This window comes from Sinohyriopsis cumingii, chromosome 5, assembly GCF_028554795.1.
Source record: "Sinohyriopsis cumingii isolate HCF-2022 chromosome 5, ASM2855479v2, whole genome shotgun sequence".
Classification (NCBI taxonomy): Eukaryota; Metazoa; Mollusca; class Bivalvia; order Unionida; family Unionidae; genus Sinohyriopsis; species Sinohyriopsis cumingii.
In genome coordinates, this window is record NC_142965.1 from 33,802,162 (window position 1) to 33,874,250 (window position 72,089).

Below are 72,089 nucleotides of genomic sequence, written 5' to 3' on the forward strand. Positions count from 1 at the left end.
AGAACCACCGACCCACGAGAAGCTACTGGCAAGCTTTCTCATATACCCACATTAGCCGAATCCGAGACTCGAACCCACGCAGACATAGGTGAGATGGCAGTGATCCGAACGGAGAGCGCATTAGACCACTAGCCCACTCGAGGCCCCCAAAGTTTCTGAAGCAAAACCATTATTTTTCTGACACAAATTCTTCAATCAGACATTTACTTTACTCAAGAAAATAATTAAAACGAAGAATTAATTCCAGCTGCCAAAATTATTTGGAAGTTCGAATAAAATAAGCATGACCAATTCTAATTCTTGCAATGACTACGTCCTCCGTACGTATGGTTCTCTAGGAAGGAGCCTGTTCTCCTAGGGTTGGCTTCACTGCATGCAGTTTGTTATTCACTGCATCATTCCACAATACCCGCCACTTCTTAAGTACTCTTTGATACTAGGTTTAATATCTGTATACGGTATATTAAAATCAGATGGTTCGAGGGATCGCGGCATTTAGCAATGCAATCTGCTTTTTCAATACCTTTAATACCAATATGGCTGGGTAACCAACAGTATGCTATTTTGTGGGAGGTACTCACCTCAGTATTTTTTATGAGTATTTTGGTTAATAATGGGTTTACCAGTTTTATTTTGTGTAGTGATTAAATTACTGATAGATATTAGGAGAAAATGATGCTGTTTATAACACGTTTGCTTTTGATATATTGCAGAACAATGTCTATTGCTTTGATTTCGTCTGAAAAAAATCGATGTACTATTTCGTAAGCGAACTTTTGCTGTGTTTTCCACTAACGAAGGCTTCAGCAGCCTTTTCCTCATTCTTTAAGCATACATGTCTTTCATCTACTTGGAATGACATTTATTTGGTATCACTATCTGGAACACTATGTATTGTCTCAAGCAGATATTTGAATAAAATGACCGTATATGGGTGTGAGTTCATATGCATTTAAAATAGCATAAAGGACACCATGACATTTTAAAATAGAAAAAAAATAGAAATAGACTTGTACTTAAACAAAAATGTTAAATCAGTGTTATCAGCAGATGATACATTTATTGAATTAATATTGGCTTCTAAAGGTTCTCACTGATACAAAAATCTAAATAGAATGAGAGATGGTAACCTGTGATAACCACTCGTTCACACGGAAAACATGTCAACCTATATATCATCCAGATCCGAGTTACCACTATGTTAATATGATTGTGCTTGTGTGTTTGTGTGTGAAATAGTCAAGACTGATTTATAAACACGGCACAATCATGCATTTTTATAAACCTAAATTTGTATAGTACCAATGATCCACTATTGACAACATTTCAGACTTGGCACGGTTAAGTAATTTATAATCTCTTATTTGGAATATAACTGCTCGTAAGTGATGAATTGATCTGCACAATATCGATTAATAATGATATATACATTCTCCTCTGCTGAGTCACATAATTGATTTGACGAAGGGGCGGTACAAGGGGATCCAGGAGAATGGGGTGCATCTGCTGGAACTATTTTGTGCAGAAGCTGCATCTTTCATAACGTTTCATCTCTTGTTAGTGTAGAGGAGCCAGTTCTTTACAAAACCTATATTAGATTGGGATCGGCTTAGGGTGGAGGTTATCAAGTGATAGAAAAGCTATTCTTTGTGACAAAGTAGACACATACTAAATACGTTTTACTTCCGGGAGACTCGGTAGGGCAACCACGTAAGAACGCTGACCCCGGGAACATTGAACCTTCGCCATGTACTGCTTCTGTTTTATTAGTCAAAAACGTTGTATAGTCCATGCCGCTATGTATTCCTTACTTTGTATTTAGTATTTTATTGACATTTGCGCGTCCAGTGTGCACTTTTCCCGTCACAGATTTGAGACCTGATTCAGACACATGATAAATGGTCATCTTCCATGGTTCGTATGTTTCTCTCGTGTTTTTCGGTTTTGAGACCAAAAAATAAAAAAGAATTAAAAACTCATAAAAACCCAGATGCAAGCGAAGCAGACATATAAACTTGTAAAAAGTTGTTAGCAATAAAGTTAGTACATGTGAAAGCCAAGTTTCTGAATAAAGCATATGTTACATACTGTCTCTAAGCGTTGTATATTTATATTTCTTTCAGGCGGACAAATGTACTTAAACTACAGTTTTTTTTTTCTTTTTATGTCGCATATAACATTACTATCACAGCTCGTTCTTAGAGGGGCCCCAGGTGGCCCAGTCACTATAAGCGCTCGCGCTCTCCATGGCACCTCTGTCAGCATTCGTTCGAGTATCGGTCTCGTTCTATTTGGGTGTGTTAAGAAAGCTTGCCAGAAGCTTCACGTGGGTCAGCGTTTCTTCTAGAACCTTTCCCATGTTCTTCCTCGAACAGTTACACTGGTCTCCACGTATAGCCTATCGACACCTTCCTTGGAAAAGTGTGTGTGCATGTGGAAAATAGCATCAATTAAATAATTTTGGCTAAATACTATCCGACTATTCAATTAGTATAATTTACTATTCAGTTTTATATTCATTTTTAGTTTCTGACGTGTTACTTTGTTTACAGACATTACGGTCAAAATATACTGCGATCGGTAAGTAATCGAAATTAAAAGGTTTAGAATGGTAAATTCCTAATACGGTGCTGCATGACGGGATTAACTGTACTCTGATGCTAATGTTTGGAAATGCCATTTTCGGCGGAATAACGTAAAACAGGATACGGCTGTAATAACATGAAACGAACTCTATCTGTAATACCATACAACGGGCTCTGACTGTAATAACATAAAACGGGATCTGACTGTCAGGCCCGGCCCTAGGATGTGTGGGGTCCTAGGCAGCATGCAAAACAAATGCATTGCCTGAAAGCACAGGGCCCAATGCGTTTGCCTCGTTCGCCTTGCCCTAGGGCCGGGCCTGCTGACTATAATAACATAGAAAGGGCTTTGGTTATAATAACATAAAACGGGCTTTGGCTGTAATAACATAAAACGGGCTTTGGCTGTAATAACATAAAACGGGCTTTGGCTGTAATAACATAAAACGGGCTTTGGCTGTAATAACATAAAACGGGCGCATTCCAAAGTAACCAAATTAGTATTATACGTACTTCATGCATACCATCAAAAGCGGCGGGTTTCTTGTCTTGTGGGATGTAATCTCGTTATAAGCCAGAATTTTTTTTTTTTAATTTCGTTGAACTTATAACGACATGACATTCAAGTAATCCACAGTACTTTATTGATAAATCTTGAATCTTCGATTAAATGTATCTATGAATTTCGACCTCGGCATTTTATAGAGCCCATAGAACTTACCACTATAGATTGACAGATACTTTTAAAAACATGACTTCCTTGATTCATTATCAGTGGGTGTAATAGTTATATATCTATGCACAGGTGAGTACAGTGCAAAACGGTATCACACACGAAGAACAATGATCTGCATGCAATAAAGCCCTCCAAAAGACAGCAAATAAAACATTGCTTGACTCGTTGAAGTGGCGCACCTATCTGATCAAAAGCGTTTACATCAAGAATAGAGGAAGTGAAATACCTGCATATAGTTGCGTTGCTGATGCATATGTAATACGTTATTGCACCACAGACCACTTTCAGTACCTCTGCTAAGGATCCTTAGAATGTTGTGACCATATGTATGGAATGGGATTTATAGGAGTTCGATGGTGGTTTCTGCTACTTCAATTGAATATTTTAGGTAGATATGTCTGTTTATCAGTCCGTTTCCCTGATTGTTTATTTTATCTTTTGGTTCGTCCTCGATAATCTCTGTACATTTCTCACTGTGTACCGTCATGTTTATCTCTTATTTTCATCATTTTTCTTCATGGATTACATGACTTTCTTATAATCCATATCTGTATTAATTTAGGAAGTTACAAGGCGCTTTAAATTGAAATTAAAATGACGTAATTATGTAAGTGGAGTTGTTCTAGTCTGACAAACAATACAGTTTCAGACAATTAAAATCCACCAATAAACATATGGTCGCTAATCTAATATCCATTTTCATTCTATTAACTACTAAAATGTCTGGCATTTTCACAATCGTCATGACATGTCACTCTAATTCCCTTGGTATACTTTTCAGTGAAAATTTAATTAATTGATCAATATTACAAACCTGGAAGATTGTTAGGCAACTTCAATGAAAAAAGGCTTTCCTGCATCTAAGGGAAATGCTATTTCAAATTACACCTATATGGATTAAAATTGCAAATTTTCTTAGAGGCTAAATTTGAAAACAAAAGAAACTAAACAACTAATTTAGCTTAAAAAAGTATTTTACACCACCAAAGTAAGGCATAACCGATATTAAAACAACCCGAAGTATGGGTTTAATGTATATTATATTTTAGTTTAGTCGTATGAAATACTTCTTCTTAATCTAAATTAGTTATTTATTTAGTTCATTTTTGGGCGTTCAAAATTTTCAGACTTTGCTTTTAAGAATATCTGTATTATTGATCCATATAACTTATGTAAAGCGTTTTCGAGATATGTGATCTGGTTGTTTTGTTTCCAGATATTTGCTTCCAATAAGTTCATTAACCAAGCATTTTACAGCTCCCTTTGACTAAAGACTTATTTTTAGCTTAGAATGGTTATACTATTCCATATATAAAACATTTAAAAGTAAATAATGGGAATATAAGTGAATACTGGTCTGCCAGTTCTATTGATTGTACTACTCAATAATGTTTCATTTCAATGCATACAAAAATATATATAAAAGATTAAAAACAATACAACAGTATCTTTAGTGATATTAATATATAGCCTTTACTTTCAGAATTGATTTTTAATACATTATTATTGCAAATTTTAAAAAATGTTTCTTAAAATGTTGCTTGATTTAATCTAATTGATTGATTGATTGATTGTATTTTATTTACTGTTTGGCTATTTAGCGCCATACAAAAGTTATATGTAGGGTTATTAAAAAGTGATAAAGGCTTCTTATCGACCAGCGATAAAATAATGAAACAGTTAAAAGCAAAACGACAAGAAGGTAAAGATAATATATAAAGCTTCCCGATCAGCGGGTAATGTAAATGTTGCGTGTGACTGAAGATTTAGATGAAAAGGTATTGAGTAGGAAAGACGGTATATAAATTACATAAAAATTATATCTTAGAATAGATGTTTACTTCTTTCAGTAATTTTAAAATACAAGAGACGTTTATTGTATCAAAAGTTCCTTCATATCATTCACATTGTAGTACTGATCTCAAGTAGGCTGGAGATCGAAACACTCCGTCATAAAGTGCTTAACAGTGAATGGTTCATTGCAAGAAACGCACTCTAGTAGGTCTTCGCCTTTTAGATTGTGGTAGTGGGTTATATAAGTATGACCAATTCTAATTCTTTGCAATGACTACCTACTCCCTACGGATGGTTCTGTAGGAAGGAGTCTATTCTCCTAGGGTTGGGTTGATGGCATGAAATTTGTTATTCACTGCATTATTCCATGATGCCTGCCACTTCTGACGTAAAGGCTCTTTTTGATACTAGGTTTCAAATCAGAATACGGTATTATAAAATCAGACGGTTTTAGGGATAAGGCCAATTTAGCAGCGCGATCTGTTTTTCATTACCTTTAATACCAATAAGTCTGGGGGACCAAATGTATACTATATCAATGGAGGTACTCAGCTCAGTATTTTTGAGGAGAATATGGGTTAATAACGGGTTTTCCGGTTTTATATTGCTTAGCGACTGAAGCACATATAGTAAGTTAGAGAACACGATACTGTTTAAAATACGTTTGCTTTCGATATATTGCAGAACAAGGTCTGTTGCTCTGATTTCGGCGGGAACAAAATCGATTTGGCAAGCGAACTTCTGTTGTGTTTTCTGCCTTACGAAGGCAGCAGCATCCTTTTCCACATCATTTGATCCATCAGTATAAATTCTTGTTTCGTTTTTTAAATTTGCTGAAGAGTTCATGATAAGAGTTGTGGATGATGGAAGGGATTGTATCAGAATGTTTTTCCATCTTCTGGAGTAAAAAGTACTTTTGATTGCACAAGTAGCCAAGGAGGTGTTTTGGAACTGCTCGTTGTCTGAATTTTAGAAAGATCAATTTTTGTACTGTCAAGGCTGGATGAGATTCTAATGCCATAGGAAGGGATGGCATTTAGATTGTTTTGGTATAAGGGTTTGTATCTGGGTCGAAAGCAGCTGAAAAAACAGGGTTCAGATTGATTGATTATATTTTTACGGCGCATCAGCACGATTAGGCTATTTGGCGCCAAACAAAAGGTTATATGTAGGGTTATTTAAAAGTGGAGAAAGGTTTCGTATCGACCAGCGTTATAAAACCAAAGAGTTGAATGTAAAACGACAAGATGGAAAAGGTAATAAATAAAGCTTCTCGATCAAGGGGGAATGTAAACGGTGTATCTTAATGATGACAGATGAAAAGGTGTTGAACGAAAAAATACATTACTTAAAACTTCTCAACGTGATGGCATAACAATTATAGTTTAGGACAAATATTTACTTCTTTTAAGAATTCTAGAATACAAGTGATGTTTATAGTATCAAAAAGTTCCTTCATGTCATACACATTGTAATGCTGATCGCGCGTAGGTTGCAGGTGGGAACACTTTATCATGAAGTGCTTAACAGTGAATGGTTCGTTGCAAGAAACGCACTCTGGTGGGTCTTTGCGAGTGAATAATATACGTATGACAAATTCTAATTGCTGCAAAGACTACCTCCTCCCTACGGATGGTTCTGTAGGAAGGAATACATTCTCCTTGGGTTGGATTGATGGCGTGAAGTTTATTATTCATTTCCTTTTTATTATTCCATGATGCCTGCCACTTCTAATGCAGATCCTCTATGATACTTGGTTTCAAGTCAGTATACTGTATTTTAAAATCAGATGTTTCGAGTGACAGGGCCATTTTAGCAGTTGCAGGTCGAAACACTCCGTCATAATGTGAATAACAGTGAATGGTTTATTGCAAATAAGGCACTCTGGTGGGTCTTCGCCTTTAAGGATGTGGGAGTGGGTTATATAAGTATGACCAATTCGAATTATCGCAATGACTACCTCCTCTCTACGGATGGTTCTTTAGGAAGGATTCCATTCTCCTAGGCTTTGCTTGATTACATGAAGTTTGGTATTCCATGCATCATTCCATGATGCCTGCCACTTCTGACATAAGGACTTTTTGATACTAGGTTGATATTCAGTATACGGTATCAGATGGTTCTGGAGTAAAGGCCATTTTAGCAGCGTAATCTGCTTTTTCGTTACCTTTAATACAGTATATTATATTGTGGGAGACACTCAGCTTGGTATTTTTAACGAGTATGTTTTTTAATAATGGGTTCTCCAGTTTTCTTTTGTGTAGTGACTGAAATACTGATAGTGAGTCGGAGAAGATGATGCTGTTTAAAATACGTTTGTTTTCGATATATTGCAGAGCAAGGTCTATTGCTCTGATTTCGGCTGAAAAAAATGATGTGCCATTTGGTAAGTGAACGTGTGTTGTGTGATTTCACTAACGAAGGCTGCAGCAGCCTTTTCCTCATTCTTTGATCCGTCAGTATAAATTCTTGTGTAGTGTTTAAATTCGGTGAGGAGTTCATGATCAGGGTTGTGGAAGATGGATGGGTTTGTCTCGGGTTTTTATTCCACTGTGTAGCGTAAAAAGTACTTTTAGTTGTTTAAGTAGCTAGTGTGGAGTTTCGGGAATGGACGTTTTCTGAGTTTTAGAAAGATCAATTTTTGTACTGTCAAGGCTTGATGATATTCTAATGCTAAAGGAAGGTATGGCGTTTGGTTTATTTTCGTATAAGGTTTTGTATTTGGGTTGGAAAACAGCCGAAAAAGCAGGGTTCAGAGTGTTTGATTTTAATGTGAAAGCATACTGTGCGGAAAACATTTCTCTACGATGTGATAAGGGTGGTTCGTTCGCTTCTGCGAGTAGACATTCACACGGAGATGTTTAAAATGCCCCCAGAGCGAGTCTTATTCCTTGAAGATGAATTGGATCAAGTATTCTCAAATATGAATTTCTGGCTGAATCATAAGCAGAGCAACCATAGTCCAGTTTGGAGGGAATAAACGTTCTATATAAATTGAGGATGACTTTTCTATCAGCACCCCAGTCAGTGTGCGCTACTACGTTAAGTAGATCAAGAGATTTCAAGCATTTAGCTTTCAAGTTCTTTAGGTGTGGAATAAAAGTCAGTTTTCTGTCGAAGATAATACCGAAAACCTTTGTTTCCTCAACAACTGGAATAGGTGATCCGTCCGAATAAATCATTCCAGTGTAACCAGATGATCATTGGTGCGCCAGCCATATCGAAAGCCACTTTGGAAAGGAGATATTAAACTGTTAGTTTCCAGGCACAATACAAGCCGAGAATTGATCATTCGTTCCATTCTTTTGCACACACAGCTTGTGAGTGCAATAGGTTGATAGCTGTTAGAATCTATGCGATCTTTACCTGGTTTTAGAACTGGTATTACTGTTGCTTCCTTCAAAATGTTTGGTACATTACCAGTAATCCACCAATCATTGAAGATTTCCAGAAGAACTGGTAATGAGGGTTTTGGAAGGTGTTTCAAAAACTGGTAATATATTTCGTCAGGCCCAGTGGATGTATCGTGGGCATTATTCAGAGATTCTATCAGCTCAAACAGTGTAAACGGTTGATTATAACTTTCTGAGTTATTAGATGTGAATTTCAACCTTGTATTTTCTTTTTGAGTTTTGAATATTCTGAAGGTTTCTGAATAATCAGACGATGAGGAATGTTTAGAAACAATATCAGCAAGTCTATTAACTATGTCAAGTTTGGAATTGAAATTCTTGTTGTTTAGTTTGAGATCTCGAAAGGAATTGTGTTTTCCCTTTCCATTTATTTTCTGGATCGTGTCCCAAACTTTCTTTATAGAGGAACGAGAATTTAAGTTGAAACATATTTTTCCATGATGATCTTTTCCTTTCTTTAATCGTGCGCCCGGCTTTGGCCCGAACAATACGGAACTTAGTTAAATTTTCAGACGTTGGACGATTATTAAATTCTTTCAGAGCTTCTCGGCGTTGTCTAATGGTTTCTTTACAGTGTTTTGTGAACCACGGTGGTTGGGTTCTTTTACAGTTTGGTGAGGACTTGGGAATGGGTTCTTCTGCAATGTCGGTTAAAACAGAACTTAAATATTGAAAAGGGTTATTGTCATTTAATACGGTATCCATGTTAAGCCTAGCTGTGCAGGGTGTTTCAAATTTGGCCCAGCCGCCCTTCTTTAAATTCCATTGTGGAATTGCTTCGTCATTTGTAGCGTCGGTGTTCGTAAGAGAGATTAGAAAGTGATCACTGATGTCAAGGTCATCAGCGACCTTCCATTTATAATCTAAAAGCAGCGATGGGGAACAAATTGTCAAATCGATACTCGTGTATCTACCCGTTCCTGGGTGTAAATATGTCGGTGATTTGTTGTTATATAGACACAAATCGTGTCTAGAAATGAAGTCTTCTACTTTGTGGCCTCGGTCACTTATGTGGTTTGATCCCCATAAAATGTTATGGGTATTAAAATCCCCGAGTAAAACAAATGGTGCGAGTAGTTGTTGAACAAGTTTGTCTAAATGGCTTGGTACTACGTTGGTGTTTGGTGGTAAGTAACTATAATAAAAGGTAATCACTCGATGTAGAGTGACGCTTACAGCACTGGCTTGCAGATTTGTTTATAAAGGGATGACGCTATGAGGGGCTCTATTGTTCACAATAACAGAAACTCCTCCTGACACTTTGTCAACATTTTGAGAGTAGGTTTTAAACAGGGAGTAGATTTTAATTGTAATGTTATCCGTGTCCTCAAGAATGTTTCCTGAAGGCATAGTACCGCAGGATCATGTTCGTTTAAAAGGAGGAGAATATCATTTTAATTTGCTTTTAAGTCCATGACAGTTCCATTGCATGATGGTGTTGTTCATTATAAGTTTAAATTGAAGATTGTGGAGCTAAGTTAGACATTTCGCGGTGTCAATTTATGTAGTTATTTCTCTGAAGGAAGTACGGGGGTGAATTTTTTGTTTGTAGGTCTGGAGCTACCTTGAGCGCATGGAGCAGTTTCGTTTGCATCCATGTTTTCAATGTCTCCTAACCTGTTATAGAGTTTGATAGGGTCATCTGACCCCTTTTGTTACCTGTTTCCATGAGACTTTTTATCCTTTGGTGGTTTCGGTTGTGGTATATTATTAAAGGTTGTCTGAGTAGATGCCGTGTTTTTCTGTGCTTGATAATGGGGGGTGTTAGAACTTGGTGTTGAATCCGGTGTGTCTGTATTTGTTTGAGTGTCCTTTGTTGTTTTCGGGGCCAGAATGGGCTGTTTTGGCCTGTACGAGTTTTCGGGCTTCTGGATAGGGAATGTTAGAAGTGTACTTTACCCTCTGTATTTCCTTCTCCTGTTTCCAGGTATCACAATCCTTGGAATTGGCGTGGTGCTCCATTCCACAGCTGATACACTGCGGAGTTGCTCTACAATCAGATTTCTGATGAGAATGGTCTTTTTGTGCACCGGTCTTCGTGTTGGCCGTATTTCTTACACTTATAGCACCAAAGGGGGTTTGGAATGTAGATCTCGACCTTCATATGCAAAAAGCAAACTTTGACCACTCTATGTACAGTTGGTTTGTTGAAGGTGAGTACAATGGTGTTGGTGTCCTGCAGACTGTTATTACGTTTAATACGTATTCTGCGGACTGCAGTGACACCTTCGTTTTTCATCCCTTCAATGATATCTGTGTCGCTGACTCCAGCCATGTCATGACATCGAATCACGCCTTTGGACGTTTTGAGTTTGGTGGGAGTGAATGAGGTCACTTGGATATCGAAAAAGTTTTAATTTTCTTCATTTTCTGTTTGACCTCGTCGGTCACACTGAACAAGAAGGCAACCCGATTTTAATTTTTTCACACTTTTTGGTGTTCCGATCGTTCCCGTAATAGTCTTTTCAATAACAAAGGGAGAGAGTGCGGAAAGTGGTTTGTGGCATCTTTCGATTGTATAACCAAGAAGGGTGGAAATGACTCCACACTACATAGGTTGTCATCCGAGTCAGACAGAGTTTTGGTGCGTTTGATTTTTTTTTTTTTTTTTAAATATCTATGTTGGTTTATTTAAAATTCAACACCCGTTCTCTCCGCCCACCATGGAGCCCAACAAGGGGAAACTTTTCAAGTGCCATGGATACACAGATGCTATACTCAGTTGATAAAATTATCTATGATTGACCCGTAAAACCACCGCTTTCTAGGGTCGGTACAATTACATCCTGATTGACCCGTTAAACCTCTGCCTTCAAAGCAGTCTTCTAAGACTTGGGAAAGGGAACAATAAAGGAATAGACTGTAGGGACAACGGTGGTATCAAGAGAGATAGGAAAAGAAAGATAAAGAAGGTGAGCGAGTAAATAAAAGACTTCCTAGGGCTCGGCGTGACCAGCCGATTTTTTGAGATCGGTCCCACCCCGACCACCCTGCTAAGAAAAGTAGAAGCCAAAGTAGTGTATTGCATCGGAAAGCCTCTGCTTAACTTCCAGGATCCTTTCCTCCACCGACATGGGACGCAACTCACGGCAAACAGGATGCCTCTACTTAGTCGCTCTTACGACACGTGGTGAGGCATGTAGGGCCAATTCTACAACCCCTGACCCCCACGGGAAGGATGGGATTTGGTATGTATATATCAACCTTAACTTGTAGGAACCCAACTTTGACCACTTTAGGTTCTTATGGTTTTGTTGAAGGTGAGTATAATGGTGTTGGTGTCCTGCAGATTGTTATTTCGTTTCATACGAATTTTACGGACTGCAGTGACACCTTCATTTTTCATCCCGTCGATGATTTCTTTGTCGCTGATTCCGGCCAAGTCGCTGCAACGAATGACGTCTTTTGATGTGTTAAGTGTTGTATATGCGAAACAAGTTACTGGAATGTAACGAAAGGTCTTAAATTTTTGGATGTTCTCAGCATGTGCTTTACAAGCAGACTACCTGCTAACACTTTTGGGTTTGCCGACTAATCCACGTATAGCCAACAAGAAATGGCGATAGTGTAGCAAGTGGTTTAGCTTTATCTTTGGACTGAATGACCATGAAGTTAGGAAACAATTTCAAGCCATATGGCTTATCGTCAGAGTCTGAAATAGTTTTGTTCTCATGTGTTGACTTGTTTTGTTTGGAATTTCCATTTTTTTGTTTTTAGTTAGTTGTTAATTTGGACGATGATTTGTTTGGTGCTACAAATATAGTCCACCAATAGTACTTTTCGAGTGAAACCTGGGTTCTGGAAAGTGTCGCTTTGCCATCGATAATGTGAACCTCGTCGTTGGAATGCTGAGTGTGTTTAATTGTGTCGATGGGTGTCAGTTCTGCCGGGGCGTTGAACTAGATCAAGACGGATGACTTCAAACTGTCTTGATGAATGGATCGTCCCAAACAATCGTCTTCTTTGGCATGACATTTTCTTTTCAGTGTCTCTAACATCGAATCCCACATATCGGTGATGAAACATGATACTTTTCTGTGGTAGCACTTCAGACATTTTAAGTCCTTAAAGTTTTTCACAAGAAATTTCCTAAGCTGTGGTTTAAAATTTTCTTGAGATGCGCGTTTGCTTCTTTTGAAAGTGGTGATACTTTTGGAGAGTTATTGAATGATTTTCTCTTGGTCTTGGCGCAGACGCGGAAGGTGTTTATTCTGACTCATGTCGTCTTCAGATCGCTGGTATGGATCTCAAGTATGAGGCGACATACAATTTCGTTGTCCCTTACTTTCTTCCCCTTCTTTTGCAATGCAACAGTGCGATGGTTTCATCCTGATTGCAAACTAAAATTGCATTTGACTAGGTTGTATACGCAGCCCAACTCAACATATAGGGCTAGTGTCTTAGCTTCAGAGTATTCAATCAGATTTCAAACAACCAAGAAAATGGAAGAGTCACCATTGGTCAACCTTCTAGTCAGAACTTTGTGGAGCGGCTTTCGAAAGTCTACTTCAGAGAAGATGACGGACTACTCTTCACGAGATAAAATTCAAGATATTTGTAACATCTTTCTTGAGATATAGACCTACATTGTCAAAGTATAGGAAAGACAGGAGAATAGATCGACAAAGGTTAATATACCACTCATGAATGTCAGGAGACAGACAATTGGTCCTCAGAGTGCCCAAAGAAAATAGAAAATAAATAAGAAAGAAAATAAATAAAAACAAAAAGAGGGATGGGAGGTGTCTTCAGAAATGAAAACCCATTCCCTTCAAATAAAGGCAAGAAATCCATACCACGAAAATTAAGTGAATGTGAGGAAGACGCTGTGATGAAATTAAAAAGAAGGGGCAAACAGTAACAGAAAATAATTGGTCTTTTGCGATATGCTAACTTTTTATCGTCATTGAAAACAAGAAAATATAACGAGCAGAAAACATATGTGTCTCTTTGTCTAGGTTTGTTTTACTACGGATAAACTCACATGCACTCACACACGTACACCATTCAATCATAGGGAAAGGGGGTTTAAGTTTTATTTGTTTCGGCAATGTTCGAGTAGCATCTCTTTTTTAAAGATGTTGGTGGCCTTGAAAAAGACAGTTGAGTACTTTCTGACAACCTCATGGACCTGACATGCTGAGCTTTACATGCCTTACACCCTTACCATGACCAAGTCCTACACGTATTCCTGCTAGTATTGATTCTTCAGTAGTGGACACTGCTGCTGCTGGCATCTCATTGGTAGTGGACATAGATGTAGTGATGACTGGATTGAAGTGTTTGACAAAGGAAAACCTCTTCCTTTTGGATGGAGGCAAAGAAAAGGTCTGATACATTTGTCTCAGACACATTAACACTGCTAAGATGTCTTGTAGCATACTCACAGTGGCTTTCATCGTCATTCTTGTCCTTCACACGTTTTCTTCTCTTCATCTTCTTGCTTGATTCTTCCTCTTCTTGGATCAGTAATGCTTGTTCTTCTTTCTTTCTGCTGTTGGAACAATTTCTATGATTCTTCTTTCTGTCTAAATTCCTCTATCAAAGGTTACGAGGTAGAAAGCGGTGAAGGTACTAGTACCGGTAAAAATTCTTGCATAGACGAAAGATAATCAGACAAATCCACAATAAAATCATTTTCTTCTGGAAACATGACCGTTTTTGATTTTGTAGCTGTCATACCATCACTCTTCGTATCCACTGCAAGCGCACAGCAATACATCGTTTTCCTAATTTTAGCCGTACTTAACCTATGTTGCATCGATTCACTGTGGAAGAACACTGGCAAGGCTATATACTGCATGTGACGTCACGCATCGCTATCTTGTGATTAGGATAGAGCCTTTGCTATCTGACTGGATTTTGTAAAGCCACTTTGGATTGGTGAAACATTTCAACCCGTTTCGATCTGGACTGAAGCTATACATACAGGAGCCCTTGTATTATGGCTTCATCTGTTCTCAGTCACGATCAAGATGCATACCATATTAAATGTTAAAACTCGAAGACGTATGCCATGTTAGCATGTGTAGAGACGTCTACATTCGTATGTTGTTCAAGTCGAACTATCTGAGGTATGTGATTTCATCTTGGGCCATCGCTAAGCTTATAGACACATCTATGTGGAAGTGAAGAATTTATGTGGAAAGGCAATGCTGGCTAAAGATAGTCTTGCTGTACGGTCCCTCGGTGAGACGATGTTTGAGGAAAAGAAGGATACCAGTGAGATGCAACTCATGTTAACTCAGTTTGGTTAATAGAACTCAACGGCCCCTTTCAGGATAACTCTGCTTTCTCGGAAAGAAATACTAATACAAAATTCCTATATGTGTTTTATTTCTGTCTCTGTGTATGTGTGTCTTTATTTGGTTTTCCCACAAACACTTTTGTCCCAATAAATTATTCTGTCTCCCAAGTGCTATTAAATTCTCATTGTTCCCCAAATGCCATTCCCATGTTAAACCTACGGCTGTCTAGAAAATGCCAGTCTCATGTCAAAAAGATGGGCTCATTTAACATAGGATTTTCCGATAGGTATGCTTACTGAGGTCAGCTTGAGCAATGTTACTGTCACCCTAAATTGAAGTCAGCTACTTGTAGCACTGTTACCATTTGCCCCGTAAACGCTTTTGTTCCCCAACTACCATTCCCGTGCTAAATTATCATTGTCCCCAAAGAGCCACTTTTGTCCCATGTCAATTTCTCGTTTGTCCCCAAGAGCCATTTTTGTCCATATAGATCCACATATTATTACAGACATTTCAGCTCTCCATCTCAAACCTGCAGTTCCAGTTTAACTCTTGAAGGTTAACACACTGACAAGGAAGTAGTACTTTTGTCCCGTGTCCATCTGTATATAATAAACCCTCTTCCATCGCCACTCCCATCCATTTATGAAGCGGCTAAATGTGTGAGCATTGAAACCGCGCATTGAAGATAATGCTTTCGTTCAACAAAGAGTAAGTAAAATACTATTCATTTGTTTGGTGAATTCTAATACTGCATTCCATTTATGGATCTTCAAATGTTGTGACCGTCTGCATAGAATTTAAAGGAGTTTCACTCTTGCAAGATTCAAATTTCATGAACGCACACTGTTGCTGCTAAGAAAGTAGATACATCGGAAATGAACGTGTTTTTATTGTTCTGAGAGTTTTATTTCTCTTGGATGCTTCAGGGAAATCTACGTGTCCGTCAGTATGTCTATTTGATTGTTCATTTTGCCCATATATGTATCTCTTGTCTGTCCTTCTATACGCCCGCCTGTATATCTTTCTATTGCATCATCTTTCTCAAAGAGGTGAGTGACTTTCCTAACATTCTGTGTTTCGGTACCTCCCTGTAAGCAACAAAACGTTTCAAACGAAATTACAAGGACTTTACATTTAAATTGGAGTTGTTATAAAACGAAAAATTCCAAAGTTTAAAATCAGTCAGAAGTAAGTGCTCACTAATCTAATATCCTTTTCCATTTAATTAACTAGCACTAGACTGGAACTTTCAGATTGATACACTACTTAGAATACATCGATTTACCACCTAGTGTAAACTAATTAACATTATCTAATATGGCAGTAATATAAGAAATCAACAAGATTTCTGAGTAATTTCAATCGAGACTGACGGACGGATTACTTAAAAGCACATTTAAAGAGGTTAAATCATGGTCAATATGAAAATTTGGAAATTTATACAAAGAAACAATCAAAGCTATATGAATAATTTCGTGTACACCGCCAAACGAAAATATACCATACACTCGAACTACCCCTAACGTGACCCTACTAAAAAGAGAAATGACAAAAATGCGCAGGAGCACATATGTGTCAACGAACACCCCCATCATCCGTGTCTCTTTTTGAAACAGACTTGGACGTCATTGCGAACCGTTACGTGAAAGTTTAGATTTATGTTTTATCATGAGTTGGTATGCTGATATTTGTTAGTAACGTTTATCCGTCTATTAGTGAGAATCAATTGTAATAGCATGCGTTGCTATCAGGCTATTAGATTATCAAAAACGTAAGTTTGTAACACCAAAGGTAGTGTACGTTTTGCAAATCTTTATAAAAAGCTCACCCCTCCACCTTAAAATGTCCACCGTTAGATTTAATTTAGGAAAAATCCTTTAATTATTTAGTGAGAACCAACAAACCAGTGGAACCTACTGGCATGCTTTGTTACATATTTTTGGTCCAGAGGATGATCAGACTCACGTGGACAGAAGTGAGATGTTTGCGTAACACATAATGGCGAGCCCGTCATACTCCTCCACTTGGGGTCCCTAAAGAGGAAGAAAGTAAACAGGAAAGGAAAAAAGGGCTAGAGTACACAAGATGGGTTGTTTACGGTGACGTGAGTGTTTGTGCAATATACTGACAACGAAGAGTGCAAAACTAACATTTCACTCGGCTCGTCTTTTTACTCAAATACACTCCAGTACACTCAAATATACACGTTAAATCTATCCTTTGGTGTATATTTATATACACAGACCAGTTTTTAATCATTAAGTGATGAATGCAATCATTTCACGTCTCCACTTTCTCCGTTACTGACTGTTGTGATTTGAATCCACTCTATTAATAGCTACAAGCACGTGCTAGGGACTGGAATATACCTAATACTAAAAACAAAAAAATGGAAGGATACAATTTTGTTCGTTAACCTTGAGTTCTTTTTCCTATTTTGGTTTGAAAGGATAAAGCGCATCAATTTCATAGATATCTTTAATTTATTTGAATAGTATTTACATCTCACGTGCGTTTTAATTGACTTTTTTATTTTGAGGACATGATATTCTAACATCATTAAAATAACATAATAAAAACAATACAGATTGGAATGAAGCATATGGGCTTAGTTCCGGATACATGTCGAATAAAATAAATTGACTTCACTATATTTTGGACATATGTTAATTATACACTTAACAGCATGTTCATGTAGTCCAATGAAGTAAGAGGTAGTTGTCTGGATGAATTCCTGAACTGTCATAGATTGCTTTTTTTAATGATTAGTAAAATAATTTGACACCTTTATTTCTACTTGTGACTCTTTATACTGAATTGTGGATGTTGCTAAGATTTTTTAATAATAATTAGTATTTTAGTGAGACCATCATTTTTAGTTTGTAACTCACTGGACTGAATGCTAGAAATTTTGCGTTTCCCACAATTATGATTGACAAATTCTGATTGATCTAATGAATGAGGTTTACAGATTTCATTTGTTCTCTATTCGCTATGTTTGGACAGCAATAAATTAGTTATGAATTTAATATGCAGCGAATTTGGCTCATACCAAACTCTTCAACATTCTTCTGAATATTGTTCTGTCCTCAAAATTTGTTCACAAACTTCACTTACAATGACTCGTCAAAACAGAGCCAGCGTATCTCACTGGTCGAGTGGAGAAATGCAAGGAGGATGGCATTTATAATAATGTTATGCGTGAGGCCTGTCAGAAATTGTTTCATTACACCTGTGAATAATTGTACATTGAGACTTTCAAGTTTCTTAGTGAGATGAATACCTATTACCAGTATCTGACCTGTACAATGCAAGAGATGAGACCATCATGGATAATAACTAAGTCAGACAAAAGCATATCATTCTGCTTTTATTAATTGATGTTCACATCAATACTACATATTTGTTGTATGCCACTTTATGACATTCTGTGCCTGTTTGAAAAATAGCGATTATGACGATAATTTCTAGGATATGCATATTGTAAAATATTAATAAACATATTAGTTCCGATTTTGTCAGGCTTTGTATGCCTTTCTAATATTCAACGAGTTCGGACTTAATCTATATCCCAATTACCAGTCATGCTTTAGCGTATATGTTGCAAATCTAAATTTTTTCTTTTGTTAATTTAAGCAGGAAACACCCTACAATAATAGTACACATTTATATTACTACTTTGTATGACTTTGTCAAGCTTTGTGTGCCCTTGTTATGCTTTGTCAAACAATGACATATTTACTGGAAAATATTTACTTTTATTATGAATAAATATATATGAATTAGACAATGTCTATATGCTGATCGTTTTCTTTGTAATATCTATTTATCTCAACTAAAACAGCGGTAGTACAATGGCAGAGACGTTCCAAAACTTGTAGTGCTGGCATGTAGTCACTGTTGATATAAAATGTATGGTATATGGAAGTAACGTACTGCTCTATTTCGATTACCACTCGTCCACGGGTATTACAATCACAAATAGCTGAGTGGAAACGGACATCTTTTATTCAATAAATATAGCAGTAGTATGAGAGCAATTTCAAAATGTTGATTATGCAATTTACAAGTTTATTAATCTGTGATTATGATATGTCCCCTTTACTTCTATTGTATTCCCGGTTGTGTTTTTTTACATTCAAATTTACTCGCTCGTTACAAAGACCAAACATTACAACATTGCATTCTTATCATTCTATGGGATTACAGTCTTGGCTACCGGTGATGAAATTGCCTGTTTAATCCAGTTTCAACAGCGCTTAGTGGAAATGAAGATACGGCATGTGAGTTCCGTATTTGAACTGTATTATAGATGAGTCTAAAGGCCGATAGCTACAGATACAGAACTGAATACAATGAATTCTGCCTAGTTTCGGCAAATTTTGCAAATTAAGTCAAAGATTGTTACAGCAGTAGGGAACACTGGTCAATATGGACTTTAATGGCAATGACAAATATTATCGGGTCACCGATACAGTCGCTTTAACCAATTACGAATGGAACAAATGACAAAGCACACCAATAGATGACCATTATATCGGAACCTGAATTTTACGATCAGGCTGTACAACACCTTCTAGTCATTATGTGGACCAGAAAAGGCCCTCAAACACAAGTGACGTTGACGGAAAACCACTTTGTACCAACACTGGAACTGGGAACCTTTCAACATACTGTCCATAGTTCACCAGTACATTAATTTGGTCCGTCTCCAAACAGGGGCGACTTCATTCATTTCACTGCATCTAAAAATACTGACAATGCCAACTTTTGCTATTCCTCTACAAATCACAATGACAGATGTCCTCCATTTATCTCCTAGATAGATACCTACAGCTTGTTTCAGTCTACAATTCACAACTGTTCCTCGCACTGTACCAGATGCGACAATGTCCATACATAGGACAAAGAAGCAGTGTCCGTCAACGAACAATGGGAACTTGATAAACATGTTCTGTATAGGAAACGGTTGTCAACAAAGGACGTTTATGAGGAAGTCGCCAACTCTGAAAGACATCAGGGTGAGGTTCCTTTCTGGCCCAAAGTGCAATATTTTTTAATAGACAATACATCAAATTTTGAAAGGCGTACTACCGGAAGTAAATAAATTGTTTATGACTGCATAATATGGGAATCATGCAAGGCAGGGTCAGGAAAAACCATTCATATAGTTTTGGACAATCTAGTGGCTAGAACATCCAAACCGGATGCGGGAGGTCGTGGGTTCTAACCCCAGACGAGTCAAACCAAAGGCTTCTAAAATGATACTAACAGCTGCCTCACTAGGCGCTTAGCATTAAGACGTTAGTGTTAGGTCTGGTCGGCCTGGTGTCAGGATAATGTGACTGGGTGGGACATCATGGTACATGCTTGCGGCACAATGCCCCAGTGCTAGATATCAATTTAAACTGCCACAATGCAGACATCGTAACGATGTGACTGAAAAAATTGTTAAAGCTATATTAAAAATCTAAATCACACACACACACACACACACACACACACACACACACAAGCACATTCGGACAATTTAGACAAGTTACAAAAAAGAGGGAAAAGTACTGTACTAGACAAAAGCGCGTAAGGGTGGGTTTTTTATTGGATGCCACTTAATCCTCAACTAGTATTAAGTGATGTAGTCACTTGTCATCGGTACTATTGCATTTTCAAAGCAAAGATAATAGCAGAGAAGCCTATCCAGCAAAAAAGGCTTAAAAAAGAGGCAAAAACAAAAAGATAAATCGACTATTAAATGATTTATTGCCTACATGAACAGTTATAAAACAAAAGCAATTTGTTCAGAATTTGATTTTTATCATTTTGTAAAGCTTCACAACACTTGATATTGGTGAGAAAAATTGCATACAATGTGTTGTTATTGATCAACGAAATAAAAAGTAAAACTATTGCATATTTTGTTTTTTCTTGTCAACAGCTTACTCATAGAGTTGATAAAAGTTTATGTCAACTTTGTCATGTTGCCTTAATGACTCAGATTACTTTAAATATTACTTGTGGATCCCCAGTTTAATACCAATATGTCCATTCGTTTTTTTGGGGGGTGGGGGTGGGGGTGTGCACCAGACAGATGGCCCACCACCCCACCCCATTTTCAAAAACAAATAAAAATGTTTTTATATTTATGTGTGTCCCACTCAGATATGTTGTTTGTTCTATTAAAAGAAGAATTTTTATCAAATATATTAAAGTTGATATTTTGATGGTGTATTTATTTTCTCCCTAGTGTTATCTATAGGGTTGTTCGTCCGAGCCAGGTTTGATTCACCTTGCTCAAAGTCCCTTCCCAAGAAAGTTTTTGTGACCTTTGCCAGAGGTCTTCTAGGTCCCAGTGTTTGCTGTGTGTGATAGTGCTATATTGTGTGTATTGCTATATTGTGTGTATTGCTATATTGTGTGTATTGCTATAAATTCTGTATGTTTGGGACAGCAAAATTGTATCAAAAATCTCCAGATGTCTTATTTTTTATATTTGGCCATTTGAAGAAAAAAATTGTTTTATTTAAAATATTTTAATATGATTTGGTTCTTCAAATTGGAATTTTGGCGAGCGGAACGGTGTATTACAATGAAATTTTAAAGATTAAAGACCTATTATTTTAAATGTTTTAAATTTTTATATGTGTCGTTCCCCGTATTAAATCTAAATATAGAATGAGGTAGGCTGTGCTCGAGTCAGGGTCCACGCTTCCTATTTTTAAACTGCGTTTCTCCTGCCTCGAGTTTGGCCTCCTCTTAATTATTTATCTATGATCTAAAGAAAATTCCAAAAGGGTTTATAATATTGTTACTATTAATAGAAGAGAGACTATAAGGTACGGGAGTTGTATAGCTGAATATAGAGGGTCAGAGAGGGTATTCAAATCCTATATATTTCATACTGTTCCTCTATGTTTATGTATTGTCTGTGTATGTTCTATGTGCGGTGTATTTTCCAAGACTCTTTGATAGGCCCGTTATCTTCGCGTGGCGCCATGTGACATAGCCCCATGACGTTATTGCCTCGCACTTTCCTCAGATAGGGTCCCTGTCCCTTCCCCTATTCTTTTTTAGTGCTAGTTCAAAGATTTTGTTTTGCTCGTGGTATTGAAAGAGGGTTCCGAGCCGGGGCATGAGTTGAGGACTCTGACCCGCACTCTGGCGGTAGCACACCCCTAGTGGGTGGAAACCAAAACTCCCCCTCCCATCCCCATTCTCATCACCTCTCTTTCCCCCTAAGGGCGACAAAGATCATGTAAGAGGAATTTTATGACATTATTTTATTTATAATGTAGATAAAGAAATTCTACACTAATTTATATCTCCCAATAGTAATTAACTGACAACAGGCTAACATGATGCTTGTTATGAAATTTGTTATTTTGTGTAAGGTATTTTTATTAAAATTTCCGTCCAGGTTTAGAATATTCACCCCCCCCCCACCTTTCTTTTTTGGTAATCTCCATTATAATATGTTTCCACTCTTCTTCTCTTTTAGTACGCTTTATCATTACATGCTATTTTGTAAAAGGGGTTCTTTTACACAGTGGGCATTTCGGCGATACTCTGATCATATGCCGCCTCACTGCTACCTCTCCTGTCAACCATGCATTGGGCATGTATTTGAAACAGAGGCTTTGTATTTTTAAAGAGCCTAGACGGGACCAGTGCCCCCAAGCTCTGTCCCAATTTATACCCCAATTTTCTTGTTCAACTTTGCATTTTATTTTCTTTGCAATCTCTTCCATTATCCAATTATAAGGATTTAACTTGTCTAGTTCACATAATCCCTTCATGTCTCTGTATTTTAATAGTATTTCCTTTATGTATTTAAATCTCCTAGGAACCTCTAGTTTTTTAACGAGTTTATTATTTTTGGTGTTTTTAGTTCTGGGCTAATTGATTTAAATCTATTTAAGATATTTGAACATTTAATTAGAATTGGTCTAGGTAGAGCTAATCCTCCCCTTCTTTCGCTCTGTATAGTGTTTCTTTATTTATGTAGTGAGTTTTAAAACTCCATATATAGTTTATAATTTCATTATTTATTTTATATAATATGTTATTTGTTACATCAATAGATCTCAAAATGTAATTTATTTCTGAGTTTAAATAGGTTATGGCCACCTGGGTCCGCTCCATTAAGCATAGCGGCGTTAAGTGCCCACATGTTTACGTGATTTTATATTTGCTTCCACATGGCTTTACAATTTTCTTGATCCTCCCCTTTCCCCAAAAAGATTCCCAAAGCTTTAACCCGATCTTTACATAGGTGTGGGGTAATACTGGGTGGTTAACCCTCCAGTTTCCTATTTTTAGTATTTCTGTTTTATCATGGTTAATTTTGGACCCTGATGCTTTCCCAAATCTTTGAAATTCCTTTTCTAAGTATTTGAAGGAAATTGGGTCGTTTATGAAGTCTCTGCAATCATCGGCATGTTGGAGCATTTTTATTTCATTCCTTATGTTCGGGATTTTTATACCTATTATCTCTTTGTTGAATCTTTTTTTAATGCTCAGAATTTCAATTGCTATTACGTATAATATCATTGATAGTGGGCAGCCTTGCCTCACTGATCTTTGAATATCAAATTTTCCAGTGTTAGACCCATTTGCCTGTACTTCTGCAGTTATGTTATTATACAGAATTTTGGTCCCTCTTTGGAAATTAGTTCCCAAACCAAATTTGTCTAATATTTTTTTGTATATAGGTATGTTCTAATCTGTCCAAAGCTTTTTCTTGATCAAAATGTACCATAGCACCTTTTTCATCTGTCTCTTGTAAAAAATCAATAATTGTTCTAATACTTAAAATATTATTTTGAACATCCCTCCCTTTCGCCCCACAAGTTTGATTAAGTTTAGTATTTTCCCCATTCCATGTTTAACTCTGTCGGCTAGGATTGTATTCAAGATTTTAGTCAGTGTTTAGGAGGGAGATGAGCCTCCAGTTTTTAAGTTCTTCTCTTCGCCTTTCCCTTCATAAATTAGAGTGATTAAACCATCCATCATAGTTTTAGTCAGTGTTTAGGAGGGAGATGAGCCTCCAGTTTTTAAGTTCTTCTCTTCGCCTTTCCCTTCATAAATTAGAGTGATTAAACCATCCATCATAGTTTTAGTTAGTGTTTAGGAGGGAGATGAGCCTCCAGTTTTTAAGTTCTTCTCTTCGCCTTTCCCTTCATAAATTAGAGTGATTAAACCATCCATCATAGTTTTAGTCAGTGTTTAGGAGGGAGATGAGCCTCCAGTTTTTAAGTTCTTCTCTTCGCCTTTCCCTTCATAAATTAGAGTGATTAAACCATCCATCATAGTTTTAGTCAGTGTTTAGGAGGGAGATGAGCCTCCAGTTTTTAAGTTCTTCTCTTCGCCTTTCCCTTCATAAATTAGAGTGATTAAACCATCCATCATAGTTTTAGTCATCGTTTCATTTCGTAGCAAAATATTATTATACAACCACTGAAGAATGGGTGACAACTCACCTTGGAATCCTTGATAGAATTCCGCGGTGAGACCATCTCCGCCTGGGGATTTTCTTTTTGCTAGTGCATTTATTGTTGTTTTTTTTTAATTTCGTCTATGGAGATGAGGCTATCACATGGGGCTCTATGTTCTGATGATATTTCCTCACATGGTAATTTATCTAGTTGTATATTATCTCTGAGTCAATTTTTTGTGTTTTATATAATTCACTATAGAATCCCTTGATGTATCTTACTATTTCAGGTTTTTTTTTTCCAACTATTTTATTTCCCTTATCGTCTCTTAATTTTTCCATATTTTTCTCCCCTCCTCTTCTTAATTCCTCTATTTTGTATAACCCCTCAGCTTTTTGATATATTTCAGTGTATTTCCCCGCTCTTATTTCCCTACCCTGGTTTTCTTATTCTAGTATTTTATTTAATCTTTCTTTTAAAATTCTTTCTTCTTCCCCTAGGCTTATTTTCTCTAGACACCTTTTAATAGCGTCTTTTTCCATTCTCTGTTTTTCCTTTCTGATATTTGCGAATCCAATAGCTTTCGTTTTGAAGTAATTTTTTAAAGTATCCCACTCTTTTATTATTGCCCTATTTTCTTTATCCTCGAAGAGCCCAATGATTTCTTGTATTTCTTCTATGAACTCTTTATCTTATAATATTTTATTGTTAATTTTCCATGTTCCCTAGCCCCATTTATGTTTATTATGTTTATCTCTAAATAGATTAGTTTATGGTCTGAGATATTTTTATTTAAAATTTCCGTATTTGTATATAAGTTTTCATCATAGTTCGATACATAAAATCTATCTAACCTACTTCCTTTATTATCTTTGTATTCATACGTAAAGTCTTTTCTTAATGTATTCATTCTTCTATATGCATCCACTAGTTTATGTTTCCTAAAAATGTTTTCCATTTCTTGTTTAAATCTAATATCGGTTGTTATTAATTCGCCCACCAGATCTATTATATCTCACACCCAGTTTATATCTCCTCCTAGAATAAGATTATTCATTGAGAATTTTTCTAGATATTTAGAGAGATTGTCTATAAAAAAAAAACAACTGTTTTTTGTATTTGTTTGCAGGGAATAATATATTTATCAGGTGTATATTTTCTATTATATTATGTATCATCCTTGAAGCGAAAAAGACCCCTTCATTTACTCGCTCTCAAATTATACCATCTTTTTTAATCAGGGTTGCCATACACCCTTGTGTTTCTTCCCTTTTATAGTCACTTAAAATTATAACACTATTGAGCTTTTCCTCACAGTATGCTATTAGATCTTGGCTAAAGTTATTATGGTTTTATTGTATAAAGATAATGTCATAATGTTGTTCATTATTCAGTTCAGTTATTTTATCCTTATTTATACCATTTACATTTACTGACACTATACGGAACTTCTCTCCTTCCATTCTCAGGTTTCCACCAGGTTGTCGCATTCCAAGGTTATATCAAATTTTTCCACAAATACTATATTAAATATTTTAGATAAATTGGTAAAATATTAGTTGCTGGTGGCACCAGCCCCTCTGTATTATTTGTATTTAAGCCGTCGTCTATTGTTATGTTTGTCTCGTTTGTCTCGCTTTTGTCTGATTTATCGTGATCTTGTTCAAGGTCAATTTTTTCCTTTTTGTTTTCGCTGGTTGTTTCATATTCCGTGTCCATTTCAATGTCATCATTTGTTTCACTTTCTTCGTCATTATTGTCGTTTTTGTTTTTGTCTTTACTAAAGTCTTGTCTCTTTTTCTTTTTATGGAGAATTTCCGTAACAGATTTTCCCTGCGCATTTTGAGGGTGTCCATCTCCACTTGGGTATTTTCAGTACCCTGTGATGAGCCAGATACTGACTGGGATTTCTTTCTTTTTATTCTTAATTTAGGAATTGGAGTCGAGGCTAGCGGTCTCACCCCTAGTGACTCTACAGAATCCATTTAATTTACCTCATTGTCTTCCTCTAGAGAACTTTCGCACTGTAGCAGGATGGCAAATCAATTCTTTACTGGAAGCTGCCCTATTTTGTATGGTATAGCTTTCCCTGTCTTGTTCGGGCTAAGGTAATCGTCCCATTCTGTCCCGATTTGAGAGTTTTCATCCCCCTCTATTCGTGATATATCTACTGGGGGCATTTCAGTTGCATAGGCTTTATCTATGGTGGTCTCTCCCTCTGATGTAGCCTCAGGTACAACAGTACTTTTGTTTTTATCATTTTCTTCAGTACATTCCGGGGCTATGATTTATGTTTGCCCCTGCATGTCTTGTGTTTCTACATTATGCACAAAATTTGTCACCTCATTGACGTATGTCGAAGCGGCGGGGGGATTTTTACATTATTTAGGCCCATGGCCTACTTGTCTACATTTGGGACACTGTCTCTCTATTTTGCACCCTTTATATCATGTTCTGAGGAGAAACCCCATAACATAGAAAAGGTGGGAATTTTATTTGCCTCTTCTTTTAGTACAGTCATAGCTCTCACTCCAGATTTTACATTCCTAAATCCCCACACAGTTGCCATTCTGTTGGCCCTGACCTTTGTTTTTCATTTGTCCTCTATTTTGTTTATTATCTCTCTGCTGTCAGTCTCAGTGGGTAGACCTGACACAAAAACCTCTGTGACCTTGGCCACTATCTCTCTAAAGATGGGATCTGTTTTACTGACTATTGCTTTTTGACCTATTACCTCTATTACAGAGGCTGCGATTATAGGAGTATCATAGTTTTCTGGGTACAGAACATACATGTTCCTCCTAGCATTTTGAAGTCCGTCAATTTCCTCGATATTAACTCCCAGAGTCTTTCAAGGCCATTAAAATCTCCGATTGCCTAGGGCAATTTGGGATGTCTCCAAAGTTTATTGTTTGGCATCCCGAGGGGTACAAGGCTATCAACCTTTGACAACCCCCAAAACCCTCTATTTGGGTATTGAAGTACGTATTTAACTTCGTTCCGCCTGGTTGTTTGGGTCCTTGACCCATGACCATTAAATCTGGAGCCGTTTGCATGTTTGAGTAGTATTCACCACTGTTTGTTGGGTGTTGGTCTCACACCACTATATATGAAATGTACATCTAAAAACTTGGAATTTTTTTATTTTAATCCGGTAAAGTACCACCACAGAGTATACCTAAACTGCGGGCACCTTATGCAAAATGTAAACTATGTATAAAGGCGTTCCAGAAAACAAACATTTTGCAGAATATGCAGTAATTTACAAATAATTGCCAAAAAGGCCTATGAGAAAAGGAAAACAAAAACACGGTATTAAAAGCATTAAAGATACACAAAATAAAACCCAAATAATAAATCAGCTAAAAAAGTACATTTGAAGGGTGTAAGTGTGATCTCAACTCAGGTGGTTAATCCGGTTTGTTCATTCGTGATTGGTGAACATTCAGCACCTTAAATGTCGTCATAAAATATTTATTCTATAGACTTTTATAGGTACTAAATTGGATATAAAGAGGCTGTCGATTATTTACTGCTGATAATAAATTTATGTAAATAAAATATTCAATTAAGGTTAATTTTCAGAGAATGAATGAGATACGGCAATGATTGAGAATGGCAAACATCCCCACCCACAAAATATACATAAGAATCGAAATGCTTGCTTTGTCTCTTTATATTATTTTAAAAATATTTATTTAAATCAGTTAACGGCCTTAAAAGAACAGAGATTATTATTCCTTGTATTTATATTGCAAAGTAAATGACAATTGAACAAAACGCATAAATACTAAACAAGTGAAATCAAAGCTGAAAAATAGAACATCACATCCTCATAATTATCATACCAAAAGTGGGTCGAGTGCGTTATTTGCCGACTTGGGAAGTCCGAGACCATTAATGGGCCAATCAAAACAGGTGTGTGTGTGTGTGTGTTGTGTGTGTGTGTGTGATTTGGATTGTTAATGTAGCTTTAAAAAAATTTTCAGTCATATCGCTACGATGTGTGCAGTGTGGCAGTTTATAGAGATGTCTGGCACCGTCTGCGACATGATGTCCCACCCAGTCACATTATCCTGACACCAGGCGGACCAGTCTCACTCTAATCTCTTAATGCTGAGCTCCAAGCGAGGCAGCTGTTATGACCATTTTTGTAAGTCTTTGGTATGACACGGCCCGGGATCGAACCCACGACCTCCCGCATCCGAAGCGGACGCTCTAACCACTAGTCCACCGGAGCAGTCAAAAAAAGAGAAGAAAAAAAAATGATTCATGAAAAAATAATAAAATGAAACAAAACGTAATATAAACAAATGTATCCAGTTTAGTCTTACATATACCATTTACAGATATAAAGCATGTCCAGTTCATGTCACGTGCTCATAGTCATTAATACATTAGTTGCAAATCAGGCCAACAGGCCATAACGGAGAAACTGAAAACTTGTAGTGTTTACATTCATCAATTAACGTTAAAATCTTTTCTACATATATAAATACCACGTAAGATATATTGTATGTGTATTTTAGTCTATTTGAGTGTTTTTGAGTATATTTGAGTGTACTCGAGTAAAAGAACGCACCTCTTCTAACTAACATGTGCGGTCTAGAATCTCTCTGATTATTTCTCATCGGCAAAATTAAAAAACGGAGGACAAAAACAAATACAAACTATAAAACGTCAAATTTGCAAAACTTTATGTGATTAAAGATAGAATGGAACTATTATTTTACATTTGTTGATATCACGTCTTCTTGACTGAGACTTGGATCCTTGTTTTTGACCTTCGAAAGATGAGCACAAACAACACCGGTACGATTACTTTTCTCTCCTCGTTTCGGAAGTCCAATTACAGTTGTGGTCAGCTGCAGCTAGTATAATGTTACTGGGAGTATTGCCAAGGGAAGAGAAATGTTCTGCTACTGGAATTGTGTGCAGCTTCTGTGCATAATTATCGTAGGTGTTAGTAACTTTGGGGATAGTTTTGATATATATTACTTCATATTTAAATAGGCATCATCTTTCAGGACCTTGGGGTATCTTTAAAAATGTTAAGTGCACGTAACAAATCAACATATGTCATCCTACCCTTATGAAAAGCAGTATGTGCCAAGAGCAGCGGCACATATTTGATATCCTTATAAAATGGTCATTAGTGTATCTCCACTACCTGAATTAATTTTCATTATTTTGTTTAACGTGTAAAAGCGTTGGTATATGTGATATTCCCTTAACAATCCAAAGTCAGTTTTGCAGAATCACCGAATCGGCAGACCAATGAATAGGCGATATAACATAATATGTGTAGTGACGTCAGAACTATGTTTTGACCATAACTAATTTCTTAGCCTATATTAGCCATTATGAATGATTGAATTAATCGGGTAAATATTTAAAACTCCTATGTGGATTCCAAATAAAGCTGATATTTATTTCTACACACTCAGTTTGGTTTTGAAGAACTTTGTGCGGTGGACAATGACCGATGAATATATATATATATATATATATATATATATATATATATATATATATATATATATATATATATATATATATATATATATTTAACATGACTTTATATTTACAAAATATATTTTTCAAGTATAAATCATCCTGACCATTTCAGTAAACAAATATATTCAATAGGAATATTTTTGTTGAATGCAGTGATAAAGGAATAACTTAAATGGATTATTTCATAATCCACGAATTAAACTGAGATATTCAGAATGATATTATACTGCGTCGTTAAGTACAGTAAATCCTTCCTTATCGGAAACTTAAATTAAGTGCACATATTTATATAGGACAGCATGAAGAAACTCTAAGTTTTGATTATATAGATATTTAACCCTTTAATAATATACAGATTTCCACAAGTAATAAAATCTTGATGTTTCTTGAATGCCCCTTACAGACTGGTTTCGCAGCAGAATGGTAGAAAGTTCTTTATATTCACAAATGTTTCTTAAATTTTAGTTCGAGTTGCACGGTCATTAGATCGAAAGATCTTTCAAGAATGCTATGGATCTATGTGGGACAACTATCTGACAGCAACGTGCGATACTGGTCAAGTAATTTCTATCATTAGTCTGAAAGTTTTTGCAAAACGCCGAGACACGGGATGTCCGCAGGAGGAAACAGCCCAAACTCCACTCCCTAGCGACAGTTGCTGCAGATATAACATCAATGATTGTGGTGACACGTAAGTGATATTGCTGATGGTTCATTTCTAACATCAGTTATGAATTTCCAAAGGAAAAGAGATATTCTCACACGATCAGGTTAATCACCTGTGACCTGTTTTTGTATGTGTTCCCTTCTCAAATATCAGCATTGCATGTGATATTTGAGTATAAGCTTTTATATTAAAATTAACAATGAAAAACTCCTTTTCATGTACACGGTATTTATGTATGCGCTTTTGTTCTCAAATTCTTGAATTGTTCTCCGTTTTTTATATTTAAAACGTGTGTATTATTGCACATTCGTTGTTTTATATGATAATTTATCGTTCCTTGTTAATCGTATTATATCCTTATTTGCTATTACCTTGTTAATGTTGAACATCCTAGACTGAATTTCAATAAACAAAACAGTCATCTCAACTCAAGGATAAGTCTAGAATGTTGCGATCTGGATTGGAGATCATACAGTTCTGAGCATGAAGTTATTTTTTCACTCTGAGGCAATCAACCTTATCACCAAAAGAGAAAATTTTTGTTTTTTACTGAATCACTCAACATATTAAGCTGAAAACATAATTTCTTTCTTTTCCAGGCATGATTGGCTAAACTTTAATGTTTGACTTAAAATGAACCTATCAAATGTCTAATGTAACCTTTATATAGGTGAAATTTGTTTTTGGGTCTCAGAGGGCACGGAAGAGATCTCCGATATGTTATACCAGCATAGATAGATTTGTACCGGCCGATCAAACGTTACAACCGTTAGTCTTTGCAAGACAAGACATCAACATGAGATAATTACGATCAGTCGCATCCAAATCAAACATCGAAAACATATTGTGTCCAACGCTGCATCTTGTGTCCGCTGGCGAAAAATAGAATATTACAACATAGAAATATGTGAATACGATGTTCACCCCAATACTGAGAAGGTCACAATGCATCATTTTACCAACGTCTACAAATTAACATTGGTAAAGAAACTCAAATTGACATTGGTAAAGGAACTTTTTCTCGTCTGATACAATACTGAAGTCGTTAAATCTAACAATGCTGAAACAGTTAAACATTACTCTGCTTGACAGCAATCATTCTAAATTTCTTATGCTAAAACTAAATGCTTTTTGACGTGATTTCATTGAAGCTAATAGAATTGTGTCGAACGTCTTATACCAAAAATAAAAATAAAAAATTTTAAGTTAATGTCATTAAAGCTTTCATGGCACTTGTCAAACGTCTTATCACATAACTAAACGCTTTTTGATGTGAGGTCAGTGAAGAATTCACACAGTTGTGTTAAACGTTTTATACCACAACTAAAAGTTTTGTGACGTGATGTCACTGAATCTTTCATACAGCTGTACAAGCGTTTGATATTTCTTATGAAAACTATTTGTTTCGCGGTCCCATACTGCACAAATATAATATAAAGAGTAGGAAATAAAAGCGCTCTGTAGCTAACGTCAAAAGGATTGTTACATTTATAAATTATTTTCTTGTTCAAAAAATGGGGAACTAGCGGAATTTAGTAGTTTTTTCACATACTGTTTATTTATAGACTAATGTCATGGACTATTTTAAATTCGAATAAGTATTGTATCAATAGGACTGACATTACAATTCTGGCAATGTTAAAACAACCTATTATGCATATTATTTTAAAAATTGTATTACAAGATGTAAACGGATGGGAAGACATGTAAATATGATCTTGAAGCTAAGATGCGTCTGTCAACTGTTTGACACAAATGATGGTTTGTTTGAAAGTATGCATGTGAAATTTGGGGGCTTTTATAAATCTAAAATGATTGAACGTGTACATTGGACATTTTGTAAAAGATCATTACGTGTTAAGTCTTCCACTTGTAATATGGGAATATATGGGCAATTAGAAAGACACCCTCTTTATCAATCACGATATGCATGAATTATTTAGTAATGGCCTTCTTATTTAAATCCTTGTAACATTATTGGTAAATATATTTCTTTATTAAGATAATGTAGTAACGGTAATACATAATGGGCTGGTAATGTTAAAATCTTATTAAATGAAATTGAATTTTAGAGTGACTCACCGTTTGTAAAAGCAAAGTATCTCATTCAAGATTTAAGGCGAAGCCCTTCAAATGTATTGATTCAACAATGTAATAATGGTATTCCGATGGGTTTTACCTTATGTTCATAACTTTTAGTAACAGTTTGAATATGGAGACAATGTGAACACTTTGCTTTCTTGTTAAGTATATCTATATTGTGTCGTTGACCTTGGTCTGTATTGAAATCAGAGGCCTACCTGACTAATCAAATCTTTGTTTAGTTGTAAACAACGTATTACATTGGTTTTACTTACTTATGATTTTTGTTTGTAAAATTAAACTAATTATTAGAGATAAACACTTTTAAAGGCGATGATTTCAAGGTCTACATTTAAAAAAAAATTAGGACTATTAACTCTCATGCGAGTTCTGTTATTATGTCTTAGCTTTTAATATAACATTTTTCAAAACTGGAATAATATGTCTTCGAAATATTTGACATAAGATAGGTTTTGACATAGCTTATATATTTCTGAAGGATGTCATTATTAATAGCATCTACTCTCGTTCTTTGGTTTTACGTGCAGTTTCACATATTTCATACATTGAACTACTACAAGGGGCGCTTATTTACATTATATGTAAGATAATGTTGCTTTGTATCTAGATATTTAATTCATCACTTGTTATACATTTGCATGTTTCTCATACAAGTATGTCTTTCATTCGCACAATGTAAGCCCGAATAAAATTATGCTCTGTTCTGTAAAAAACATTATACCCAACCCCTCGAAAAGATTAAATGGGACATAAAGTTTGCCATTGTGGAGGATTTGGATGGAAAATGTTTTACACACACCCATTTCAGACCAGAACAGATTAAACAGATAGTGTGGTTGCAAGTGAGAATTTTGCATCGGTCCCTTCTCACATATAAATTGTGAAGTATATTTGAATTATCAGATGTACCTCCTTCGAGTCCTCAGGTTAAAACCCCATAACCCCTCTCCCCCACGTCATTGTCTGTCTCTCTGTCTATCCGTCTGTCTGTCTCACTCCTTTCCATGACGACCATATGACTTACTTATGTCGTAAGAAAAACAAATACTGAGAACCTCTGACATAATTATCGGGTTTTTGTGTCCTTGCATAACTGTATTATATGATGTATTACAATGCTGCAGATATTTGTAACGCGATGATCCCAAGGCATCTTAACCGGGTTGTGTCTTACATAATAAACTCAACACATTCTAAAACGAAAATGGAGGTATGAAATAGACTGTTCATTTATCAAGAGCACTGGGAATGATCTTCGAGAAAAGATATTGCCTAGTGGACGTAATTGATTACCTATTTAAGTGATCAAACCTATGGATATTTATTGAAACAACAGGAACACGACACTTGGATAAACATCAAATGTTCACATAAATTATTAAAGAAACAAGAAAATATGTGATACAATTATGAAATGATATAACTGATCCCTCAACAAACACCATTCCTAGCAACCCAGTCAGCAGAATGGAGAGTTGTGTTTGGTTAGATTAGTCGTTATAAATAATTAGTGTTTCTAGTAGTAAATAAATGATATATTTCTTGTAAATGCATTATATTGCACTGCAAAATTATATAATTCGCAGATCCATAATTACGCAAGAGTTGTAAATCTAAAACGTTCTAAAGGAAATGCTAAAATTGTAACCACAAAATATATACACGTGCCAGATTTAAGTGGTAGGATTTCCATTCGAAAGAGTACATCATTTAAAGCATTATTGCATGCCAAATAAGTCTTAATCACACCACGTTAGAAAAGTAACCTGTTAAATCAATCTAAAATTACTTATTGATATCAATTATCTTATGCTATTTCTGTTATTTAATATTAAGTTGTTTAACATATGTTGATTAATACTTATCTTTTACTTTCTTTGTTTAATATACATCTTATCTTGTATCTTTCCTTTACTGATATCTCAAACAGTATCCGAATATTTGATCACGTGTTGACGAAATATAGTTGTTTTCAGAAATGTCACAAAGGGCCTTCATTCTAGAATTCCAAATCAAAATTATTATTATTATTATTATTATTATTATTATTATTATTATTATTAATGACAGTGCTTGTAGATTTCATTTTCTTTGAGTTTTCTTTCTTTTGCAGATATCTTGGTGATGGCTTGGCACACTATTTATCATGCAACGGCCGACAGGACTGCACCGGTATTCCGATTGCATGGATGGATACTCCGTGCCACGACGGCCAACATTTAAATAAAACCAACTACATGAGAATGGAATACGAGTGTATCCCTAGTAAGTAGTAACGTTGTTCTTAAAGGTGCGAATATTTATTCAGATAATGCATATTTTCTTTTCGTTACATATTTTTAAACGCAAAAGTCGTGGATTTTCCACATTCTGTGTTAATGCGATGAACAGCCGCATTACTACGTCGATAAAAAGAAATTATTGTAAAAATTTTGACGGCGATGTTATTACAAATTTAGATTGTAAATATCATGCTTTACGTTGTTTATTTTGTCAAATTCATTGTTGTATTTGTATGAAAACGAAGACATGTTTATTTTTGTTAACACATTTAATGTGCGGATTGACTGGTGTGGGATAACGAAGATAAATCAAAGAGCAGTTCTGTCTGACTGACCTCAAGAGTGTAACACATTTAAACAAAGATATGAATGCTTTTAAATTTACTTGAACGGAGTTTACTTCTTTGTTTTGCTTATTTTTGCATTCAAACGGGAATTCTAGCGTAATTTTCGCATGCTTGCAGTCTAGTTAAGTAGAACACCCTGCATCCAATTTTCGAGTGTCACTTAATTTCGCTTTACACCCAGCTCTAATAAAAGAATGATGTATCCATCATTTACAAACACGATTCTGGTGCGAATTAAAATAGCTACTTAACACGTTTTATTACTTTATTAATTCACGATTTTATTTGTTAAAAATGTGTTCCGTTTTTTGTAGAGTATTATTGGTATACAATACCGTATTGGTGATGCATAGGAAAGTGTCATGACAACGTTAGCTTATTCTAAGACTGGTAATAGTACTAGTAACCACAAAGTAACCCAAACTTTATTGACATCTAAATATCGGTGCTTTGGATATAGAGGGCCCTATCACAAATGAAGATGATGCAACTTTAACTTACCCATCAGAAGCCAAGCGTGCAGCCCAGAACACAAGTGAACCGATCTGCTTCCAGCCAGTAATCGATTTTGGTGTTTGTTCAACGAAGAAGCTGAAGACGCCACTGTCACCACGGTTATCAATGAAAAGATTGGCTCCCCCATCGAGATGGAAAACGCAGATGTTTTTCCTGCTTTCCATGAAGGAGCCTTACCTATGTCAACTACACGGGTCCAAGACATTGATCCACCAGGGGTAGCATTCAACCAATCAATTCATGGACAAATCTCCTGATCCAATTAATGATAACACTACAGATCGATCGTAATATCGCCCTGTCATTTCCGTCATGTCATAAAATAACCTTAGAAGTAGTTGTACAATTAAACACATACTTTAAATGTGTTTGTTATCCTCGAGCAAAGTAAATCACATGCAATATGACAGCATACGCCTGAGATTATTCCGAGTTTGAATTTGTCTCTTTCCGCTTCATATTGTACCGTGTTAACATATACATATCAGATGATACTTACCAATACAGACCGATTACTTCCGAGGTTTCTTTCTCGACTTGACTGGAAAGATCGAATATGTTCCGATCGGACTACAGTTGTATACGCCATATATACCGGTAGTCTGCATTAATTATATGAACTCATTTGTAAAGTAAATGAGCACTTCGTAATTCCAATGAATACTTTAAACAAATAAATCTTCTCGAATTATATCTGAACACAATTACAAACTCTGATAATAGATTTCAAAAGACTGATATGAAACATGAATGTTGGAGTTTGGTTAAAAAAAGTCCTATACATAATAACATAGAACATTTCATCATATTTTAAACAAGTTCGCTTCCAAACGTTTCTTACATCGTAAACAAGGTTATGCCTTGAACTCAAATTTTAGTGAATGTCTTAAAGTCATTAATACAGGTCAGTAAGGCAAAATCTACACACTCAGTTACGAACAAAACCCAGGCACATGATATATATATATATATATATATATATATATATATATATATATATATATATATATATATATATATATATATATATATATATATATATATATATAACAACAGGTTTATTTGTTTGACTTTATGCTGCATTACCAACGAGATATAATTAGTTTCTCAGTGATTTCATTTTAGATTGTGATGTTACTCGGAATAAATATTCTCTCTATTCCATTCGATATCCATATTATTTCGATATTTTCCGACTCGGTGTGATAACATGCAAGGGAACATCATCTGCGATATCAGTTTAAATAAACTCTGATTATATGCCAATTCCGTTATTTTGATGTTTTTATCGGCTTTAGCGAATCCAAAACCAGTTAATTTCGGAACCAACTGGCGATTGAGTATAAAATATTTCAAGTAAACATTATATTTCTTTTAGGGTACAAATATGGCCTTCCAGCAAAGCATTGTCTTCAAAAAGGTATTGTTTCTCCTGAAGACATACAAACCGAGAAAGATCACATAATGTAATGAAAAAGCAAATCCTCTGAGCAATTTTTAATTGGCAGAAAGTCCGTGATGGTGTAATAGTAAAATTGTACTAGTTGACATAAATACTTGCATTTACTGGCACTGTAGTGTTCGAACATGGGATGCCATATGGCTGGTTGGAATCAGCTCTATCACAGAGGAAAAAATAAAAGGATTTAAGATATTCCTCAGAAGTTTCAGAACAAATGGCATAAAATCATTTCGATGGGAAAATGAGCTGTTCTGCACGTCCAAGCTGCCTAACATGGTAGACGAAAGCTGCGAACAGTGGCTGTTAACCATGCAAGCTATCTAGACGTTGACGGGAACATAGATTCTTTTCGTAAATACTACTATCAATATTTTGCAGCCATTTTTCAAATGGGAGCATTTCAAAAAGCCGTTACGTCTGTCAGAATACCAAAGCTAATTTACCCGAAAAGAGCTCGTTACAAATAAAACTAAGGGTGTCGGGCAATGGAAAGTGGGAGTGGGAGGGGAGAACATGTAATATGGAACCCATCCTATTACAAGCGTGGTTTAAGTATTAACGTATATGATTAATTAAATTCACAACTGTTTAGAATAGAATGTGGATAAATGCCGATCTCCCAACTGAGAGAAATTCTCCATCCACATTATTTTCACGTTGTTTAAAATTTCCAAGGACCTTATGTTTCTTATTATGTGATGCAATTTCGACTCTAAATAAACTTTGTTTGTGTCTACTGTTCCAAGAAAAAATAATTCAAATATACTTTGACAAATACATTACAGTAAATCTGGAATTTTTGCATCGAGCCATCATCCTTGTCTCACATTAGGTGGAACCATATGAAATATAATGGCTTAATTTTTATATGGCTTGACTAACCTAACCCGAGTTAATTCTGTGACACATCATACAGGAATTACCGTTAGTGATCCAGTCTTGGAAAATAATTCTGTCGGTGTCAAATGTTCTATTGATTTGAAAGGACGGCTGTTTTCTGAATCATAATCTACATAGAAATCTCTTTTTAAATATTAATGGTTACTGTGAATTATTAATTCAAACAGTGTCTGAGACTATTTTTTATTCGCAGCAAAAGAACTATTTCCATTAAAATGAAAACTATGTGACAAGCATGAGTTCAAATGGGTAATGATTTAATGATAAATTTGTTCAGCTCCTACAATAATGTTCAGGTTATGCGAGCCTCGGCGAGTAAAAGGTTGACATTTTTAAACTCGTTCTCATAAATTCGATATTAAATCATTTTAAATTCAAGGCCCTTGATAAATGTCGCTGCAGTAATATCTTCGACTCTCTGAAAGAGACTCGTATGCAATCGCAGTACTGAATTCCAGATTGGTAAGTTTCGGTGGCAAATATTTGGCTTGATGTGCAAAGAATAAATCCTCAAAAGAAAGTTTTGGCGATGAAAGTAACATTCGACTACGTCTCAACCAGGATGAAATACATGCACTTCTAATGTGTGTTGTTATCCTTTATCTTTAAATTAAAATAATAATTATTGAATACATTAATATTAGTGATTACGTGTCACCAGATATTTCTGGCGTTAATAAAGTTTTTGTAACATAAGAACCAATGACTTGCGGATAATTAAATATGGCCACTATTTTCATCCATCTGTTTTTTCCAAAGTTCAACGGAAAATGATACAGACTCTGAGATTGCAAAGTAAATGTGGCGGCTCAGACGTGTTTCATTGTGATGTCAGTGGTAAATTATGACGTCTGCTCACGTGCTACTTTATAGCGTCACTTGGTTTGTGTCCCGTCACTGAAAATAAAGAATCCTCTTTGTTCACATCCCGCACATTGTACGCAATCTTCAGATTATCCATCAAGAACACACAAGAGAAAACTGCACAATAAATAAAATTGTCATCAACTAATCAGTGAATATGGTTTTCGCCACGTGACATTTTACATACAAACTTACAATCTTGTTGGAGTGGTAGTTTTCCTACAAAAGGGAAAAAGTAAAATACTTTTTAAGCGTGTTCTCCAATAACATTTATGAAATCATATTGTCTTGATAAATGTATAAGGATCAGATATTCCAAATCAACTTTTAATTCGGCTTTTCTAAAAGCTAACGAAATAGCCATTGTCCGGGTTTATTTACAAATATTAGTTAATAAATGACAGTTAAATCTTTGTACAGACTATGGTGCGTTTCCACAATGCACCAAGCTTTGATTGTTTTAAGAAATTTGAAAGTAAGAAAACACAAACTGTACTGTTTAAATTGTTTCATTTAAAATTAGTAAACCGATCTTAATATATCCAAGATTTATCAAATTACCATTTCAATTCCCATCAGGTAGAGTCATAGCAGATCTGACGGAAAATGTATTAATAACTGATAATGCAGTACACGTCAGGAACCCTAAGTATCCGGATGGGAATACTTTTCAGCCTGGAACTACAATAACATGCTCCGTGCAAGCTTCCCTTCAGACTCATATCGTGGTTACTGCAATTTTCCTAAAGTTTATCCAGGTATCAGTGTACAAACAATTTTCTTTTCTTTATATTGTGTATTTTTCAGTTATTATTATTAACAAATAGTTATTCGTTATTTTAAAGTAAATCCAAACTACCGTGTTCCTGTTTTAGGTGTAATACATTCTGACTGGAAGATCAGAACAGTTACTTTGCATGATCATGAAACTGTTTTACAGAATAAAATAATGGAAATAATTAATAATATCTATTTAGTAATTTGTCTTACATTAAGACCAAAATAATAATAATAATAATAATAATAATAATAATAATAATAATGATAATAATAATAGTTTATCGAATGTATCTATTCGTTATAGTGAGCTAATTGATTGATTCTTTGTTTTAAGCTGCAGGTAGCTTCAGGAGTATGTGGACAGCGAGTAACTATTGAGGACGGCACGGAGCAAAAAGAAATCTCTTGTGAATCTAATAACAATTACAAAATAACGGACGTTTACATAAGCTCCTTCCACTCCATCAAGTTCAAGGTGTTCAGCAACGCATTATCCAATCGGGACTGGAGATTTTGGTTCAAGTTCAAAGGTCAATGTTTATGTGTATTTAATTGCATGGAGTGATGCATTACTTTGATCAGTATAGTTATCTTGCTTTTAGTGATATTTAATTAAACAACATCAAATATATCCACACAAATAATGCTTCTATAATCAGCTCCAAAGAACGTAGAATATATAGGATTAATTATTAAAAGCGAAGTATTTATATTTGTTTACATTAATATTACAGTTATGTGAGATGATACGCCACAGTAGTTCAAAAGAAGTCATACATACCTAAACGAGGAAAATTGATTAGCACCTTAAATGTACGTATGTATGTATGTATGTACGTATGTGTGTGTATGAATATATATATATATATATATATATATATATATATATATATATATATATATATATAATATATATATAACACTTCGTTAACGCATCTGAAGAGTTTACGTCAACGTAGATGTGCTCAAAGACCCATAAGAAACCGGAGATGTTAGGTGAAAAAGTAGATGGGAGAGTGGTCCAATACCAAGCGGCTGGGAGGTGGAACCACAAAATACAGATATATCCATAAACTCAATCAGAACTCGTAGGACTGAAACAAACTCTTGACGACATCTGGGAAGATGCGCTCGCCCAAAGCCGGGCAAGAGGAATATATGACACAGCTCAGACTGCACCCTCGCGGGCCTCTCAGGTAGCATAGTGGTTAGAGCATCCGCCTCGAATGCGGGATGTCAAGGGTTCGAATCCCGGCCGAGAATTACCAAAGGCTTGCAAAAATATTACTAGGCGCTCATCCTTAAAATGTTAGTGGTAGGACTGGTCGCCTGGTGTCAGGATAATCTGACTGGGTGGGAACGATGCTACATGTCTGCGGTATGATGCCCAAGTGCTAGATATCAGCATAAACTGTCACGCTGCAGATATCGTAGCAATATGACTGAAAAGTGTTAAAGCTACGTTAAAAATCAAAATCACACACACAAGGACCCTCGCGTATGTATTTATAAGATGTGCACTGAATTCGGATCGACTTAAGACCATGAGCGCACTTTGTTCGGTAGCGAATCAAATTAATATCCAGGTTTCCAGTGATAGAGACGCCCACCTTACTGAGCATTCTGGCTACACTCTTTAAAATATCCTAATCGAGGGTATTTAAGGCTGCCGTTATGAAAGAAGGCACATCATCTTCTTTCAGCTGTTTCTTGGAATGTGTCCCAAACCACGTATTCCTCCTCCGGTTCGTTCTCGCGCTGCTCATGTATCAGAAACGCTTCCAACCCCTCACGGGTAGGTTGTATGTAGGGAAAAGTCATATCCAAGCCGTCACACCATCCTTGTGGTGCATATGTAGATGAATCAGGTTCGTTGGTTTTTGCCCTTGACGGAGAGGTAACTCACCACAGAGGAGCGGAAGTGTTGATTCAGCGGCTTAGGAATGATATCAAGTCCCTAGACCTCTCCTGCAATTTATAACAGCTTGCTGTAGCTAATACTAAACAAGATAACTAAAAGAAACATTTCTTTTCAAAAAATAACTGCACGACTTCTCAGATAGAGAATCCACAATTGGAACTCGAATGAAACTGTAGAAGAGAGCCTTGCCGATACAATATTTTGGAAAATCACAATGAAGCCTCCAAAGAAACTGAGTCACACAATAGAAAGCAACCAAAAAGGGCATGTGATGGAATATTTCAATCCCTAAAATAAACAAAGCTTGAAACCTCATGGACTAAGGTACATTTAAACGAAACTTAAACAAAACCCTCAGGATGTTTTCCATCACATCCGCGTGACGGAAGATTTAAATCCCTTGTGCTAAGGCACAATCAATTAAAACTTAAATGAAATGGAGTGGGAGTAAAGATCTAAACGAACAGCGCTATGGTGCAAATATGACAAAAACAAAGATTAGACTCTAATATGCTACGGCATATAAGAACAACTAAAAACACGCTAAATATACGCAAATCATGCACTAACCAACATAACAAACATGTAGACATCTTATTTATTTGCACACTATTTTTCGGATTAAAAATATATATTCAAAATTTAAATAAACTAGGAGAGAGATAAGGAAAATTCATCTACATAGTGCTGTCCTAACAACAATACAACACACAAACAACAGTGCAAGCATAAATATCACCACAAAAGGACATTTTTTACTCTGGCAAAGTCACTAAAAAAAAGGGAGGAAAAAAATCTCTGGGGAAGGGAACAAAAGAGTGGAAACCAACCCTGAGTCCTAGTGGGCTCATGGGGGAGTACAATCTGATGTTCCAAGCAAGGCTGATAGAAATCAGACCCATGGTCAGCTCAAACCAAGGGGAGAGAGTATATTGGCTAAGCTTATGAAAGGGTTAATAAACCTCAAAGACTTGGTGAACAAAACAAAGAGTAACCCTGACTAAATTCTATAACACATTATTGTTCTTGAAACAAAAACACTATAACACTGATGGGATGGACAGGGGAAACCCACACCATAACACACATTTTGGAAAACAGGGTGTCACTTCTATGTTCTAACCAGCTAGACATGCTGGGATGGAGCTAAGGAGTGTCAACAAAAATACTAAACGTTTGAGTTACCCCTCTGGCTGAGAAGGCGTTGAAGTTGAACAAGAGAAGCTGCCTCCCCCACCCAAAAAAATATAAGGAAGTTTGTCCAAGCGGCACCAAAAGCCAGCGTGTATATGGAAATTACTTTCCGACGGCCCGCTCCAACCACATCTCTAAAATTCGTATTTTATCGTTCGCGACGGTCTTTTATCGCATGAAATGTAACCAAATATATATCCATGTAGTCAGCGGTTGGAATGTTTACAAGGTGCCGTCATAGTCCACGATTTCCGCTTCTATGGCAACAGAAGGGAGTCTCAAGTTTCAAATCTTACAATTACCCATCGAGACCACGCCAAATAGATTCACGCTGCTGAGATATAGATAGGCCCTTTCCACCGCCACCGAGTACATTTAGAAAACCAGACCCAGCTTTTGTTCTATATCAAGAAGTACAAAACGATTCAACGGGTTTATCGTGCATGTCATGATTTACAACTAAGACGTTCACCTTCAACTCTTGGACACCACCATCGCTTGTGACATCGGAGGAACGTCTAAGAGATGATACTGGACTCGGCATGCTTCTCATCTCCCACTGAAAGCATCCTCAGGAATTTGTTGAGATCCCCATCCACAAAGATGCCCGAAGTATTGATATGTTCGAGGTGTCTGTGAAGGCGTAAGCTGTTGAAATACTCTAGTGTGTTGCGTGCACCGGCAGAGTAGTATTCTCCGGTGAGGCCCAAACAGAGAGCACAGCCCTATCGGCATTTGAAAGGAGACCAGGAGGTGTTCGCCATCATCTTAAACGTCGTCCTTCCAACCAAGTTTTCAAAGGCAATGATCATACCAGTAACATAATCCTGTATGATCTTCACCTGAGTGGTCACATCTTATTACCAAACGGGAATTTAAACCCATGTTGCCACAACACTAGCTACAACATTATACAACACGTTAAAGCTGTAACGTTGTTAAAACAGGGACGTACGTTATCTACAGCACGACATAGTAGGTCAGGGTCCTTTTATAACACCGTTTTAAAGGGAAGAACTAGAGATTTGTTCAGTTCAAAATGTATCATCTGGATATTTAATAGCCCGTGCACGTCTTATAGTCGACCTATTTTAAACTATCCTTTGAGGGCGTTTTTGATAAATACAGTCTCACCCAATACTTAGACCGAAACAGCTACTCAATACTGAAGCGCTAAGGCTGATGTAATATGGCACGGACAAGTCAACTTCGCTATCTAGTGAGCATGTACGGACTTTTTTTGTAAGAGCCAATGGTCTCCTGTCAGCAGCCAACCTCCATCCTCCAACCATAGCGATGAGTGTATACTGATTGTGTGTTCTATATCAGGTGAAAAGATCTTTGTATACATGTAGTGTCTGCTGCCACACCAAAGCAGGTGGTAAGCGACTAACATCGATATCAGAGATACTGGACTGTGCTGGTGTTCGTCATAAGCAAGTTGGGCTACATCATCGGCGGTGACCTCTGCATGGCACCCTTCGAACATGGACATAAAAGTGGGATCCTACCAGGCGTAAATCAACGCTCTTCAGAGAGTGGGCGAGGACGCCAGGAACAAACAACAATTTCAACAGGATCGAACTTCCTCATCGCCAGGTCTCAGCAGAGCGGGGCCAACCCCTTCTGCCTCCGATACGCCCACCAAGCCACAACCAACAGTACACTCCAGGGAGAGTATGAAATCATCACTAGCGCCGATTGAGGCCATCGACCCTGGCTGGTGAGGATCAGGCAGAAGGTCATACAGGACATGGACAACAAGACGGTGCTCCTGCTGAACATATGCATTTCAGGATGAGCGTCGTTGGCTCATCTCTTTGCGCAGGACGGTCAGAAACGCAATAAAAGTGGTTCATGTCGCGAAGATTAATTGTTGCGAGAAATGTCGTTTCTTATGTTTTCTCTGCATAGTCCTTCAAGTGAAAACAGCGATAATTTCCTCTAAGATACTCTCACACGTAGTGCTCGTAAAGCGTACTTGGAGCACGTGCACTAGTTCAAAGACTTCCTCTTCTTTGACTATGATTATATCAATAATTTGAAGGAAACGAAACGGCGTTTAATTAACAAGCGGTTTGTCCCAGTACGGTAAAACGTTCAACCCATTTCGCGCTCTGCGTTGTCCACAAGGGGTGAAAGCTTTCCGTGCCTTGGCATTGACCACCAACAACACCTACATCATTAACTAGGATCAGATAATCGTCCTGCGAATTACCAACTGGGGAGTGGATAACGTGACCGTCCTTGGTAGCGCCTGGTAGACTTTCATCATAACATACTCTTGAGTCACAGCAGCGTCAGATACCAACCACACGATGGTGACTAAGCTCAGGCAAGCTACCATAAGGAAGTTCAGTCAGAATGGAATGGTGAATGTGACAACTTTGGACGACCATGATACCATGGAAACTTCCAAGGACATGTAGCTCACGAACAGTCAGCGAGACAAGGCCGACTATTAAGGCCCACAAGTCGACATCTGCGTCAAACATCTGTATAGTGGTTGTCGTCAGCCAGCCAGATGCATTCATCGCTGTGGCATATGGCAACCAGTTTTCTTTCCGACTGGACCTTGGGTTATTGAACGGCCACATGTTATATTACCAGTCTGGACATACCGAACGCATGACCTTCAAAATCGCATTTAACGGCTAAATAACAATCATCTAAAATACGATATCGGAATCAGATACACCATCGGCTTGTCAACCTGGATTTCTACGTCGAAGCTCTAAACTAAAATGAAATTATATGAATCAATGAATGCTAATCGCAAATTACCTCACGCTGTAGTCGCTCCCTGGCAACACTCGGGTATGGCAAAGTCGTTTTCTAAGGCTGTTATTTAAATGCCTGGTTCTTACTTCCACTTGTTCACAGCATAACCCATCTCGTATTTCCGGGGCTGTTTCTAGCAATAGTAGCTGAAATATTTGTGACCACAATGCGCTGTTTGTCCTCAAGGGATCCACATACGCGTGGATGCTCCCTATCCCCCGATTTGCATGGTCGTATGGCATAGATAGGGTCTCTAGTTGGGTGTTGCAGGCAGTGTCTGACTGTCCACTGCTACGACCGCTACTAGTCGCCATAAGCTTTCGGCAGCTCCCCACCGAAGATAGGTCCCTTTTTCTTCTTCCATACCTGCTGTTGCTTGTTGAAAGTTGTTCCATCTTGAGTCATGCCCCTAGTACAAACTACTTGTAAAATGCCTATTAATAGACACATTTTTCTTTGTGACCAACCTCAGTGTTATTATGCCCAATTGGGACATGCACTCCTTCACAGCACAATAGAAAGAGGACATAAGGAAGTCACTTAAATTACTGGTATCATAAGTAACCAAAAGTACCGGTGTTTTTCCATGTATTAAAGATGTGAATAAATATGTTGATAAGATTCCAACTTCAAATGCGTATATTAATCATCTTGTCTCCCTTATATATATATATATATATATATATATATATATATATATATATATATATATATATATATATATATATATATATATAAACTACAGGCGTCAACCCCAATTCTCAGATATCTTTGAAATGCGGGTCACAGACAGGAAGCGGTCCATCGAACTCAAGTACAGAATCCCCCACTCCTAAGTCTACAACTCTGTTACAACCGTCAACATCGCCACGACCGATAGACAGTAGGTCTGAGAGAGAGAAGAGAGAGAGTACATTTTGTTTTATGTCTTAATTTGGATGGAAATCAACGTATGAAGGCAAACATATTACAGATTGTGGGTGGGGGATTGGGTTAGATACCAATATAATGAATTGTGAATAGGTTGTATTGGTTTGATAATATAAGTCAAATAAGTAAATATATCTGGGTTGGCATTGAAAATCATTTCCGGAGTAAGTTCATGCAGAAAAGGTTGACAATATAAATATTTAATGCTTGTTCATCCATCCTACTGCTGAAGTTCTTGAATAGAATTGGTCTCCAGGAATCCACCGGGTGTGGTATGAGAAAGCTTTCACGAATAAAAAAAGTGATTAGATGCACAGAGACATAAAATCAAGTGATTTTTAATAACAAAATGTCATGAGACACACAAGCAACTTAAATGTGCCCGAGTAAGGATTGTAATAAAAGACACTGTTATTCGCAGTGGAGATCCATAGACTTGGCTCTAGATCTGCAATTTTAATGGCCACCTTTAATGTCAATAGTCCAGTATTCTCTTGGAACATAGACTTCTCATTTATAAAGATGTGAAGTTGAAGTGCTGCTGATGTAATTGCTTAGGCATCATTAATCCAGTATGGAATTCTCCAAGATTTGTTAAACTAAGAAAGAACAAAGCTAAGGAGTAATTTGGCTGAAAGGGTCACATGTTTTGCCCATTAGAGTACCTATATGCCACACGCTTGAATTCATCAGGGCTTTTAAAAAGAGAATCGACTATTCTAGAAATATAATAACTGTACAAACAAACAAATTTTTATTATCAAACCATGAAAGTCTAGTACGATCTCCTGAATGGACTGTGTAAACATACATATTGTGGAGTCCGAAAGTCTGGTAATAAAAAAAGGAGAAAAGACAGAATATTTTAATGTACTGGATATGTATTTATGCGGCATAGTAATATTTTATATAAGTTTGCAAATCAACTTGTTTTACTGAAAGTTGATTCTCTCTCTCTCTCTCTCTCTCTCTCTCTCTCTCTCTCTCTCAGTTAATATCAAGGGTAGAAAATTATTGATAATAAATTTGTTTGTTTCACAGTACTCCTCATAGCAATATTGGTGCCTCTTGCTGTGATACTAATTATAGCAACAGTAGTAATTATCTTGTGCTGTAAGAAGAATATTGCTGAGATATGCGGCTGTTCAAAGGTATAACATACATACATACATACATACATACATACATACATACATATAATTGTTTCTCATCTACAATATCTGTACCGGTATTAGATTTTCATAGTTATTCATGTACTTTAACATATTCCATACCACTGCAAGAACCAAAAACTGTAAACACTAATGACAATCACCTTTTCTTGGTCATGGAGAATGAACTTCGAAAATATGCTACAGTTTTCTTTGTTTTGTTTTACTTTGCTTGTCTGTTTTGTGTTGTTTTCACCGCGGCAATCATAGATATTAGGCAAGAAATGTTTTATAGTGTTTGGTGTTAAAAACTGCACTTCAATATTCAAATCTCAACAACGTCGAACTATACAGCACTGCACTTCAGTGTCCTACACTTTACTACCCAAATGCCATATCACATGCTACATCACAACAAACTTAATAAAATGAAATTGAAATTATCTGAACTACCGGTCACTATGTTCATCAGCACAATTAATCACCTAAATACAATGAAATACGTTTCAATTCTTCGCCCTGATACACTACAAAGAATACCTGACGTCAAAAAGAATTACAGTGAACTAGTTTACTTCAGCACAAAATATTAGTCAACACTAAACAAACCCGCACATTTTACCAGAACAAAATGTTCTAAACATTCAGCTTGTATACCACACGCTATGACATTATTAGATTCTTTTATAATTAGGGGGCAATACATCCTTTATTATCCGAGATCGGCAATGAAGATGTTGAAGTGGACACGGAAGACTCTGGGCTACCGATAGAGCTGGAGATTAAGACGAGTGAAGAGGAGAAAAGGGCAAAGCAAAAGGAACGTGAAAGGAGGAAGAAAGAGAAGAAGCGTAAGAAGCACGAATCTGAACTGCGTTTTCTTGACATGCAGCAACGAATGAATGAAAAAAACAGGTTCAGAGTTGCAGGTTATGCTGCAAGCGCTTTTCATCGTCCTGTCATGCGACCGTACTACCCAGAGAGTGGACAAGAAAATTATTATATTCTTGACCACAACATGTATGATCAGCAATTACCACTTACTGGCGCCATTTACGGGTATCCAGATGGTCAAAATCTGAACTTCCAAAACAATCCTCCGGCAGGCATTCAATTATCGGCTACATCTCTTTCTACAGGTGGCAAATCTAAAAATACATACGTGCCACCCGTCTCATTGCCTCAACACCCATCGGCAATGTCAGTCTCCCAGAGGGCCAGTGAAGCTCCCCTTATCTTTCACACCGGACAGTTTGGAGGCCAGTTTGTTCCCCAGGGTTCAGTTTACGAACCTTATGAAAACCCGGCTTTACGGCAATGGAGAGTGGCGGGAATGGCGGCCACTTTTGCAAGTCATCCACGAGCTGGAAGACCCACTGTTGAAATAGTTAGGGTTGACAATCCAAATGAAAGTGAACGTAATCAGTCATATGATGATAGCATCGTTTGAAAAGAAGGCTTGACTTATCAACTGTTTTCTATATATATTTTTATATTCTATCCTTTGATTACACTGCGATTCAGTGTTGATAATACATGTACTCTTTACTGCAACGCAAAAAAGTTAAAATAAATTTCATTTGAATGCTTTCATTTATTTTTAATACTTTGTAAACATTTTGCCTATGAATTCAGTTGGTCAAGCATGCCTTTTCCTGCAAATTTATTACTGTTGTAAACGTATTTAATTCTAATTAATTATCATAATTCTGGTAAATAATTTAACTAAAAACTTGATTGATTTTGTATCCAGCGCTCTGTAGGTAAATTTTCGCAAAATTAGTCCGCCTTGTTTATACAGCCAATAATAGGCTTTTTCGGAATGAAAATGGCGACAGTTTGTAGCCTGGTGTATTGACACCCGAATTTACAAAGGACATAAGTGATTTTGTTTAATTTTTATTTTGTTGATTTCTCCTTAATTTGGCTTAGGTTTTATTTTAATAAGACAGTGCAATGAGCTTGTTTAGCTTACTTAGACGTGATGTATTGATCTAATTATTAAATAAATTACAAACAAATTATTTATAATTATACTTTTACTTAGAGCTATAGGCGACGTCGATTTTGCATCCTTTTACATTCATTTCCATATTGCACATGCAAAGTAACATTGCATATAGGTAATTAAACTTAGTTTTCTATAGAACTGTATTTCCAAAATTTATTTGTGCAAAATACAAAGTAAAGAATAAGATGTAGCTGACCCAAGCATGACTGTAAATCTCTCTCGCTTGGGTTTGAAATAACGCAAGACAACATCTTTCACCATCTTTTACTGCTGATCACATTGGAACCAAAGATAGAATTAGAAAAGAAAAGCAATGCGAAATAATAATAAAAATAACAATAACAGAAAACAGAAACATGAATTAGAGAGATAGAGACCTGTAACAAATACTTCCTTGGATCTTTTTGTGGTTTATTTATAGTCAATACTTTTGTTTATCAGAATTTGAACTCTTCACTTAGTTTTCATTCTAGCATAACAAGAGTCAAAGTCATTTATTGTTTACAATATAGTAACAATAATTTTGTTTCAAAACATTCATATAAAACTTGCATCAAGCAGCAAAGTTGGTGTAAAATGTGCCTGAACTGTTAGAAGTCAATAACTAACGAAATTGCAAGGAGTTTTCACATTATAATGTTGAAACACTTTTCGAGTCCAAGATTGTGAGACAAACTAACATTTGGACCATTTTCACTGCATGTTCTAGTAACGAACTTTTCACAGTTATTGCCATCAGATATACCATTGCTTCTCTGGTGAAGAATGATGATCAGAAAAAATGTGGTAACAGTAAATATCTACATAAACATAGGATCAGCACGTTTTAGACTAATTTCACGACGACAACATTTCTCTTTGAAATCTGGTAGAAAAACATAAACCCTTGGGAACACTGGAGTGCTACAAACTTATTGAACCACAATGTATATTGTCGAAACGCAAAATGACAGTGTTGATGAGATAATTTACCATATTAACAAATGTAGCGTGAGAATTCAGGTAAGAAGATAGAAAGTTTATAGACTCGCAGTTTACCTGTTGTTATAAAGGATTAAAATGGTTTAGCTACTGAAGATAGAAAGTGTTATAATGTCAATACTAGATGAATGTTTGGAATTTCAATAATATCTATCGACGTTCTGCTTGATACAATAATTTTTTTTGTGTGTGTTTGTGTGAAAATAAGGCCACACTTTGTCGATTTCAAGACTACTCAGCTTTGATTTCATTCTTTTAGGGAACACGAAATGACGATATAATTTAATTAAATAAACAATTCTTCATAAAGAGCAGTCTAAGAGTGTAATAGAAAAATATAACTATTTTGTTTTCCCTTGTCTAAATAGTCGCTACCAAAAACACCCGATTCTTTTAGCATTTCTGATAGAGTCGCATGTTTGAAGAATCTGAATTATTTGCTCTGAGCCAGATCTGTAATCATGTTTTGGAACCACGAACGATGTTCGTGGCCGAATAGGAGGCAGCTTTGGTTAGTAAAGTCTTATTCATGACCTCCAGTATGACCTTTATGATCGAACAGAGAAGAGTGATTTTTCGGAGGCATGGGCAATGTAATAAATCTAGGGTGTATTATTTGTATTTACATATCCGTTTATACTTTGTTATATTGGAGTGATTATTGAATTGATTATGTGGATATGTTCTGGTATTGTATTTCTCAAAGCGCCTAAATTTGGCAATTACCAAGACCAGGCGTAATAATGCATTATACACATGGGACTTTATTGTGGTGCAAATTAGTTGCTAAAACTGGATCCTCCATAAGATAAATAATTGTTTTGGTACTGTTTTATGGTCACAAAGGGTTAAATTTTGTACATGTTTAACAATCGGCACTGAATAACCGGAGCACGAAACAATTCGACACTTACGCAATTCCTATCATAGAGTATTCTTCATCCATGTGGCAACATCGATAGTACTACTTGTTTCAGCGCATATGCAATATAAAGGAATAACGACTTTACTTGGCAATGATGTTCCGAAATAGAATGATACAAGTGGGTGGAGGTAATACTTTGCATTTGATCAAACCTTCGTATTGATGAATATGTTCCAATATGTTCCACACCTGTGTGTTCTGTCGACACCGGAATCGCTGATAATTGGACACCAAAAAAAAAGAAATACAGCAAGCTTACATGGATGTATTTTTTAAAAACAATTCTCTTTGAAACATAGTACAGCACTATTATCGCTTTAGTTCGTCCTACAAACAAAATGTCACTTGGATTCCAAAATTCACCGTCTACCACGACGTAATGTTAGGCGATGTGTCAAAACTTTAAGTCGGTTCTTTGCAACGTCGATTGCACTTGTGCTTCGACTTTTCTACCACATAGATTTCTTGACCTATTATCTTCAGACATCTTTGGGATGTTTGCTTGTTCAACTCTTCCACGGTGACCTGTAAGAAAGAACGTTTCAGGTTCCGTTGATGAAACCAAGTAGGGTGTCCGTGAAATAGGCATCCCTGGAATTAATTTGTACAACGTCTAGTAGTTTTCTAAATCACAGCAATCCGCATAGAGTTATAAGTTTCGTTTATCCACCGTGTCTAGCATGTTAATTCCAGCTGTCTTTAATTTCACACAATTAATGTAAAGCTTTGGAGGAATATCCACAGCTGAGCAAGATTAACCCCATTCATAGTCACTGAATGGCATTCAGTAGCTTGTTCTGCATAGTATTTCAAGAGAAACTGATATATTGTGAGCAATGTCAGAGCAAATCAATGGCATTCCAGGTAACGCTGGATGTATTCTTCGCTCCAAATGTCGTCGGTAAGGTTGTAAATCAATTCGGCAAAATCAGGAAGAATGCGACATTTCTGAAATACTTATATACGCCGTCCTGGAATCTTGCTATAATTGTTACAGGAAAAAATTATAGGTTCTTGTATATTGTTCTTACAAACACGATGAGTTACAAAGAAATTAGAGAACGTGGATGCCAATTTATTGTGTGTATCTTCAAGTCCTCCTGGAATCTTGCTACACTGATGCAGTGAAACATTATAGGTTTTTATATGCGCTTCCTGCAAGCAGGATTAACTACACAGCAATCATTAGGAATATGAATGCCAGTCTTCTGTGTACATTCAAAGTTAAAAATATAAATCACTTGTTTCATATTCGTCTTCTGCTGGTCTTTCCTTAAATCTTCCTCAAGGACATTCTCAGAGTTATGGATGTAGCACTGATGTTCAAACATCCACGATTTGGTCACAAAACGTCATCTCTTCTTTCCTCAAGCAAAATGTGACTTTAGTTATTGAGTCGAATAAGGTGACCACAATCTCAAAATTTGCAAGCACTTTTGTGTTGTTGAATTTGTTTCATATATTGTTGCTCGTAACCAGATGAAGTAATAAATGCTTGCTTAAATGAAGAGAAAATAATTCGTTCTTTTCCTTTAGGAATGTAATGTATATCTGAAAAACTAAACAAATCCAACATATTTTTCATCAATAAATATGCTGTTCCCGACTAGTACGTCCTTGGCTGGAAATCGGGTTATCTAAACAATAAGGCTTCACAAAGAACTCAAGGACATGCGTTCACCTTATAGAGATTTGCCAAGGCTCCTGAAAATTCTGCATTTCATGCATGTTTAACACCATCTCTTTGGAAATGCCTTCTTGCTGCAAAAGGACTGCTGCTTCTATTTATTGTTTGGTTCTGTCCGATTGTCTAAACATTTCCATGTTCGCAATTCCACTATATCACTCTATGACATGGGCTAAGCAGATCTGATTTTTATTTGGACGAAACTGCATTTGGTAGTGCGAGTTTAGTCCATCAATAACACTTTTCTATGAGGTCCATTACCTCTAGGAGGTTAACGTGCGTTGTGTGAAGAATCGCTTACCATCAGTCATGTTAAATCGGTATTTGGATTTATGAACGTGTTTATTTTTGTTAATGATTTTGGAAGGCATTACTTCAGCCGGTGTACTAAATTCGACCCATACAGGAGACTTCAAATTATTAACTTGGTATTGTCGTTTCATTGTCTCTAAATATGAATCCCATGAACCTGTAATTGAACTAGTTGTTTTCTCGGATGGCACCTGAAACTTGAACTCTTTAAATCTCACCGTGTAGGTATGTGTAAGTCATGATTTTAATTTTATGAAAATCACTTTTGCGTACATAGGATGTCAAAATGATAATGAAGAGCTATTGAATGACTTTCTTCTTGGCGGATCCTAAGTCTCTTGGCATTGTGCCATGGATGGAAATGGCACTGGTTCAGGTTCACTAATGTCATCTTCAAAATCACTAACATGCACTTGTTCTTACCTACTTATCTCAGTCTGGTTGTCTCGGTCCGGTTGTCTAAGGTGTGGTGTCCACGCGCTAGGAACCACTTTTAGAAAGAAGAAATTCTTGTTATATTCTGCTGTACCTGACATGGTTGTTATACAATATATATTATATAAAACAACTCACTCATAAAAAAACCTAAGGTCTCCAACTTTGATAACATACCCTAGAAAATATTTTGAGAGAGACCAAATCACAGACACACATGTACAAGTCATGCGTCTCATATAATCCCAAATTGCAAAGACCATCAGTGTTTGTCACATGAATAAACTGCTTATAACGCGCTGTTGGGCCCTAACACGCAATCCGTTGGACTAAACAATTTATGGGTTGCATTTTAGGGCAAGGGGGTTGAAGAATACAGAAATATCAAGTTGGGCGATATCACTTTAAAGCAAGATTGTGATCTAAATTTAGAATATTCTAAGTTCAAATAGAGAAAAACGACGACAAGCTACATAAATCCAAACACTCTCAATGGCTACGGTAAAGCCTGCAACAACCATAAATGTGTTTTATCAGATCTGCATTTTTCAAACCTTGTGAAACACCTCCCACCCCCGTCCGCTATATTTGAATCAAACACTCTGATGCAATCTCCTCAGTCATTACACACGTGGTTAGAACTATATGCACAGTATTGTATGCAATCTGATTAAAATCAGATCTCCTCTGTTATACGTGACGATCTGACAATGACCGCTTAGAGGTCATGTTCTGGTAACTTTTGTTATTACTATAATCAACCAATCATATGAAGTCTAATATATTTGCGTTTAGAGCCTGTCAGTGAGAAGTGTGAATGAAGAGCATGAATGTGTACCGAACGATTTGATTCACTAACATGCACTTGTTCTTACCTACTTATCTCAGTCTGGTTGTCTCGGTCCGGTTGTCTAAGGTGTGGTGTCCACGCGCTAGGAACCACTTTTAGAAAGAAGAAATTCTTGTTATATTCTGCTGTACCTGACATGGTTGTTATACAATATATATTATATAAAACAACTCACTCATAAAAAAACCTAAGGTCTCCAACTTTGATAACATACCCTAGAAAATATTTTGAGAGAGACCAAATCACAGACACACATGTACAAGTCATGCGTCTCATATAATCCCAAATTGCAAAGACCATCAGTGTTTGTCACATGAATAAACTGCTTATAACGCGCTGTTGGGCCCTAACACGCAATCCGTTGGACTAAACAATTTATGGGTTGCATTTTAGGGCAAGGGGAAGAAAGCTGCATTTTCATTGGCTAATTCAAATGCCACCAGAACATGACCCGTAAGTGGTTGTTGTCAGATCTTTACGTCGGACAGCGGAGATTTGATTTTAATCAGATTGGTATTGTATGATACCATTTGCTACCATAAAACGTTTGCAGCATTAGAAATGATCAAAGTTAACCGGTATCTGTATAAGAGATATTTATGACTTATTGTAATTTTCATATTATATTAATCGATTAAATAGTATACGGTAATAAAATTTTAAAAAAAAACGCTTATATGTTTTTATTTTCTCACGCGTAGGATCGACAGGTCACCATATTTGGATTAATGCCCGAAATGGGTGGGAACAGAATCATCAACATAATACACAAAATACATGGCATGGTTATCGAGGCAGACTCGAACGTTATACAAGGCCTTGAAAAAGTGATACTTCGATCATACAACAGTACGCACATGACAGACGTGGCGTACCAAACTATAATTGTAACCATTAGGTATGTCCATCTAGATACAATGATTATTATACATACACCTCAACCAATAATAAGTATCATGTTTTTGGAGATATTTGTTCCGACGGCATCTCTGTTCAAAGTGCAAATTCTAATTGTAAATGCCAAGGTTATGAGGTCTCTCCTACGGACTCGGGAATAACTAATAAATCTGTCTTCATTCCTACAACGACTGAGAAAAATTTAAACTGTACATCCTTTGGTCTGAAAAAGAAAGGTTTGCAACTTATCAATATCAATGTAAGACACATCTTACCAAAGATCGATGAACTAAGACTAACGATACAAAATGAACCCAACCTTGCACTAATTGGACTATGCGAAACGTTTCTAGATTGTAATGTACCTGACAGTTCTATCTCTGTTAGCAACTTTTCTTTGGAAAGACGAGATCGACCACAAGGCATAGGAGGAGGGATAGTCATGTACGTTTCAAATAACTTAACATACAAGAGAAGAACAGATTTTGAAAATTCTACCATCGAATCAATATGGATCGAGTTAAGTTTCCTAAATAGTAAATCACTCTATATCTGCTCAGCATACCGACCCCCAAACTCCCTCTCCTCATGAACTGACCAATTTGAACACGAGTTAGAGGCTGCTTTATCTTCCAACAATGAAGTAATTATCATGGGAGACTTTAATATTGACCTCATCTCTGATACTAACACTAAATATCTACATATGATACAACTGCACGACCTTACACAGGTAATATATGCTCCAACAAGAGTAACAGCCTGTACTTCTACTCTGATCGACTACATCTATACTACCCATCCAACCAATCTCTACGAGATAAACGTACCATCTTTCCCTATTAGTGATCACTATCCTATATGTGCAACTCGTAAGCAACAGAGCGCAAAGAAAAATAACTTACACTCCTACATGCAGTACAGATGTTTCAAAAACTTTTCTGAAAATGAATTTCTCTCTGAACTATCACAAAACATTAACGCAATATATTTCCCTAACATAGACCCAGATTATGACTTGTCTAACTGGAATCACTGTTTTCTTACTATCCTAAATAAACGCGCCCCCATACGCATCAAGAGAATCAAACGATCAAAACAACCAGAATGTTATACTAATGAAATCGCAGAGGCACAACGCAAACGAACCTACTACCATAAACATAAAGACTTCACAAACTATTGTTTATGGCGAAACAAAGTCAAATCAATCATTGTAAAACACAAACGCTCCATTTTCAAAGAAGCCATTACATCAAAGACCGATAACAGATCAATCTGGAATCACTTACAAAATCTAACTTCAACGAAACCTGCGCCTCTAGCTCCATGTGAAATTATAGTCGATGGCACTAAATATACTAAAGAGCTCGATATTGCAAACCAGCTGAACAATTTTTTTACTAATATCTCCCAAACGCTTGACAGATCTAAGAATACAGAGCCTAATTTAGACAAACTTACTAAATTCGTGAATGAAAGGGTACCCGATCATGTTAGTTTCAACATTCCCTTAATAACAATAAATGACACTTTTGATATTATAAATAAACTTGACACAAACGAATCAGCTGGTCTAGATGGAATTCACCCCAAAACTCTGAAAATGTCGGCTTTATCAATCTCAGAGTCGTTGAAAGAAATAATTAACTGTAGTATCACTTCCAATAAATTCCCGGAGTCATTGAAGTTAGCAAAAGTATTCGCAATTTATAAGGGAAATTAAAAGAATGACCCATCCAGCTATCGACCCATATCTGTTCTATCCGTACTTTCAAAAATTATGGAAAAACATGTCAGCAAGCATATTTTCAGATATCTTGACAAGTACCAACTCCTCCATAGATCACAATCAGGTTTTCGAAAGAATCATTCATGTCAGACTGCAATTACAAAACTTATAGACCAATGGCTACTAGCAGTAGAATCAGGTGAACTTACTAGTGCAATCTTCATTGATTTTAAAAAAGCATTCGATTTGGTTGACCATTCGGTGCTCATGAAAAAACTTTCAGCCTACAAGTTTTCTCCAAACTCAGTTGCCTGGTTCACGTCGTATCTCACAAACAAACATCAGGTTGTTTGCACGGGTAAACATATATCCGAACCAAGTCATATCTTAAGTGGTGTTCCTCAAGGATCTGTATTAGGGCCTCTTCTTTTTCTACTATTTATCAATGACCTAGTCTTTTATCCAGCGCACGCTAATGCAGATCTTTTCGCTCACGATTCGACATTGCATTTATCTGATAAATCTCTAGACTCCATTAAAAATAAACTTCAAACCGACCTCAACAATATATCAGTTTGGTGTCATCAAAACAGAATGTATATTAACATCTCTAAAACGAAATGTATGACAATTGGAACAAGGCAGCGTCTATCTACTAACATGGATTTACTTCTAACTCAAAATGGCTTAGACGTATCTATTGTCAAAAATAAAAAACTTCTTGGTATCTACATTGATCAACACCTTAGCTGGAATGCGCATATCGATCACTTATGTGCAATGGTAGTCAAAAGAATAACTCTATTAAAATTGCTTTCAAAATTTCTACCTCCACAATCACTTGAAATTTACTTTTCGGTTTATATACTACCACTGATAGATTACGCCTGTACCATATGGTGAAACACATCAAATTATAATCTGTCCAGAATTGATAGACTCCAGAAAAGGGCAGCCCGAATAATACTGAAACTTCCTGTTATGACTCCCTCAAATGTTTTGTTTTCACGTCTGAAATGGCTACCTGTACAAAAACGTATTCTTTATTTTAAAGGAATCATGACATACAAGTCTTTAAACGGTCTTTCTCTAGATTATATCTCTAACATAATTGAACTAATATCATCAAATACTGAGCGCAATCTCCGATCGACGACAAACAACGATCTCCAGATTCCTTGGTCGAAAACCAATCATTACAAAAGCTCATTTTCTGTATCAGCACCGGCTGTATGGAATTCCTTACCAATGAGGATACGTAATTCAACATCCCTTGCTTCTTTTAAATTATCATTAAAGAAATTCTTTCTACACCAGCAGGAATGATATATTAAAAGCTCTGAATAGAAACTTTAAAATCATATCCATAATTGATATATATATGTATGTTTCCCAGTATAGTCACACATAGTCATTCATGTCAAATATGTACGAATGAGTGTGCGACGATATATGGTTATGTGCATGAACTTCTATTTTTATTATTTTATTACAAAAACTGAGGACCACATGGCAGATGGGTCAGCCATGACCAAAAGTGTTATCCTCGTTAAAGATAGTTTATTATTATTATTATTATTATTACTATTATTATTATTATTATTATTATTATTATTATTACTATTATTATTATTAATGCGCGGTGTTTACAAAAAAAGCAGGTTGCTCCATATGCATATGCTGCAATATTTCCAACACATAAGAATTTTTTTCTTGTTTTGTTTCCCTTTTTTTCTTAGAGAGGCACATATAGCTATATTCTACTTAGATAATTAATCGGATTTTCATAAAAGAGTACGAGACATGTTGACCTTTATATAAATGAAAGGCAATAATAATATTTGATTAATATAGTATTGTTAAATCTGATAAATGTATTGCAAAAATGCGGGCTTATTTTAATTTAATTGGAAACTATTGGGTGAAATAAATAATCCATGTTGATGTTTGTACCAAGAAAGGATATCACAGGCGCACGATTATATTATTTCTCTTCCCACGAGGCTCTGTCAATTGTAGAGAAAAAATGTAACCCAACAACTGGGATTTCCTCGTCTCGGTGCAAACTTCAACATAAATTCTATTAGTCCAAAGCACCAGGCAAAAGTCACAATTAATTCATGCAATCACATTGGGATATGGTATCCCAAAGAAATTACTTAGGTCTTCTTTACAACAATAAACACTTAGTTCTTCCACAGTGCTTTTTTCCGTTACATCACCATTTTTATGGTTAGTGACGTCGGAAATGTTTTGTATTTTTTGTATAAAACGTTGCACTTATCCCATATTTATGGGTAATCTGAGTGTGCTAATATATATCCCAACAAATGGCAGAGCACATGACACGATAAACATGGAATATAGGACATGCCATTGCGTTTAGGTGTACACATATACTTTTGAAATATATTTCGCCTCGAAAAATTCAGTGTGACTTAACTTGCTTATTATCCGTTAGACCAGATGTTCTAAACTACAGAGATCGAAGATAGGACTTGTTCTTAATGTTTTCCATGCTAAACAGAATTTAAGGTAGAAGTTCTATTACATTTGAAATACGTTTTTCTTTTTGAAACATTGCAAGCATACTTGAATACCTTAAATAGAAGTTGCAGCAAAGCAGTAATAATATTTTTTATTTTCTTTTAATTGATTTACAAAAATGAAATAGTATTACCAGCATGTACTCTATATTTGTTAACAAACTTCCATCCGATAGCTCAATAAAGGCGATTAACCTTGGAATTCACTATTTTGGTATTTTGTTATTCGTATCTTGATTGCATAAGTCACGTTGAAAATCGTATCATTCAAGATAAACACACTTTGTTCGGGATAATGTTATTATCATTTAATTGGTATTGATTTCATTTTGTTTACTTTTCAGTCTTAAGCGTATGTCATTCATAGTGGTAGCATCTGCCATAGAACTAGATACACTATCCATCAACTTAATTTGCATATTCACGACTCAATATTCCTACCGTATATCTTGAGTCAGAGTTAGTGCTGTTTCGTTGTGTAATACGTTAATCGGAACATTATTGAAGGTAATACAAGTCCTCCTGGAATTTATTATTTGTCAAATATGTTTCCACATTCCTTGTGTTTAGTCACTTTTAGCCCTGAATTATTGTACCACATCTTTAAGGTTTGTGAACCGGTTGTCTTCGGTCTGTTTAGTTACTTCTAATGGCCGTTGAATTAAGTCACTATATATGACAGCTCCCTTTGATGAAAGATTGAAATATAATACAGATCACTGTATACATCATTTAAAAGATAATGATGAAAAGTGTTGTTTAGTGCCGATCTACAATTTTTATTAAAGGTACTGCATAATTCACACAATGTTCACAAACAAGCATTTCAAATACAACATAACTTCTATCTGAAATTCTTTTAAGTATGGAAAGTATAAAGAACAATGTGTATCTTCCATCTCTGCAAGTTAGAAGATCTGGTCCAACGGATGTGAAGCACAATAGCTCAATATACCGTTCTAGGCAACATATATATCAAAAGTATATGTGTACATGTAAAACACAACAAGTCCTCTGTTCAGGATTTATTGGGTCAGGTATCTGTTGTTGCGATAGATATTAGCACACTCAATTTACCCAAAGGGATGGGATTAGTAACATATTTTATAGCAAACTTGCATTACTTTGCTATATCAATAACTAATCAAACATCGCTATCTTTGATGGTTATTAATATTGCAGCGTATTGTAACAGGAAAACAAACAACGACAAATGTATCAATGTTTGACCATTATACGGGTACTAGGAGTGTAGAGTGACCTTTTCAGTAAGAGGCCTGCACAAAAGAAGTCTTACTAATTTTATCCAATAAAATGGCTCGGTCAAAAATGACTAAAATTTAACGTTTAATTGTTTCTCGAGAGTGAAGCAATTTGAAAGAAACCACCAATAATGGAGATAGGAGAAGACAGTAGGTTGTTTTGTTTATTATCTGTGGTCATTTTCATCTTGAAAAAGTCATGAAAGCGTCCCAGAATATTCGTGCATGAGAGAGAAAAATGATTAAGAAAATAATGTAGTTGAAATGACTTTATATTAAATATACGTAATTGTGCTTCTGTAAACGTCAACTAATATTCACAGGAAATGATGAAATATTTGAATGTGCCTCATTACGGTGATGCCTCAAACGGGAAATCCAATGTTAAAATGATCCATGGATTAACATTAAAGCAAATGGCAGCATTATATTATGTGACTGACCTCAAGTGGTGCTACATAGTAACATTGTTAGAGTTATGCACAGTATCAGTCACTCGTTTTACCTACGGAAAATCCAGTGCTAAAATGCTCCAGAGGTTTAACATGAAGATCGTATTAAAACCTCAACGCTTATTGCCTCAAAGAGTAGAACGATACCATCAAACTGGAAAATAGCATTATGTCGTAGGTTTGAGACCGTAGTGACTCCACATGAAAAGTAAGGGTCTAGGAATTTATAGCTTCAAACGGTTTTATATCCTCAAATAAGAATGCTAATGTTTAAATGTTAAGATTCAATCTAACTCACCATATATACTATCCAGCAGTCGCTTTTGATTAAAATCCAAACATAACATATATACTATCCAGCACCCATGTGTGAGTACTATACAACACACACTTCACAATCCAGAAACATGAGCGCTTTCGACTCTTAATGAGTCTATTTCAAAGGCAAATACAAATCATATTCAAAACAAACAAACAAAAAACGTTGTGTTAGCAAAATTATACATGGCTCTTCCTACAGGAATGAACCCCTTAAATTTATTATGTTTCAACTAGTTTATTTCAGCTTGTTGCGGAAGCTAAATATATTTGTACTGATGGCGTAAATAAATAAATAAATAAATAAATATATATATATATATATATATATATATATATATATATATATATATATATATATATATATATATATATATATAAGTTAGGAGTGTTTATAGACACATCGGCTGAAACAGACATAAGGTCGCCGTTATATGAGTTTTGTAAGGCTAAGGACCATACAAACATCATCATCATCATCATCATCATCTTACTATATTATTATTATTATTATTATTATTATTATTATTATTATTATTATTATTGCATGATGATAGTGAGATATATATATATATATGGAAAGAGGCAGATATATAAGAGATGGTAAAAGACAGAAAAGTTGGAGGCCATTTTTCTATTATGATGTGACAATAATGGACCATGGGAAATTAACATTAGGTTACTATATTTTAAATTTCCGGGGATAAGGTACTTTCATTTTAGAATCGTTCATTGGCAAATAATATTTTTAATTCATCAGTTTCAAAACGGTGTGTTATATTTTATTGTTGAGTGACTGTTGTAACATTTGTTGTTTTTCCCTCAACACACAGATTTAAGGCATGTCATGATTTAGCTGAACAAGTCTTGAGGCTGCAAACAGTGCTACAAAACGTGTCAAAACTATATACAGGGAAACAGTAAATTACGCGTATTATGTTATCGGCAGTTTGTTATCAACTGAAAATATGGCATAAATTGTTACATTTTTATATCGTTTATTTTTCGTAAACAGATGTTTTGGTTCTAGAATGAGGGTGCAGTATAGGACGAGTCACATACAGATTATTTTACAATGAGAAACTGAGTGCTTGGCTTTTTTTTTCTTCTTTTTTTTTTAAAAAATGTAAGACTTTTTCTCGTGACACATTGCGTGGCCAAAAAAGGACCACACATACAAAAAGCAAAAATATATGATATGACATGCGCAATCACAACTAAGTATATTTAATACAATCCATTACATTTATCCATTGAAGAAAAATCATTCTACAAATTTTAAGTTTACTTCTTGAAAAACATTACAAAGCTAAGGAAATCTTTCTCGCAATCATTGTGACAGGTATATTTTAAAGGGGAACAAAAGTCATTATGTCTTCAATCTAAATCATTTTATAAGAAACTTATGTTTGTGCGTGAGTATTTATATTTGTGAAACAAAGAGAGAATCAACATTAGGACAGAGAGAGATTTTTTTCCTACTTATCAAGGCAGATACATTTTCTTCTGTTTTTCTTTTTCCTTATGAACTTTAAAGAAAACACATCATCCCATTAAAAAATGATGTCAAGATAGAACTGGAGACATAGTCTAGTAAAATCGATCTTGATCTCATATTGTGTGACTGACTGTGTCATCAATGGCCAGGCGCAGGAAAACACATCTAATCTTCTCACTGTGTGAATAGCAACTAAAACCGACAGGAATTTAAGGCGATATAAATTATTTGTTAGCAATGAAATCAATTATAATGAGTGACGAAGTGTTCTGTTCTAGATTCAAGACAAGAAGTATGGCAAAATAATGCATATATCTGACTTTTTAGGATTGCACCCCAGACAGACTACAGTGAATTTGCAATCATGATAAGAAGTGGTGTGCTACGTTATGTATATTAAATATGCATTGTTTGTTAGTTTTTTATTCGTGATATACTGTGGGTAAAATATAATTATATTTAAAACTGACCTTGTCCAAAATCAAGTTCATTCTTTACCTGACCAAACTTATTGATGTTTTATTCTGTAAACAACTAATACATGGCTAATATTTACTCTGTAAGTGTGGGTTTAACATCGTTTAACATCAGGATCATTATCGATAGAAGTAAACATATTTATCTTGATGAGACTCAGGAACATTGTGCATACCATGTTCCATATTGAATGCTTAGTAACAGACGTTCTAATTATTTCTAGGAGTTTTCTAGAAATGAACTTTTGGCCCTCATTTGCGTTATTCTTGTGTGTCTTACTTGTTTTTATTAAATCTTGTTTAATGGAACAATTATTTTAATCCTTTATTTATTCCTGTGATAACATCTGGGCAGAAATCATTTATATTGTTGTTTTCATTGTCTGATTTGGAGCTGAATGTTTTAAGTCAAAGTATTCTTCCTTGGAAACACAAAATGCTCATCTGTAATATTCTTGGAAAGAAATATTAACTGGGAATTATAGTAAATTCAAGTAAGGAAACCATGGATTATATTACTCTGATTCAAGAGAAGACTGTTGGCTCATTACTGTAATTCAAGTCATTAGACTACATGTCACTACAGGCACATCAGTACCTTCATGTTTGGAAATTATTTGAGATACCATTAACGTTTATTCAGAACTTAATTCGTTTTGACGTATGTTAGAAAGTATATGAATACTTAGGATTTAATTTGCAATACCGTGAGTTAAACGGGAAACTACTTTTTCTCCAAGATAATTATATGACGTTATAATGATTGCAAGCACACACAGAATAAGAGCAACAACTCTCCTTAGATAGACCCTTAATTCTGAATTTATTGCAGGATATGAAGAATGTACAATATTATTCATGTGATGTTTCTGAAGAGGAGATTAAGCGGAGTCGATTAGGATATGAGAAAGCAATATATTCATGCGAGGAAGAATTATTCCAAATGTGTTTGCAACATGTTTGTGACAAACCCTGAAATCTTTCGAAACTTATCACCCAGGCATTAGACTTAATTTTTGTTGTTGTTGCGCAAACACAATTGGTTTATAACACAGATGTAATTGGCTTGATGCTAGATAACAACAATTTCGTATATCATAATTTCAACACAAAAAGTTTCTTCATGGCATAGAAGAGGGAGATTTGTTTCTAGAGTTGATATAAAGCTTTTTATGTTCGTTTTGCCAGCAGAGTTAATTCATATCAATAATACTAAATGCGAGCAATACACAGATTGTTATATCCGCATACGTTATGTAGGCATTAAGAATAACCGAAGTTTTGGGAAGGTCCGCGAATAGTTTGTCAGTTTGCACATGACATTTAATTGCTTACATTCCCAACACCGTCCGGAAAGGTGATGAGGACATTTGGCAGTAAATCTCTCTTGAGTTTTGATGGGTCCTCAGAGAAACTGATTTGGATGTTTGACATTTAACTCCACGCATCGCCGATTATCCTGAAAACAATTTAATCACAATTCCTTCTGAATGGATGGTCATATAAAAATCAAATGTTCGTTGGCCAAGAGACACTTACGACACACAGTTAGTGCCCAAAACACTCGTGCAATTCTGATATCCAATATGATGGCCGATGGGAGGGGAGACCGTTATGGGTTTTCATTCCAGTATTTCTTACGACAGGAAATTAGTCTTACATACACCAATGGTACTGACCTAGCATCCGGCATGACTTAGAATGCCTGAAATAGTAATATTTTGGAAACTTTTGCCAGCACGTTATTAGCGGATTAGTGTACCAAAATGGGACTTTCAGTCAAGTAGACCATACGAAAGGCAATTTGTTCTAAATTTTGCTGACAAGGCAACAACATCACCACCCAAGCAGCTTTCTGAATAAGTGAAGTGCGTGACATCGAAAGGATTTTTCATCGGAGAAACAGGGTTGAAAAATGATACCCTATGAAAGGAGAGTACGTATTTCTCAACGTCTCCCCCCTCTTCTCCTCCAACTGATATTATTTCAGAGTATTATATGTAACTCCTTTTTCAGCCTCTACAACGATTCGTGACACTTTGATTGTTTTCAAACGGTTCAGATTAAATTCAGAGCGACTACTTCACCAGACGCACTCACTGATACTTTACTAATAAATCTCACGGTCAATATTTTTTATCCATTTAAAACAATTTCCTATTTTCAGCATGTATCGCAAGATGTGGCCACAGAACTGCTGCTTTAATCTGAAATCATCTATCCATCGATACTCGTTTACAAAAGTTGATGTTCACAATGTTTTATAATGATACCACACACGACAATAAACCTAACAGTAGCTAAGGGAGGTAATGCAGTCGGCAATTTTGGGCAATCTAACCCTCCGCTGTTCCAGGAATTCAGCGGAAGTAAATTATACATTGAGCTTTGATTTATTAATTTTCGTATGTTGTTTAACAAAGGTAAAAAATATTAGCTAACTATTTGAACATTTCCTCCATACTTGATCTCTAATACCTTATAGATCAACTAGGACTGTTAATTGCCTGTAGAGGGGACTAATCTTCTTCCTATTCACTACACACCTTATTTGAAATGGTTAAATAATTTATTTTCACGTAGTGGGTCAATCACAGTTCATAACAAACGTACGTTGCTTATCAGTTATTGAGGACAGATCGATATTTTAACTCTGTCCTTGTATAAAGACATGTTGCACGGCCGATCGCAGTTAATTATATTTGTTCCAAATTCTCGGTTCAATTTGTGGCACAGATTTTGAAGTGTAGATCAGCCGTATTTTTAAGTATAAGTATAGATAGCGACATTTGCACATTGCTGTTATTCATGTAAATTGATAAAATAAGTATGTCAGCCAGTGAAAATAGTTTATATGTTACATTTTCTTCTACTACATACCACGATGTATGGAGAATTTAAAAAATCAAATGCTGATATGCGTAAGACCATAAGACAAACTACAAGCGACAGACGTCAGATCCCTCGTGCTTTGAGCACATATAAAACACCTGCACATTACGAAAATACAATGAATGGAATAAGTCATCATGATCTCACTTTCATTGCATGTTCTACATTGTCTTTGTTATAACCCATGAAATAAATGGTTGTTCGAAGACTGAATAACCACAAATATGTGTCTGCAGAAAATATCACATTTGTTCAGAACGATATATATTCGTCATCAGAAACGGACGATAGCTTAAAGAGGAAATATTGTAATGACACCTCTGTATTATCACAAAACATAAGTACATATCATCCAAATCAAAGTGCGTATGTGTGCCTGCGCGTGTAAGTATATGTGCAATGGTGCAATCCTTTTCACAAACATGCTACAATCCTCAAACTTGTGGATTCGTTATGACCAAAACCCCAGTAAAAAAAATGACTCACTAACGACCATATGTCGAAGAAATTTACAATGTATTACCTTGAGAAATTTCTTTTGAAAATGAATTAAATATGGAGTTAAATCAATATTATATTCTGCCATAGTGGGCAAAGACGTGTGATTTGAAGTCTTTGTCAGGATTACGAAGTTTACCTTATGTTACAAATATATTACGCAATACAAACCCCTTGTATTTCTATTTGCCAGAAACATCGTAAACCCTCCGCCGTCCCGCATTCGTGGAAACTGCTTTAAGCTTGACGTTATTACGTCCACTAATGTATCTCTTCGGCAACAGGCCTGTGCCCTGATTCGTGCACAAAATTTGTTTAGGTGATCGTCAGTTTATGTTAAATGGGTTCTCAGGTTTCTATATCATATATGGCACCAACATCGAACCCATACAGGACACAATGGACATGCTGTGCACTGTATCTAGAGTTAATAAAATGTAAAGAAGTCCAATTTTTAGACGAAGCAAATATAAAATATTTAATCTCAACAAACATCCATTTCCGGAATATATATATATATATATATATATATATATATATATATATATATATATATATATATATATATATATATATATATATATTGGAAAATGGTGGTCAACAGTGAACAGTGTGTGACCTGATTGAAAGTTATTATCAGTTTTACTGTTATTCGCCATAAATTCTTTGCTATTTAGGTCATCGGTTTTTCCTGTGAATGAACATTTGCTTTTATTTCATATAATTCAAACTTGGTTCAAAGAACCCAAGAGTTTTATCTAAATGTTAAATATCAGGAGACTGCTCTGTCGTTCCTGACTACTTTCACTTTTAAAAACCTTCAAGACCCTTTAAGGACTCCAAAAGTTACAATCATATTAATTATTTGCTCCTCTCTCTCTCTCTCTCTCTCTCTCTCTCTCACTAGCCATATCATTTGTTATTGTGTTGGGTTATAACGACATTTTTCAGCGGAATATAGCTATATATGGCTGCCAGTATAACTGGTGGAGGAAGAACCCCGGAAAATCTGATAAGAAACCAACGACCCAAAGAGAAGCTACTGACAGCTTTCCCACATACTCAAATTGGCTGAACCGGAGACTATATATAATAATAATAATAATAATAATAATAATAATAATAATTGAAAAAGTATTTAATTTTCTCGCTGTATTTAACGTCATGATAAAAATGCATCATTGTCTTCAAAATACTGTGAAATAATTGTCAATTTATTTGCGGATATGCGGATATTAGGTGGCGATGGTTATATATAGGTTTCTATTGGTGTGACTTTTTTGTCTGTGTAAATACGACCTAAAAATTGATTATTTATCTAGTGTGGGGTTCTATATTATTTTCACACTCAAACGTCATCAGAATTAGTGGTACAACTTTTCATATTAAGCACTCAATCGTATGACACCAAAGTTTAATTGTTTTTATGTCGGCTTTTTATATCTTGGATTCTTATTGTCAGGAATTTGTTTTTGGCGATTTTGACTGCACTAAGGTTAGCACAGGTTTGACATAACAATTGTTCATGCTGACCTATTTAAGAAGATTAATTAACTTTAGCAACGGTTTAATTAAAGTATGTTCAGGCATAGAAGGCGACAAAGTAGACGAATCTTTCCTGATATGCCTACACTGCTAATCCCTAGAAAATTAGAAATAGAACCGCATTTAATACTTTTCTTTGCAACGTAATTTAAATGTGTTCGCTTAGCTGAAGTAAAACAAAATTATCTGAAAATGATGCCTCTCTATTAAACCTACACTGTCTTTATACAATCGATTGTTTGAAATTGCTGAATAATAAGATTATGTGTTATATATCGCCTTTCTGTGGTTATTTTAATACGCTTTGTAAAGTGAAGTGTCATACGTTTCGTAAAACCAGAACATTATAACAGAATTGTTACGTTTAAGGATATATGTGAATGTTGAACGTTTACTCTTTGAAATCTGCACCACGTGCGCAAATACAGGCTGAGAAAAATTATTTCATAAATAACTATATTTTTAACTACAAATAATTATTTTCTATTATTTAATTTGTAACCATTGCATTACACATTTCTAGAATGTTGTCGTTTATGTTCAATGAACAACAACTAAATGAATGAATGAAATAATAAATAAATGGAAGGATAAACAAACCGATGCATGAGTGAAAAAGAGATAATTGCTAAAAGAAAACAATTGGATGACAATATAATGTCATTCACTGAAAACACATTACAATTCCAAATCAACTGTTTCCTATATAAACCGTGTTTATGGCGACTCGTAGGTCTTTCGACTTGCAAAAAAATGTTAGTAGTATATGGGGGGCTGTTTACGGACAATTGGAAAATACATTACGGACCCCCCCCCCCCCGCCCCGGCACGATTACGGACAAGGTTTTCAATATTACCCTGGGCACGATAGTGGACAACGGGAATTTAACATGGAATCTATATAGTATTATATTGGGCCTATTTACGGACAAGGGAAAGTTGGGTCTGTATAGCGTCTGACGTCACAGTATGGGAGACTGGTCACAATGTTGCAACCATGTGAAGTGACGTCAATAGGGAGCAAAGAGCAGGTGTGCAGGTGTTTACCGGGCTGACCTCAATCGGGAATAAAGAGTGGGACACATGCAATATATAACATACAGTGAAAACACTTATACAACTGACTGAAAAAAAAACTTTTTGAGGCAAGAAAGCAAATCTTTTCGAGGCATATGAGTGGCCCTGAAAAGGGCTTTTGGGTTCTTTTGTTTCTTCTTCTATTTTCTCCACTTCTTCCACCATTTCCTCACTTTCTCAAATATTCCTTTCTTCTTCTTCTCTTCATCCTTTGGCATCCAGTCAGGATGGCCCATTGATCTAAATTTCTTCTGCACTTTCATCCAGTTTTCATTAGTCTCTCAAAATCTTCTATTTTCTTTCTGTTTTCTCTTTCTTTCTTTCCTTAGACCACCTTTCTTTTATCTTCTTCACTTCTTCTTTCGACACTTTCCACATTAGTTCTTCTGATTTCTTTAGCTGTTCCATCCCCAACTTCACAAAAGACCACTCTTTCTATTGCAGTATGTCTTCCAAAAAACACCTTACTTTCATTACATTATCAAAGGCTTCCTTCAAGCTGCCCACTCTCACATGCAGATTGGTCACTGGCCTTGTCACAAAATCCTTGGTAACTGGATACCTTCTTTCCTTCTCTAGCCTTTCCACCACACAGGTGGCATCCATCATCCAGTACCAACTGTCCTTTAACTCGTTAAACAGCTCTATGCTTATCTTAGTTTATTTTTGTGTAGAACTGCGCGAACGACGAACGCTTTGACTTTATATTTGTCAAGCGAAGTGAAGGAAAAAATTCCTTACACTCACTTCACACATTATCTACTATCCACACACCAGAAGAAGAAAGAAAGCCTTTTTATACTATCCACAAACCTATATTCTACTTTCCACACACGCGAAGGACAAAAACAAACCCTTACTATGCTATCCACATAACCATATTATACTATCCACACACGGGAAAGAGAAAATAACCCAAACCCAATTATACTATCAATAACCACAAATATACTATCCACACACGGAAAGGAGCAAGAACAAATCACAAATATACTATCCACACACGGGAAGGAGCAAAATCAAATCACAAATATACTATCCACACACGGGAAGGAGACAAAAACAAACCCCAATTATAATATCAATAACCACAAATATAGTATCCACACACGGGAAGGAGCAAAAACAAATCACAAATATACTATCAACACACGGGAAGGAGCAAAACCAAACCACTAATATACTATAAACGCAATGGAACGAGAAAACAAAAGCCCTAATATACCATGCCCTCAGATTGGAAGGGAAAAAAACACACACACACTCTACTATTCACACAAACGTACGCGAATGCTTACAAACCCCAAAAATCTACTATCCACACAAGCGTATGCGCACTTGCGCAAACACACACACTCTACTATTCACACAAACGTACGTGAGCTCATACAAAACAAACACACACACACACATAATAAAATCAGTAAAGGAGTGCGTGTTCATAATTACACTACTCCACATTTGCACAAAATGGCAACTCAAATAGTCTCTTTTCTAGAGATTTGGTTAGCCGTAAAAAGGGCTGTTTGTTTTTAAAACTCGAGATGCTTCTGGCTAATGTTGACATGTCCCAGGCCGTGCCCCCTACACACATCCCCTACTCCAAACGTTCTCCCAATTCACCGTTGTGGTTGGGAGCGCTGAGGAAGATTGATTTGCTTCACTCTCCCAATCTTCTGTGTCTGGAATTGTGAAAACTTCCCTCTCTCTTCTCTTATGCCATACGCGTGGATGCTGTGTCCTCCTTATAATTTCCACATGTACCTCTACTGCTACTGGTCTTTGTACTGGTGAAATATGTTGTGGCTGTTGTGGTACTGTCTGTGGTGGTGTCCTCGCTTCAGGCTTCACATCACACACAGACTTCATGATAAGGTGAGGCAAACTGGTTCTTTTCTTTTCCTCTTCTTCTTTCTTCGTCTTTTCCTTCTTCTCCTTTTCTATCCTGGCTTACTCTATAATCGCCACCATAGCCAGCTCATCTAACAAACGCCTGGCATATTCCAGATGCATCTGGAGTTCAAGCAATTTGCTTATCTTGCTCATTTTCTTTTAGTTGTCTCGTTGACA

General features: G+C 36.0%; 1 protein-coding gene across 1 annotated transcript; it reads left to right on the forward strand.

Moving 5' to 3' along the window:
* Window positions 1-3,473: 3,473 nt before the first annotated feature.
* Window positions 3,474-49,774, forward strand: LOC149798909 (uncharacterized). Its single transcript, XM_089957825.1, has 8 exons — window positions 3,474-3,709; window positions 30,193-30,418; window positions 34,611-34,762; window positions 39,448-39,626; window positions 39,983-40,178; window positions 46,290-46,427; window positions 47,516-47,625; window positions 48,320-49,774. The coding sequence occupies exons 1-8, from the start codon at window positions 3,646-3,648 to the stop codon at window positions 49,073-49,075; spliced, it is 1,821 nt and encodes a 606-aa protein (XP_089813951.1). The 5' UTR covers window positions 3,474-3,645; the 3' UTR covers window positions 49,076-49,774.
* Window positions 49,775-72,089: the final 22,315 nt, after the last annotated feature.

Bases quoted from the DNA above. Each gene is read 5' to 3' on its own strand.
- LOC149798909 (XM_089957825.1), top strand. From the start codon at position 3,646: ATGTATGGAATGGGATTTATAGGAGTTCGATGGTGGTTTCTGCTACTT. The intron at 3,710-30,192 runs GTAGATATGTCT...CTTAAATTTTAG, and splicing joins ACTTCAATTGAATATTTTAG to TTCGAGTTGCACGGTCATTA. The intron at 39,627-39,982 runs GTATCAGTGTAC...CTTTGTTTTAAG, and splicing joins TTTTCCTAAAGTTTATCCAG to CTGCAGGTAGCTTCAGGAGT.